This window comes from Triticum urartu, chromosome 3A, assembly GCF_056163025.1.
Source record: "Triticum urartu cultivar PI428250 chromosome 3A, HENAU_Tu73, whole genome shotgun sequence".
Taxonomy (NCBI): domain Eukaryota; kingdom Viridiplantae; phylum Streptophyta; class Magnoliopsida; order Poales; family Poaceae; genus Triticum; species Triticum urartu.
In genome coordinates this window covers 100,402,165-100,474,253 of record NC_141875.1, presented here as the reverse complement: position 1 = coordinate 100,474,253, position 72,089 = coordinate 100,402,165, and the positions used below count along the sequence as shown (strand labels likewise).

Below are 72,089 nucleotides of genomic sequence, written 5' to 3'. Positions count from 1 at the left end.
GAACATGTACCGGTCCCTTCTAATGTGCACCAAGAAAGCAAACCGCAACTCCATCCTAACCGGCGAAAAACAGAGACACAATCAGCACACTAGTTGGGCAAACCTACTCGAATCGAGTGTTCAAATGCACAACTAAACTCAATCTAAACAGGAGGCGAGACTGGCCCCTCGGGAACCCAGTCGTGGATGCGGCGGATCTCCGGCCCGATGCCTGCCTCGCCAAATACTCCGAGGTCGCCGCTGCTCGCCATTTCGCCCTAGGGTTCTTCCTCCTAGTTCAAACAGCTCCAGCAGCCCCCCACCTTTGAGCGCTCCGGCTGGGCGCACGGAAGAAGGCCGCGCCGCGGGTCGAGCAGGTGGCGGGCGCCCCACCCGTGACGTCGCAAGAAGGTGGCGAGCGTCGCAGGTAGCCGTGGAGCGTAGACGCGGGACGGTAGCGGCGGAGCAGGCCATGCAGCCGGTGGCGGGGCAGGTGCTGGCAGCAGCGCAGGACAGCCGCCCGGCGGATGGGCAGAGTGAGGTAGAATCCTACGAATGATTTGGGGATTTAGTTGCACGGGCCTACATGTCAGCTCCGGATCCACGTCCACGCGGTCCCACATGTAAGCTCCGGACCCACAACCACTAACGCCGTCAGACGGAATGAACTCAAATATGGCCGTTTGACCTCGTCATAGTAGCTGTGCATGGACTAGGGGCAAAACTGAGCACAATTCGCATCTGACGGCAAAACTGAGCACATGAACATCACTAAGGGCAAAATGATAATTAACCCATATAAAAACGGACATTTGCGGATACAGATGGATGACCAGCTACCACATGAGTGTCCGTGGACATACGTCAAAGCAAATTTAAGTGTCAGCATTGGAGATGCACTAAACGCATCTCTGCTCATTGTATCGACGTCTTTGTCAGCCACATCGCCGTCAGCTGCATCAGTGTCATCATCGACTGCAACAGGTAAAAAGATGCAATTAAAGCATGTGATCTGTGCGGTAAAATTAGCACAAATGCAAAATTATTTACTCGGATTTTACGTGGCCTAATTTTGTTTGTAATCAATCACCGGTTGGAAGGAATGATATACGTGAAACCAGGAGCTTCTAGAGACATTAAAACGGACGGTCGCAGGTGGAGAGCAACGTCCTGTTGCGGATCGCGTACGTGAAGCGCATTTCCGTCACGTTGCCTAGCTCGACGACGGCGACCCGGCCGGGGTCGACGTGGACGGCTTTTCCGGCCACCGGCGGTGTTTTGTCTGCGTGCAGGAAGGTTCTGGCGGTCCGACCGTGCGCGATCTACCACGTCCCCCGTCTGGCGCGCCGTGACAGTAACCCTCGCGTCTCCTAGCTTGCTTAGCCACGGTCCATGTCGCGCGCTCGCTCCGCCGTTGGACGCGTCGGACGGAGGAACCAACGCCGTGCGTGATGCGCATGCGTGCAGCTAGCGACACACGCACCGGTAGCTGCCCGGGTGATGTGCACATCCGTCCGCTGCTTTCACGGCCACGCCCGTTCTCCCTGCCGTGCCGTTGCACAACGCTGCGTTCACGGCGACTGTTCTGTTTCTTCTGATGGTCAGAGGCCAAGACTGTGATCGATGGACGTACATCGTCAACCCTCGTCAAACCCAAGCTCGGGAGAGGAACCAGAGCCTACCTACGAACTACCCATGGTAAAATCCCAATGTCCTGCCAAGCCTGACCCTATGTCTACGTATGTCGACGGCGATGCCATTTTCCGGTGCAAAATGCTCTCGCGCACCTCGCACGCCGCGGTATATTCCAGGCGACGACGGTGGGTGGCAACTCGCAAGTCGCAACGCAGCATATGCCGAAGGACAAACCATCGCCCGCCAGGAAGGAGTACAAGTAACGCCAGGTGAGCAAGTGTCACGTCTCTCTCGAGGATAACTAACGAGATGCCTCGCAAAGTCGCAAGTTGCACTTGCGCCGCTTTCAGGCGGGCGGGGAGCTGATTTGGAGTGCTGATCCAGGCCGGGGTAGCAATAATTGGTGATGCTGTCGGGTCAATCTGGCCAAGGAGTTTTGATTTAATGGTAATGGCGTGACACGACGGGGACGTTACGATCACTACAAATAAAAGTCTCGGCCATGGTGACGATTGACGAAGCATTCCACTGCGCTGGAACACGACACGAGAAGGCGGACGAACTGGCTCAAGGGTGTGAGCTGAGGAGACAGCCCTGTCAGCCTTGCTCCTCTTTCCTGAACAACTGTCGAAAGATTCACCTAAGTTCAGGTTACTGTTGGTTATCCGGGAAACGCTTCAGTCCAAATCCGACGGTACGCCTCGTCCCAGATCAAGTTATAGGGAACTCGACGGCCCTGACGCAAGGAGTACTATTGACTTTCATAACTCTACTGTTAGTTAGTTACCGCCCAACCACCTTCAAAAAAGAAAGTTTACTGCCCAACTACTTCGTTTAGTGAATACTACATAGTAGTATATACAGTTTATAAACTGCCGTCACGGTCAGACTTGAACACATGATACTCATAAGAAATATAGCAGGCCCCTCAGAAGCAACTGGCACATGAAAGATAATAAGTCTAACCAAATGTAAAGTGACTGAATACGGCGAGTAAGATCCACATGCCAGACAAGATAAATTCACACAAGTCGTGTTAGCAGTCTTAAGGCGTAGCTCCACATGAATGAGAGTTTTGGTTCCTAGCAGAACATAAGGATTAGAAGGCCCTACTTGCTCTAGTTTAGTGAAAACTGGCACATGTTGCATCCCAGGAGTCCGTGTCTCACTGCTCGCCTTCGCCGGGAGGGTTCTTCATGAGTTCCCTTGCCTTCCTGCATGAATTCAACCGAAAGGAATGGAGACGTCAGCTAAAAAGTGTTAAGCGACAAATATGGCGTGCAAGGTCCGGTTCAACCAGGACGTCTCCACCGAGCCTAGACTAGGGTAGTTAGTTGTGATTTCATCTTATCTCTTGTAACTATCTCTATAGTCTATCCCTTGGGCTCCAAGTTAAGGATCCTAACAATGTAATCTTCTCTGTAATTGAACACACTGGCTATCTAGAGGCACCTTGAGTAGCATGTGAGCTGCAGCTTGACGGTAGCAAGCTTTTGCCCAATCAGATCGCAGCATTCTGCTCCTGAGAGCATCTGACAAAGCACCTTCACCATCACCCTTGAGTAGTTTACAAACACTCCTGTTTGCATACAGTGTTGCACTCTCTCCATGAGCTATTGCCTACGGTCAAACATACGAGGTCATGCAGATATTAGTCTCAACTTAATAAAATGTCATCATACAAAAGTTCTAGGCCTTCTTTGGTTTGGAGGATTTTTGTAGGAATTTCATAGGATAGAATTTTTGTAGGAAAAATTCCTTTAGAGCCCTTTGGTTTGTAGGAATGGAATCCTATTCCTATGGAGGAATTCTTCCTATCCTTCACAATTCATAGGAAAATAAGGCCTCTTTTGGTTCATAGGATAAGATTATCATAGGAATAAGAATCTTGTAGGAAATGAGATGACATGTATCTCAAATCCTATGAGTAGGAATAGAAAACAAGATGTCATTTGGTTGGCACCAAAGGAATTTTTCCATTGAGTCTAGGCTCTTTTTTATTTTCCTATGAAGGCCTCCTTTGGTTTAGAGGAATTTCATAGGAATTCTAGAGGATAGGATTTTTATAGGATTTTTTCCTTTAGAGCCCTTTGGTTCATAGGAATGTATTCCTATTCCTACATAGGATTGATTCCTATCCTCCACATTTCATAGGAAAATAAAAAAGAGCCTAGACTCAATGGAAAAATTCCTTTGGTGTCAACCAAATGACATCTTGTTTCCTATTCCTATTCATAGGATTTGAGATACATGTCATCTCATTTCCTACAAGATTCCTATTCCTATGATAATCCTATCCTATGAACCAAAAGAGGCCGAAATGTGAAGGATAGGAACCAATCCTATGTAGGAATAGGAATCCATTCCTATGAACCAAAGGGCTCTAAAGGAAAAAATCCTATAAGAATCCTATCCTCTAAAATTCCTTTAAAATTCCTCTAAATCAAAGGAGGCCTAAACATTAGCCTAGACTCAATGGAAAAAATCCTATGAAGTGAATCAAAGGACATCTTCTTTCCTATTCCTACTCATAGGATTTGAGATACATGTCATCCCATTTTCTATGACTTTTCTATTCCTATGATTTCCCTACCCCGTGAACCAAAGGAGGCCTTATTTTAATTAATGCTCATTCATGGGACTCACGCAGGATACCAGGTAGAGTGGTGACATACAAAAGTTCTATTTTAATGGTTCACACATGCTAACAGGTAGGAAACTATCTACATTACTACTCAGTAAGACAGTAATACTGCAGAATATGGAGCACATTCTATTGCTACACAGATTGGCTTGTTGTACGATCAATCTGGATAAAGCTAGATAATTTGATGCACTGTCATGAACTTCTTATGGGTTCTGGGGATGTAAGACAACAACCAAGTTTGATGATGGAATCTTCATTCATTCTGCCCCAAATAGTAATGCATGAATGCTAGCACATTCTTAATGTATACTGGCTTCAGATCATATACATTTTGGATGACCCTTGGTCAGATCTAATCATAACTTTAGTTTGATCTATAGTCAAATAGATGGTTTCCATGGATCATTGTATCCTAGTCGCACTAATCATTACTCCTTCCAGTACACAAAAAAGAGACGTCCCAAGTCAAACTTAGACCAACAATACCATTTAAAACGTTCAAATTGGGTTGAAAATCATACGCATAGATTTGTGTAGAGAAGTACTGTCAGAAAATAAATTGGTGGTCAAAAATATATTCCCAAGACCATGTCAAGGTCCAAAACGTCATTTTTTTGTGAATTAGAGGGAATATTAATTATTTTTGCCAACCAAACCTTCATGTTTTACATTACAGAAAGAGTTATATATCTTCAACCAGTTCCCAGTATCATAGATATAATGCAAGAGGTGTACCAAATCATAAATCTTTGTTGCTATCTTATACTCCTTCTGCTTGAATGCCGTATCAGCCTTTGACTTGATCAAACCTTTTCTTCTTTGAAGGTGCCGTTGCTCCTAGATAACAAATAAATGAAACATGAATTGAATATTTCTATTTTGGAATAATCATTTACTATGAATTTTTTCCCACTTCTTACCACAAAAGACACCCAAGAACTTCGTGTTCAACATTCTTCATAATTTGGTATCTAGGTGGCATGTAACTTACCATTGAATGCTCTCGCTAAAGTTAACAATTTCAGTTTAACTAGATGGCAAGCGTTCCACAGGAAACATGGGAACATCGGTAAATATCAAGTGTTTCTTCGTTCACGAAACAACCAAGGAGAACACATTACATAGTATGCCACTTAATTAAAATATAGTACTCTTGTGACATTATTACTGGATACTAATGAATAGCACACCCTCTACTTGATGATGGTGTACTTCACAACCGTGGCATGACATCCATGATTATGAGCCATGTTTCGAGAATTATTGTTCCTGCGAGCATCTAACTATACACAACATTACATGATTTGCTCAATACCTGACTCAAAAGATAAGTTCAAGTCAGTTAATAGAAATATGACTAGAGTACAATCTACATGTAAATATCCGCACATCAATTGCCTTATCTTAGGAGTCAATCTTATCAAGTGTAAGGTGTTCATACTTTTCAATGTTGGAATCAAAAGGACTTTTTTCCTCAATGATATGTACTAATTATCCATCACGAAAACCGGATTTTGTTAGGAGTTTCTACACATTACGTTCCACGGTTTCTTCATATTATGTTTTGTTACCAAATATGGGTTTATCATGTCTATTGGTGGGCAGCCCTGTTGTGACTACATAATCATATTACCCTTGTAAAGTAAAGTTGGTACTTTGTTCTCAGATAATCAGCAATAATTTTCGCTAGTGGTGCAATGCATAAAGTAATCACAGCTTACAATAGCACCGAATGCACAAAATATATGAAGGCTTAGCTTTCAAATAATATTCAGTAAGCAAGCATCATAATAAGAACAGAAAATAACATACAATTGGCTTCTTTTCTTCAATTTTCGCATGAGAAATTACTCCTTCAATACTCCAGTTTGGGACATTTGGAATTGGAGAAGTCACAGGAAATAACATTTCAACCTCTTCCTTGCAATCGCGTATCGCAGCAAGCTCTACTGGAAACCTACCCAACTAGAAACAAAAGGAAAAAGAACTTATCATTTTGTTCAAACAAAAGGAAGAAGAAAACCATAGAGATTATAACAAAAGAACTTGATCATTACGTAACATACAATCGATGAAGAAAATTAAATATTGTCAGAAAGAACCAGGATCAATAAAATTATCAAATGTTTTAACTAGGAGAATACCACGAATTGGGATGAAGAATCATATCAATTAAGCTATTTATTTCAGCTTTTATTGCATGAGTACATTGGAGAAATACTGATACCCAGAATAGTACATACTGCTTCTCATTATCTCATCAACTCTTGTCAACAAGGTTTCCAAGAGTATTTCATAGAAGTTGAGACTGAGACACCAAAACAGTTTAGTGGAATCACACTCGTCCCCATGAAATATATAGATAAAAAACGATAAGTAACTGCACACATGAATTCTTTTTAGTCGGTCCGTTAACTGATGGTAGCATTCATATAAGTAGCCTAGAGTAAAAGGCTGAAAACAGAACGCCAACAGGACGAAGAACAACAACAAGTTAGCTAGGAAAATTCAATTTATTCTACTGTTTATTGCATGAGAACATTTGAGAAATGCTGCTGCCCAGAATGGTTTGTAATAAGATATGAGATCTCAGTATCTCATCAACTGTTAAGTTAAGCACCAATATGATCTTCCAAAATGGAAAAATATTGATAAAATGTTGGACACATAAACCTTTTAAGAACAACGAGTATAGGCATGTTCCTTCATAGGAGTGATCAACAGAAAATGATACATCTGTTGACTGTTGATATAACCATTCAAAATTGGGCTGCACCCCAGTGGTGGATGTGCCGTGAGTGACCCAGCCCACCAGAGTTTGATTTCCGTGGTGCAGATTAATATCTCAGGATGAGCCCCCCATAGGTCTTTTTTTTATGATAAAGACTGCCAGAATGAAATGTGAAGATAATGTTAATACACACAATCGCAACTCCCATAAGCATAGTCAATGACACCAAGCAACCTAAACCCATCGCTAAATGGGTGCTTAACATTATCAGAAGAGCTGAATAATAGTACCACTATAAGCTTAACAGAATATAGTGAAATTCTGCATACCAGGTCAGCAAATATCAACAAAATATATAAAACACATACATCATCAGGAATATTAGGATCTGCTCCAGCCTTTAATAGGAGCTTAATGAAGTTGGTATAACCTCCATGCATCGTAGCAAGCAACAATGGAGTCAACATGGAACCATTGCAATTGACATCAGCACCAGCCTGTGAAAAGAATTGTGCAAAATTATGTCCATGGTGATATCTCCATGTACATGTATATAAGCATGCAGAGCTCGTAAACTAAGCAAATCACAACATCGCATGGAAAAATAATCCAGAGAATACTCACCTTAATGAGTAGCTTCATGCACTTCAATGAACGGTAAGCAAGAGCACTCATAAGGGGACTGGTAGTACCATTGATGATGATGTTAGGCTGAAAGGAGGGCATTGTTTTATTAAGATAAGAAGCACATGTGTTATGATAAATTCAGTAGTTACGTTTGAGATGAACAAAGATATGACTATTAAAAAACATGTCATCATATAATCAACTGGTGTGTGTGGTGGTTCAAGGAATCAGATGGTAAGTGGGTCCAATCGTAATTCTGATCTAGCATGCTTGATTAGTTTGAGGTTTGGAATGGGTTGCTCCATTAAATGAATCACACTTCAAAATCTCCATTGAGTGTCCCTAATAAAATGATTATGTACTGCGGCATCTAAGTATGTATCAATCCGAGCAACCAAAGCAGACCCAGGATAAAACATATTTGTCCACGTCATATAACTATGCACAAACTTAAAACTTCCCGTCGAAATTAACTGTGAATCAAGAGAAATAATAGCAGAGGCCATATACATTCGCATGGTTTTTTTAGAAAAGGAGGATGACCCCCGGCCTCTGCATCTGGGAGATGCATACGGCCACTTTATTGATTATTCTCGAGGACCTTACAAAGTGTTACAACAATAAGCCTGAATTCACCATCTAGGCAACATATGCCGCTACTCCTATCCATATGATGAAGGGGTGCTAGCTGGGCCACTACCCAGACCACTCACCTAATCCTAACATCAAAAGCCGGAATCCCCAGCCTAGCCACATAAGTCATTTGGGCACAAGCATTGAACAAATTACTGGCAGCCCAAAAGAGTGGTGTTCCACGGCCACAGTCTATGTCAACAGGCACTCCTTTTGACAGGAGGAACTCTGTAACCTTGCAGCATCCTGTGGTGAACGAGATGATTCCATAAGTCATTTGGGCACAAGCATTGAACAAATGACTGGAGTAGAGTAAATAATTACCAGTACAATGACTAGATTGCAGAAATTAAGTGTGAGGGTGTGTGACAGGGGGAGTACCTATACCCGCAGCATGGTGGAGAACTGTGCGCCCTTTGTCATCTGCTTTCACAAGATCACCACCATGATCAAGAAAATACTTGACAGTAGCAACATCACCAGACTGAGCAGACACCATAAATGGAGTCGCACCTGCAAAAAGCACATTGTTAGCACAATCGTACATCTCATACTGGCAAATATTTACATGGTAGCCACCAAATTGAAAAATGGAGAAAGGGATAGAGAAAGACCTAGAGCTGTATCCCCAAACCCAGGAGCATTTACATCTCCTCCAAGCTCCTCCACTAGGTACCTGCAAACCTCTAAATGGCCTGCGCATGCCGCGAGACGCAACACATTACATCCATTCGTGTTGATAGAAAAAAGCGCCGACAGGTCGCCATTTCTTTTGGTAAGTCTCTTTATAATACCTTTCACAAAAGTAAACATGATCGGATTATAGAAGAGAATAGACAAATTAACAAGTTAGAAAACTAAAAGAAAAGAAGCAAACGTGTTGAATGCACAAGAGCCTCTGGAAGTCAAAGTGACTGATCTATCACATTGCTGGACAGAGTCATGCGGTGAAAATACTTGATAAGACACACTATGCTGCAAATTAGGATGCAATGCACAATTGTACCGCATCATCTTTAGTTCTCACATTATCAAGAGACTGATCAGCCCAGTTTGTTTTAACTACGGTATTTAATCATGCGGGTGTGATGATCGGTCCTAAAATTAACATGCCATGGCTGTCACTAGGAAAAGTATTTTTGATTGAGTATGAGAAAACTTTTGACAAAGGTATCGGAACCAAGGCAGCGCACACTGTAACTACTCAAAATAACTCACAGACGCAACCAAATGCAGTCAGAAACAAGGTCATACAGGCGGCAGGTTAGGTGCTTCTCATGCAAATCTATTTGGTTTTTTACTAGCTAGAAGGCCCTCTGTGCTTACCCAATGCCCATGTTTTAAACGTACCAACAAATCAAGCGAAAATCTGACCAAATCAAGACAACCAGAGCATCACAACAAACAGAACCCGAAGGCAATCGGTAGAGTAGACGGTTACACGCAGCAATGTAGCATGCCTGAACAACCTCCGACCCCGCGAACACAGCAGTCAGCACACGCATGACGTAACCAAGCAAGCATCGCTAGACTAGAATCGAAGCAAGGAGAACCAGGGCGGCCTTCTCACCTACATACACGCGCACGTGATAGCTGTCAGAAACGCGGCCAGGGTCCAGAGAGAGGGGGGGGGGGGGGGGGGGGCGAAGTTGGGAGCAAATTGAGAGGGTCGGGAAGAGGAGGCTGTACGTACCGGTGCCGTCATCCTTGACGGTGGGGCGGAGGTACACAAACGGCGCCGCCATGGCCCAGCCCCGGCGGGGTGGAAGCTTCCCGGAGGCGGCGGCGACGAGACGGAGAACCCTGCGCCGCGGTGGGGAGGGGTTTGGGGGCTTCCAGTTTCGGCCGACCGCTTTGGTTTGCCTCCTTAACTTGGCGATGATGGCGACGACGTGGTTGGCTGAATGAGCCCGGTGTTGGTGCACCGGAGCTAGCGCTGCCTAGTGACGTGTGGCCCCGTGCGCACCACCGCTCGGCTGCTCGGACAAAGACCTGGTCCACACAGACTCTCTGGAGAAGGTTGGCGAGTACTGACCGGTAGCGGGTGAGAAGGGGAGACGGGTGCAGAGGTTTCTTGCGAGGGTGGATGAGGCGAGCCAATGTGGGAGTGACACGTGTAGAACAAGGACGAGCGAAAAACTGTAGTGAGGACTGCACCTTCCACGGAAATGGCGCTGAGAAACCGTGGGCGCTCCGGTGGCTCGAGCAAATCACATCTCTTTAGGCCTCCTTTGTTCGTAGGTTAGAAAATTCGCAAAAATAAAAAAAACATAGAAATAAGATTGTATGCATCTCAAATCCTACAAATACGAATATAAAAAAGATGTCATTTGATTTATATCCTCCATCAACGAGTTGTTCTCTTTGGTATTTTTCATTTCACTTAATGATGCAAAACATTAAGACGTAGGAGTCGTTGCCCATATCGACACGCTTCCCTAATCAAATCAATATATACTTCCGTCCTTGCCTGGGCCTTGTAGTGGCCTCCACTGGCAGGGTGCCCTCGGAGCCGTCGCTGGACGCGCGGGAGGTCGAGGTGGGTCAGTCAAGTAGGCGGATGAGGCCCGACTCGCCATCGGCTAGGTCAGCTGTGGAGCGCTGCATCATCCCCCGCTCGCAGGAGGTGGTCGCCGCAGAGGATGCTCTGCGTTGGAGCCTGGTCGCAATCACCATGGGTGGGCGGCCAAGGATCGCATCAAGTCTGCTCACCGCGGCAGTCGAGATGTTGGTCCCCGCGGTGGTGGGTGCCTTCACCGTGCATCGGTTTTGGTCGACAGACTTTCTGCTTGTCTTCGACTCCAGGGCGGCACGAGATGTGGTCATGAGCGCTGTTGAGGTTCACGGCCGCGACTTTTCCCTGAGGTTCTCCCCTTGGAACAGGCAGCTCCAAGCTACCCGGAGGCCGTTCAACTATCGCGTCGGTGTGGAAATGGAAGGAATCCCTCCGCATGTCTGGAGTCGTGCTACGACATAGATCATCCTCGGCTCGGCGGCATGGGTGGAGAGGCTAGGCACGATGACTGCGAACAAGGCGGATCTTCAGAGCTTCGAGGCGTTCTCTTGGACTGATGATCTGTCGCTTCTGCCCAAGGAGAAGACCATCTTGGCAGAGGAGCCTAAGGAGGCTATGGAGGTTGAGCTTGCGGAGGGCTTGGTATTGCCGGCAGATGCACTGGTGCCGCTGGAGAAGAGCATGCTGGAATACCGTGTCACTGTACATTTGGTGTCCACCGAGAACATGACGGCGAGCTCGGGGCCTTCGTCCGGCAACGACAACGACGACGGGGATGAGTTCGACTACCCACAGGCCGACCATAACGGCCCTGGCGGAGCGCGCCATACACGGCGCCGGTTCACATATTCTCGTGGCCATGTGGATGGAGACGACTGAAGCGAAAGACAGCAGACGCGAGGTGGTCGTGTTGCCGAGCATAGGCGGGTGGCCGTCGACCTGCCCAAGATGGTGGTGCCCTGGACTCCAGTGGCTCATGGTGAGTGTGCCGTTCATAACGGCGGCGAAGACGGCGAGGGTGGCGAGCTACCGGTGCTGCCCAGCACCAGATTGCATGTGGCTGGCGCCCAAAGGGAGGACCCCACCACTACGCTTGGCCAATAGATGACTGACGTACAAAGGAGGATAGAGTTGGCTATGGTATCCACACCACTTTTGACCAGAGGAGGGGTGAGCGGCGTGGTTCTGAGGCTTCCAGAGGGGGGCTCGACCACAGGCTACTCAACACCTGCCCCATACAGGGCAGGATGTGGACCGCGCATGCCAGGTGATAGGGTGACATATGCTAGCAGCGTAGGCGATCATCTTTTGCTCTCCCTAGCTACGACTGAGATGATTCGAAATTTGAATCAATCATGTGGCTCGTCCCAAGGTTGGAGTAGCGCACGATCGTAAATGAGTGTGGCGAGCACGGGAGTTGGACTGCAGGGTGGCTGCTACCTCTTGAGCACTGCGTTGGTTTTCCCCGAAAAAGAAGGGATGATGCAGCAAAGTAGCGTAAGTATTTCCCTCAGTTTTTGAGAACCAAGGTATCAATCCAGTAGGAGGCTACGCTCGAGTCCCTCACACCTGCACAAAACAAATAAATCCTCGCAACCAACGCGATAAGGGGTTGTCAATCCCTACAGGGCCACTTACGAGAATAAGATCTGATAGATATGATAAGATAATATTTTTGATATTTTTATGATAAAGATGCAAAGTAAAATAAAAGCAAAGGAAATAACGAAGTATTGGAAGATTAATATGATGAAGATAGACCCAGGGGCCATAGGTTTCACTAGTGGCTTCTCTCAAGAGCATAGGTATTTTATGGTGGGTGAACGAATTATTGTTGAGCAATTGACAGAATTGAGCATAATTATGAGAATATCTAGGTATGATCATGTATATAGGCATCATGTCCGAGCCAAGTAGACCGACTCCTGCCTGCATCTACTACTAGTACTCCACTCATCGACCGCTATCCAGCATGCATCTAGAGTATTAAGTTCATGAAAACAGAGTAACGCCTTAAGCAAGATGACATGATGTAGAAGGATAAACTCATGCAATATGATGAGAATCTCATCTTGTTATCCTCGATGGCAACAATACAATACGTGCCTTGCTGCCCCTACTGTCATTGGGAAAGGACACCGCAAGATTGAATCGGAAGCTAAGCACTTCTCCCATTGCAAGAAAGATCAATCTAGTAGGCCAAACCAAACTGATAATTCGAAGAGACTTGCAAAGATAACCAATCATACATAAAAGAATCCAGAGAAGATACAAATATTGTTCATAGATAGACTTGATCATAAACCCATAATTCATCGGTCTCAACAAACACACCGCAAAAAGAAGATTACATCGAATAGATCTCCACAAGAGAGGGGGAGAACATTGTATTGAGATCCAAAAGAGAGAAGAAGCCATCTAGCTAATAACTATGGCCCGTAGGTCTGAGGTAAACTACTCACACTTCATCGGAGAGGCTATGGTGATGATGTAGAAGCCCTCCGTGATGGATACCCCCTCCGACGGAGCTCCGGAACAGGCCCCAAGATGGGATCTCGTGGATACAGAAAGTTGCGGCGGTGGAATTAGGGTTTTGGCTCCGTATCTGATCGTTTGGGGGTACGTAGGTATATATAGGAGGAAGGGGTACGTCGGTGGAGCAACAGGGGGCCCACGAGGGTGGAGGGCGCGCCGGGGGGGGGGGGGGGGGTAGGCGCGCCCCTACCTCGTGGCCTCCTCCTTTATTTCTTGACATAGGGTCCAAGTCTCCTGGATCATGTTCGGTGAGAAAATCACGTTCCCGAAGGTTTCATTCCATTTGGACTCCGTTTGATATCCTTTTTCTTCGAAACCCTAAAATAGGGCAAAAAAACAACAATTCTGGGCTGGGCCTCCGGTTAATAGGTTAGTCCCAAAAATAATATAAAAGTGGATAATAAAGCCCAATAATGTCCAAAACAGTAGATAATATAGCATGGAGTAATAAAAAATTATAGATACGTTGGAGACGCATCAAGCATCCCCAAGCTTAATTCCTGCTCGTCCTCGAGTAGGTAAATGATAAAGACAATTTTTTTGATGCGGAGTGCTACTTGGCATAATTTTAATGTAATTCTTCTTAATTATGGTATGAATATTCAGATCCGAAAGATTCAAGATAAAAGTTTAATATTGACATAAAAAATAATAATACTTCAAGCATACTAACAAAGCAATCATCGACGCGTTTGGTTCACCAATTTCGCACCACCTCCCGATTACATCGCTTCCTGAAAACGTTACGGGCGTTTGGTTCGGCTGGGCTGGTTTCCATTGCCGTGTAATCGGATACGTCGCTTCGGAAAACCGAAAACAGGGCACACCGAGTGAAAACAGAAAACGCTCGTCTCCGTAATCAGATCCACTTTCCCTTCCTCCGCTCGTCCCGACCTCGCCTCCACCATGAGCTCTCCCCGTCGCCGCTACGACCTCCCCTCGCCGTTGGGGTAGGAACGCCGGCCTCTCACTCCTCCGCCGCAAGATCCAAAGCCGGACCTCTCCAAGCTCTTCCCCAAACAGCCGGTCCCCTTTCTTTCCTCGACGCGAACCTTCCCTGGATCGGCATCTTCGACAAGAACCACGGTGCGCCACCTCCCCTCTTCCCTCCCTCCTCTTCTTCTCGTGCTCTAGTGCCCGGATCTATCGTTTCCTTTCTCCGAACTGGAAGATCCAAGCGTTTTGGCTGAACTGTACTCTGGTTAGGGCTTCAGACTTAGTAAACCAGTTGAGATTTGGGTACTGTTCATGAATGTGCGCATGACTGGAATATTTTGAGGGATTCTTTGGTGGAATTAGTAATTTTTGCTTCCTCGTCATACTGTGATTTGTTGTCCCCAACAAATGAGGTGGTCAGATCCTTTTCTCTGTTGGATATAGATAAATAAAGTAGTTGTATTGGATCACACTGCATTGTTCTGTGCTTATATAGGCTGCTTGTTGTTCAATCAGAATTTGATGCTTGAGAATTGCATGGATTGCTCACATTGTATTGTACTGTACTACCTCACTGTAAATCTGATGCTTACTGCATTACCTAGATTTTCTTGTGCCCTTTTGTTTTGCGAGGGTGATACTATAAGAGAATAGCTATGGAGGAGATAATATGAATAATATGAGTCATGCATGCCCTTGATAGGGAAGAGGCTGCTTGTTATTTAAAGAATAATTTGATTCTACAGTTTCTTGTGGATCACATATGCTGTACTGCACCGCTGTTGTGGCCTCAGTGAGAGTGTGTGATGTATCCTGTTTTAGTTTGTTAGGTTGCAAAAGAAACATGTTTGGAGCTGTCTTTCCTTTTCATCTCTATAGCTTTGCACTTGCCCTGTGGTGAGGCTGGTTGTTAAAACTCTGGTACTCGTTTGGTTTCTTTATTAATTGATTGGAGCCGGGGGTTTGACCCCTTATTATCGAAAAAAATATATGATGTACTGTACTGTACTCATATAGGTTGCTTGCTATTTAAGCAGAATTTGACCCTTCAGAATTCTTGTGCCCTTTGTTTTGCTGAGAGTAATTTCATGAGCTAAGGAATATATTGTACTATACTCATATATATATATTTATATATACTCATATGACTTCAAGATACACAATATTTATAATTTTGTGCTGCATTTTTATTTTCAGCATTATGGCTCGTCTTCTTTTGGCCACCACGAGATCTCGACGAAGGAATTTAGCATTTAGGAATATTTCGATTAGCATCATGCTTATGTACTATTATATATGGTTATTATTTGCACTAGTCTATAAAAGGAGGTTATGGAAGATAGAAAAGAGGATTAGAAATAGAGAACTTAGAGCCGCACATTTGTACCAACTCATTGGCGAGAGTGATGTAGCTTGCATACAGGAGCTTCGCATGGACAGGAGGACATTCCACAAATTGTGTGAGATGGTTAGAGTTACTGGTGGTCTAGAGGGCACAAGGAACACATCGCTGGAAGAGATAGTGGCTACATTTCTCTACATAATATCACACCATCTAAAAAATAGAACAATCAAGAAGTTCTTTTATCGAAGTGGTGAGACAATAAGCAGAAATTTCAATAAATGTTTGCTGGCTGTTTTGAAGCTGCACAACCTACTACTTAAGAAACCAGAGCCTATACCCGAAGATTGCACAGATAATAATTGGAAGTATTTCAAGGTAAATTATCTCTGCATGAAAATTTTAGTGTCAGTCAGATGATATAATCTGATTAGTAGTATAACACACTAATATCACTCATGATGTTCATGTTGTAGAATTGTTTGGGCGCATTAGATGGTACACACGTCAAGGTTACCGTCCCAGCTAATCTAAGAGGGAGGTATAGGTCAAGGCTGGCTGATATTGATACAAATGTTTTGGGTGTATGTGCACCCGACATGCAGTTTATTTATATATTACCTGGCTAGGAGGGTTCGGCACATGATGGTCGTGTTCTTAGAGATGCTATTTCGAGGTTGGATGGGTTTCGAGTCCCTCAAGGACAATACTACCTTGTTGATGCTGGCTACACAAATGCAAATGGACTTTTAGCTCCTTATCGAGGTCAAAGGTACCACTTAGGTGGTTGGACTGCACAAAACCCACCACGCAGCGCAGAGGAATATTATAATATGCTGCACGCTAGAGCTAGAAATATTATTGAGAGATGCTTTGGAAGACTCAAGGGCCGGCTATCAAAACTCATTGCCGGATTATAATGGCATGCGCTCTATTACACAATCTGATTTTACAAAATATGGCTGAGGATCCACTCGCTGGTGAGGATGGGATGATGCAAGATAACATGGATATCTTGGAGGGAGAGAACGATGAACCTGAATTTATCACTCATATATCAACATCTAATGAGTGGACTAATTTCCGGAATACTCTTTCTCAAGGGATGTATAATAGCTATAGAGCTAGAGGCCACTAAGGTTTGTGTTTCGGTGGATGATTGCAGATGTACATATATGCTTGTTTTAATTATAGAAATCTGAATATCTCATGAACTAATTTAACTTGTGCATTTTGTAGGTATGGACAACATGGATATCTCAAGTGTTGCACGTGGCAGGGGGAAAAACAAAAGAAAGTGGACAACAATGGAGGACGATGAGCTAGTCAATGCTCTCTATGATCTGTCATTGGATCCACGGTGGAAAGGTGATAATGGTTTCAAGAATGGGTATTCCTCAGTGCTGGAAAGTAGGTTGGCTGAAAAGGTACCTGGTTGTGGTCTTAGTGCTGCCCCACACATTGAGTCAAGGGTGAGATACTTTAGGACCAAGTATGGAGCAATTGAAGTTATGCTTAAAAGAAGTGGGTTTTCTTGGGATGAGAATAGGAAAATGATCCAGTGTGAAAAGCAATCATACGAGGAACATTGTAAGGTATATAACTCCAGATGCCTATTACTTTTGCATTACATTTTCTACTTGTGGCCATATGGATTATCCAGCTGACATCTCTTGTATTACTACTTCTACTAGAAGTGAGGTCCTATTGGATACCTCCTTTCCCTTCCAGTCACATTATTTCATAGATATAGATTGGAGAAAGTGCTTTTTCTGGTTCACTGCATGATTTTTCTTTACCTTGTAAGTTGTCGCACCGCATGACCTAGAAAACTGAGAACGTATGGAACTTCTTGAACACTATTTTATCTATTGATTATGGTTGTAGTAGAGTTAACCAAAAATATGATTTCCGTGCTTATTGTATTTTGCAGCTTCACAATGAGGCCAAGGGCTTGTATGGTGTGCCATTCCCTTATTTTGATAAGTTGGCTGCAATTTATAGCAAAGATATAGCTACTGGGGAGGGTGCGGAAGGTTTTGGCGAAGCTATAACAAATTTGTAGAATGAGATTGTCATCGAGGATGAGATCAATGATGAAGAGGAAGATGACAGAACGTCAAGAGAGACACCTAGACGGTCTATTGACAGCCATGTCACCGCTGATTCTACAAACTCTAAGAAGAGAAAGAAAGGTAACGGGTCTCGTAGGTCAGAATCAACGGATCCTTTTCTCACCATGTTTGGAGATGTAAACAGCCAGCTGAAGAGTGTCACTCAGAATGTTGGCCAAATGGCAGCAACAATGGAACGCGAAGCTATTGCCCAAGAGAAAGCAATGGAGGAAGATCCTAGACAGAAGTTTAAAGAGAAAGCTATCAATGAATTATCAAGGCTTGGATTCACTGGGACTGAAATCGTGAATGCTGCCAGCATATTTGCCAAAGCTCTAGAAGAAATGCATATGATGCTTGCACTCCCGCAGAATCTGAGGAGGGAGTATGTTAAGAAAACGCTTGGTAAGTTAAATTCATGCACTATTATCTTGTTCTGATGTTAAGTGATAGTTATGTGCTGTTATCTTGTTCTTTCTCTCTTAAAAAGAATAGTCTGAGCAATACTAAACTGTTATATGTCATACCTTTGTTGAACAAATCCCATGTGATGCGACTGAACTTGCTTGTATATATTCCAATAACTAGGCCATGCACATTGATTTATGTCAGAAATGTCCAACACTGCCATTTCAGTTTTTATTGTTTATTGTTAGGCAGATTTCATGTGTGTTGTCATGAACAGATGAAATCCAACTTGCTATTACAATATCCTTCTTAGACCTGGGGCATTCAAGATTTGTTTTTCATGGCAAATCATATATGCAAAGCTTCTACATTTGCAATTCTTCAGAACTACAACATGTCTTGTTTAGAGAAATGACAAATTTTTGTTGGTCCAATGATGTGCTAGATGATGCAATTAGAAGATAAGGATCTGCTGCTACTGGCAGTGATGAGGAGCTGATGATGTGGATAATGCAATTAGAAGATGAGGGACTGCTGGTACTTGTGGTGATGATGAGCTGATGTGGTACCAGATGGATATCACGTGAAAAATGTTATTGCTACTTTTCAACAATGAGAAAATGATCTGTTTTGTTGGCTATTAATTATGCATGTGTTAATACATTTTTTGCTGATGACCCCATTTATGGAGTTAGCTTGAATTTGTTCAAATATTTATCTATTAAGATCCATCAGAAAAAATCTGTTACCTATGATATATGACATGGATATGTCAGCCATGTACTAATGCTATATTGTGTAATCCCAATACATGGGTCAACCAAACGCTGCACTGTATTCAGAATGCATACCTTTGTTCAACCAAACAGAAGACGTGTTCACTCAATACACCATCTAATACAGTGCAGTCTGAATACAAAGCTGAATACGTTACCATAGGCGAACCAAACGCGTTGCATGTCTTCTCAAAATAACATGGCCAGAGAAAGTTATCCCTACGAAATCCTATAGTCTGGCTATGCTGTATCTTCATCACACAAAGTATTTAAATCATGCACAACCCCGATGACAAGCCAAGCAATTGTTTCATACTTTTGACATTCTCAAACTTTTTCAATCTTCACGCAATACATGAGCGTGAGCCATGGATATAGCACTATTATTATTCCGTTTGATATCCCTTTTCTTCGAAACCCTAAAATAGAGCATGAGCGTGAGCGTGAGCGTGAGTTGTGGAGAAGACAAACAGGGAGAAGATAGTCTCACATCAACTAGGCGTATCAACGGGCTATGGAGATGCCCATAAATAGATATCAATGTGAGTGAGTAGGGATTGCCATGCAACGGATGCACTAGAGCTATAAGTATACGAAAGTTCAACAAAAGAAACTAAGTGAGTGTGCATCCAACTTGCTTGCTCATGAAGACCTAGGGCATTTTGAGGAAGCCCATCATTGGAATATATAAGCCAAGTTCTATAATGAAAAATTCCCACTAGTATATGAAAGTGATAACATAGGAGACTCTCTATCATGAATATCATGGTGCTACTTTGAAGCACAAGTGTGGTAAAAGGATAATAACATTGTCCCTTCTCGCTTTTTCTCTCATTTTTTGGGCCTTTTCTCTTTTTTTATGGCCTCTTTTTTTCTTCTTTTTTTTCGTCCAGAGTCTCATCCCGACTTGTGGGGGAATCATAGTATCCATCATCCTTTCCTCACTGGGACAATGCTCTAATAATGATGATTATCACACTTTTATTTTTTTACAACTCAACAATTACAACTCGATACTTAGAACAAAATATGACTCTATATGAATGCCTCCGGCGGTGTACCAGGATATGCAATGAATCAAGAGTGACATGTATGAAAGAATTATGAATAGTGGCTTTGCCACAAATACGATGTCAACTACATGCATGCTAAGCAATATGACAATGATGGAGTGTGTCATAATAAACGGAACGGTGGAAAGTTGCATGGCGATATATCTCGGAATGGCTATGGAAATGCCATAATAGGTAGATATGGTGGCTGTTTTGAGGAAGGTATATGGTGGGTGTATGATACCGGCGAAAGGTGCGCGGTATTAGAGAGGCTAGCAATGGTGGAAGGAAGAAAAGTGCATATAATCCATGGACTCAACATTAGTCATAAAGAACTCATATACTTATTGCAAAAATGTACAAGTTATCAAAGAAAAGTATTACGTGCATGCTCCTAGGGGCTAGATTGGTAGGAAAAGACCATCGCTCGTCCCCGACTGCCACTCATAAGGAAGACAATCAAAAAATAAATCATGCTCCGAGTTCATCACATAACGGTTCACCATACGTGCATGCTACGGGAATCACAAACCTTAACACAAGTATTTCTCAAATTCACAACTACTTCAACTAGCATAACTTTAATATCACCATCTTCATATCTCAAAACAATTATCAAGCATCAAACTTCTCATAGCATTCAACACACTCATAAGAAAGTTTTTACTATTCTTGAATACCAAGCATATTAGGATTATTTAAGAAAATTACCATGCTATTTAAGACTCTCAAAATAATCAAGTGAAGCATGAGAGATCAATAGTTTCTATAAAACAAATCCACCATCGTGCTCTAAAAGATATAAGTGAAGTACTAGAGTAAACTATATAACTCAAATGATATAAGCGAAGCACATAGAGTATTCTAACAAATTCCAAATCATGTATGGCTCTCTCAAAAGGTGTGTACAGCAAGGATGATTGTGGTAAACTAAAAAGCAAAGACTCAAATCATACAAGACGTTCCAAGCAAAATACATATCATGTGGTGAATAAAAATATAGCTCCAAGTAAAGTTACCGATAGAAGTAGACGAAAAGAGGGGATGCCTTCCGGGGCATCCCCAAGCTTTGGCTTTTAGGTGTCCTTAGATTATCTTGGGGGTGCCATGGGCATACCCAAGCTTAGGCTCTTGCCACTCCTTGTTCCATAATCCATCAAATCTTTACCCAAAACTTGAAAACTTCACAACACAAAACTTAAAGTAGAAAATCTCGTGAGCTCCGTTAGCGAAAGAAAACAAAAGACCACTTCAAGGTACTGTAATGAACTCATTATTTATTTATATTGGTGTTAAACCTACTGTATTCCAACTTCTCTATGGTTTATAAACTATTTTACTAGCCATATATTCATCAAAATAAGCAAACAACACACGAAAAACAGAATCTGTCAAAAACAGAACAGTCTGTAGTAATCTGTAGCTAGCGCAAGATCTGGAACCCCAAAAATTCTAAAATAAATTGCTGGACGTGAGGAATTTATCTATTAATCATCTGAAAAAATAATTAACTAAATATCACTTTCCAAATAAAAATGGCAGCAGTTCTAGTGAGTGCTAAAGTTTATGTTTTTTACAACAAGATATCAAGACTTTCCCCAAGTCTTCCCAACGGTTCTACTTGGCACAAACACTAATTAAACACAAAAAACACAACCTAAACAGAGGCTAGATAAATTATTTATTACTAAACAGGATCAAAAAGCAAGGAATAAAAATAAAATTGGGTTGCCTCCCAACAAGCGCTATCGTTTAACGCCCCTAGCTAGGCATAAAAAAGTAAGGATAGATCTAGGTATTGCCATCTTTGGTTGGTAATTCTTCAATGAGGCATCTACCATCTTTAGGAATTTCTTTATTTTTATTGATTATCAAACTTTTAGGCACAAGATTGAAAAATTCATTTGTAACAAATGGTTCCTTAATGATAGCAAAAAGACTGGGATGAATACTTATAGATTTGAGATCCGCAGTTTCCTTACTAGAGGATTCACCCTTATTTTTAGGAACATACATAAGCTTGGCAATTTTAGTGGGAGGATTTGGAGTATTCTTTATGGAAGAAAAAGCGGTTCCCAAGTTGGTAATAATATCCTCAAGTTTATCGATCCTAGTGGAATCGTGATTTATTTTCTCATTAACTATGGATTCCTTCTCTTTAATATTTTTCAAAGTGACTCCTACTTTAGATCCATATTGAGAGATTCGGTTGTGGATCTCTTTATCCAAATTTTCAATTAACTCTACGGTAGCAACCTTATTTTCAATAATTTCGAGCCTTTGCATTACATGCTCCAAAGTTAATACAGTTCCATTAACCAAAAGAGGGGGTGAGCCAAACAAATCTATCATAGCATTACAAGAATCAAAAGTATGTCTACCCAAGAAGTTCCCTCCGGTAATAGTATCAAGGATATATCTGTGCCAAGGAGTAACGCCTACATAAAAATTGTGAAGAAGAACGGAAGTAGATTGCTTCCTGGTAGATCTATTTTGCGCATTACAAATTCTATACCAAGCATCTTTTAGATTTTCTCCCTCCCTTTGCTTTTAGAATTTCATTCTCGGGAGACAACGAAGAAGATAAGGGACTAGCCATAACGACAAGCAAACGGAAAAGAGGTGAACGGCAAAAGAGAGGGAGGATAGAGAGAGAGGGCGAATAAAACAGCAAGGGTGACGTGGGGGAGATGAAAACGAGAGGCAAATGGCAAATAATGTAATGCGGGAGATATGGATTATGATGGGTACTTGGTATATTTACTTTTGCGTAGACTCCCCGGCAACGGTGCCAGAAATCCTTCTTGCTACCTCTTGAGCACTGCGTTGGTTTTCCCCGAAGAGGAAGGGATGATGCAACAAAGTAGCGTAAGTATTTCCCTCAGTTTTTGAGAACCAAGGTATCAATCCAGTAGGAGGCTACGCGCGAGTCCCTCGCACCTGCACAAAACAAATAAATCCTCGGAACCAACGCGATAAGGGGTTGTCAATCCCTACACGCCCACTTACAAGAGTGAGATCTGATAGATATGATAAGATAATATTTTTGGTATTTTTATGATAAAGATGCAAAGTAAAATAAAAGCAAAGTAAAAAGAAAAGGAAATAACTAAATATTGGAAGATTAATATGATGAAGATAGACCCGGGGGCCATAGGTTTCACTAGTGGCTTCTCCCAAGAGCATAGGTATTTTACGGTGGGTGAACGAATTACTGTTGAGCAATTGACAGAATTGAGCATAGTTATGAGAATATCTAGGTAAGATCATGTATATAGGCATCACGTCCGAGACAAGTAGACCGACTCCTGCCTGCATCTACTACTATTACTCCACTCATCGACCGCTATCCAGCATGCATCTAGAGTATTAAGTTCATGAAAACAGAGTAACGCCTTAAGCAAGATGACATGATGTAGAGGGATAAACTCATGCAATATGATGAAAACCCCATCTTGTTATCCTTGATGGCAACAATACAATACGTGCCTTGCTGCCCCTACTGTCACTGGGAAAGGACACCGCAAGATTGAACCCAAAGCTAAGCACTTCTCCCATTGCAAGAAAGATCAATCTAGTAGGCCAAACCAAACTGATAATTCGAAGAGACTTGCAAAGATAACCAATCATACATAAAAGAATTCAGAGAAGATTCAAATATTGTTCATAGATAGACTTGATCATAAACCCACAATTCATCGGTCTCAACAAACACACCGCAAAAAGAAGATTACATCGAATAGATCTCCACAAGAGAGGGGGAGAACATTGTATTGAGATCCAAAAAGAGAGAACAAGCCATCTAGTTAATAACTATGGACCCGTAGGTCTGGGTAAACTACTCACACTTCATCGGAGGGGCTATGGTGATGATGTAGAAGCCCTCCGTGATGGATACCCCCTCCGACGGAGCTCTGGAATAGGCCCCAAGATGGGATCTCGTGGATACAGAAAGTTGCGGCGGTGGAATTAGGGTTTTGGCTCAGTATCTGATCGTTTGGGGGTACGTAGGTATATATAGGAGGAAGGTATACATCGGTGGAGCAACAAGGGGGCCCACGAGGGTGGAGGGCGTGCATGGGGAGGGGGGGGTATGCGCGCCCCCTACCTCGTGGCCTCCTCCTTTGTTTCTTGACGTAGGGTCCAAGTCTCCTGGATCATGTTCTGAGAGAAAATCACGTTCCCGAAGGTTTCATTCCATTTGGACTCCGTTTGATATTCCTTTTCTTTGAAACCCTAAAATAGGCAAAAAAACAGCAATTCTGGGCTGGGCCTCCGGTTAATAGGTTAGTCCCAAAAATAATATAAAAGTGGATAATAAAGCCCAATAATGTCCAAAACAGTAGATAATATAGTATGGAGCAATAAAAAAATAGATACGTTGGAGACGTATCAGTGGCCTGGACACATTTCTGGTGAGCTTGTCTTGCTCACGGGCCACATCTGCACGCAGCAGGTAGACTGCCTCAGTGGGTACCTCCCTGGATGCCACCATTGCCCCAGTTTCGGTCGAGGTGTTAAAAGAAGATATCGCCACTTCTCCCAAGACCAATCGTGGCAAGAAACAAGCACAGGCGCAAAACACCCCCAACTACTATACGACGCAGTACTAGGCTCGGCGGCCGCTTGGTGAATGGCTCGTCAGTCAAGACGCAGCAGTGCACGCTTATGGTTCAACTAGGCATCGTCACGGAAGGTGAGGTGATCGGAGATAAAGCGATGCGAGCTTACCTAGACCTTTTCTCAAGACCTCTCCAGCAAAGCCACATTGCAGCCATTGTGTGGCTGTTTGGGTGGCAAGCTCAGGTGCTGCCTCTGGGGCGTGGGTTGGATGCTGCAACACTTTAGTGTTGCGGCCGCAGTTGCTTGGTTGTAGGTCTTTGCTAATGGCTGACCCAAATCAAGCAGTGGTGGTATGGAATGTTCGTGGCATCAATAGCCCGACAAAGCATAATGCAATAAAATCTGTGATTTCGAGCTCAAGCGCTAGTGTTGTATGCTTGCAGGAAAACCAAAGTGCGGGACATGACCTTGATGCTAGTGCAGCAGTGTCTTGGGGTGGAGTTCGACGTGTTTTACTACGTCCATGTGATTGGTACGAGTGGGGGCGTGCTGCTGGCATGCAAATCCTCTAGTGTCATGATGTCTAACCCGCATATCTCCACATATGCTGTCACGACATGGCTTCAAGTAAGTGATTCCACCAGATGGTGGTTCACTGGGGTTTATGGGCCCCAAAGAGACAGTGAGAAGGTGGCCTTTCTGCATCAAATAAGAGAGATTTGGGATTTACATGCAGGTCCTTGGGTGCTAGTCGGGGACTTCAATCTAATTGCTGACCCGGCAGATAAGAGCAACAACAGAATAAATCGTCGAATGATGGGCCGGTTCCGGCGGTGCATCTCCGAGTTGGACCTAAAGGAGCTCTACCTTAATGGTCGTCATTACAATTGGTCCAATAAGCGGAAGGAGGCCACCCTCGAGAAGCTGGACATGGTCTTGGTCTTAGTGTATTGGGAGCCGTTCCGTCCGCAATCTTTTCTAACAGCCTTGAGTACGAGCATGTTTGATCACTGTCCTCTGCATCTTATTCCCGAGCCTGACCTGCAGCGCGACAAACGGTTCCACTTCCAAAAATTCTGGACGAAGATTGATGGCTTTCAAGAGGTGGTGCGGCAAGCTTGGGATAGCCAACCAAGCATGGTGAATCCATTCAAAAGTCTGCCAATGAAACTTAAGGCCACTGCAAAGAAGTTGATGAGTTGGAGTGACAAGTATGTGGGAAGCATCAAGAAACAGTTGCGCATTGCTAACGAGGTCATATTGCGGCTTGACGTCACAATGGAGGCGCGATCCCTGACCCCAGCCGAGATGGACTTAAGGCGGATGATGAAACACAAACTTCTGGGGCTGGGATTGCTCGAGCGCTCAATTGCGAGGCAGCACTCCGGTTTGAATTGGCTGAAGGATGGTGACACGTGCATGGAGTTCTTTCATGCACATGCAAGCTACAGGACACGAAAAAATTACATTTCAAAGCTAAAGGTGGATGATGTGATGACATCAGATCATGAGGTTATGGCAGAGGCTGTGGACTCCTTCGCAAACTTGCTTGGGGTAGCACCAGACCGGGCATACTCTCTAGACCTTAGTGAGATGGGCATGCCAACATATGACAAGACACATCTGGAGGGAGAGTTCACAGAGGCAGAAATCAGGGACGCAGTTCACGCGCAAGATCTTGACAAAGCGCCGGGTCCGGATGGGTTCTCGACGCGTTTTTACGTTGTCTGTTGGCCAATCATCAAAGATGACGTCTTGTAGGCTTTCCAGTCCTTTGGAAACATGGATTTTCGTGGGATGACTTCTATCAATCTGGCATTCATCACTCTGTTGCCAAAATCAACTGCCGCACTTGAAGTGCGGGACTATAGACCTATCAGTTTGATACATAGCTTCCCCAAGCTTACTGCCAAGGTGCTCGCGGCACGGGTCACTAGCGATATGCCGCGATTGGTTGGCGCTCACCAGAGTGCGTTCATAAGAGGAAGATGCCTACATGACAACTACATGATGGTGCAGTGTACATAAAAAAGGTTGCATGCCTCCTTGACACCTTCTGTCATGCTCAAGCTAGACATTACCAAAGCATTTGATACCGTGGATTGCGCGTTCCTCATGGAAGTAATGCAACAGTTTGGATTTGGCCCAAAATGGATCGCATGGGTGGTTGGCCTCCTTGCCTCCTCCTCAACTAGAGTTCTACTCAATGGAATCCCTGGGGAAATTATTTACAACCGGCAAGGTCTGCGGCAGGGAGATCCTATATCTCCCCTACTGTTTGTTATGGTCATGGAAGGTCTGCACCACTTGCTTCAGCGCGCGGCAATTGATGGCATGATGGCACCTCTTACACATGCGGGATTACGACACATTACCTCAATTTATGCGGATGATGTTGTCACCTTTACCAGATCAGATCTTCAGAGCCTTAGGACATGTGCTGCGCTACTGGAAGATTTCGGCATGGCGTCGGGGCATCGCACGAAATGGCCAAGTGCTCCGCGCACCCTATTCGTTGTTCGGATGAACAAGTGCAGCAGATTGCGGATGAGCTGGGATGCCAAGTCGCTGGGTGGCCATGCGCTACCTGGGACTACTAGTGGGTTTGCGCAAAAAATCGGCATCAGAATTGCAGTATCTAGTGGACAGAATGGCTGATCGACTTCCTGCATGGCAAGCAAGACTCCTATTTAGGGCTGGACGGTTGGAGCTGCTGAAGACCACGCTGGCCTCCATGCCCATTCATGCGATGGTGGCGCTTGATCTACCGGTCAAAACAATTGAAGCGGCGAACAAGATATGCCGTGGGCTTTTGTGGAAGGGGCGCCGCGAGGTGCACGGTGGCCATTGTATGGTCGCATGGGACCAAGTCTGCACACCGAAGGAGTATGGTGGTCTCAACATACCGAACTTGCGCCTCCTCAACATGGCGCTTAGAGCGCGATGGCCTTGGCTGATGAGAACTAAGCATGATCGGCCATGGAGTGAGTTCAACTTGCAAGTATCTCCAGACTCCCTAAACATATACAAAGCGGAGACCAAGTGTAATCTAGGAAATGGTGAGGTGGCACTGTTCTGGACGGATTTGTGGCTAGAGGACGGACGAATCCAAGATCTCATGCCAAAACTATTCGCGGTTGTTAAGAGAAGGGCACGGAAACAAACGGTGAGGCAAGCCGTAGTTGACGGATGGTGGCAGGATGTGTCGCCAAACATGGGTCCTCAGGAGCTGAGCGAATTTTTGCAGCTCGTGGACAGAACTCAGCACATTCAGCTGCTGGACGATGTTGAAGATAAACTGGTTTGGGCTTGGGAGAATAATGGCTGCTACTCGGCAAGAGCGACTTACCGAGCGTTCTTTGCTGGGAGAGTAGAGGCTAATGTAGCATCACAAATTTGGCGGTCAAGGGCGCCGGCGACCTGCAAGTTCTTCACATGGTTGGCAGCAAGGGAGAGGTGCTAGACGGCCGACAGGCTTGCGCGCCGACACCTACCACACCCGACAGCCTGCCCCTTCTGCGATCAAGCCCCTGAGACGATCAACCACATCCTTCTTGTATGTGTGTTTGCTAGACAAGTGTGGTTCTCCATCCTTAACCACTGGGATAAGCTAGCTTGACTACCTACTACAGACGCCAACTTGGTGAAATGGTGGACCTCTATAAATCCACAACCAAAACTTAGGAAGGAGACATGGACTGTAATCGCGCTAGTTGCATGGCTGCTATGGAAGCATAGAAATGATGTGGTGTTCAACGGAAGGATCCCTTCCACAAGTGAGCTTCTTAGGAGGATCGGCTGGGCTATTGCGTGAAGAGAGGCCGTTTTCGGATAGTCTAGATGGGTGGGCTAGTAGTGAGTAATCCACATGTCGAGGGTTGGCTATGATAGCCGTGGATAAGTTGTAAAACTATATGCCTTTCTAGGCTCTTTTAATCTTTAATCCTGATACGTCAACCTTTGACGTATCCTTGAAAAAAAAACGTGGGACATGAGTGTCTCGTCTCCATCTAGACCAATGACTAACAAACGGACTGCACTCATCTAATAAGGACCAGACGTGGGCCACATTATATTGTTCCAAAACGGAGAGCACATTGTGTAATACAAAGGAGAATACAACCTGACACATGAATCTATAGGAAGATGGACTGCGCATATCTCAGTAGCATATGGACCCAGAGCCAGAACTAATATCCACATCTTGAAACACAAAATATTGGAAGCGAAGCTCGTCTAAAGATATTGCACCATACAAAATCAACGTATAGTTCAAAAAAAGGCACACTAAAGTTAGGATGTACACGCGTGCAATAATAGGTTTACAAATGTATCAAAACACGTGTGGTGATACTAACAATGAATATAGAGGAATTAACATCATTAACTATAAAATATATAAACAATTTATAGTAAAGTATAAGAAAAATTGAAGTCACGCCTATAAGTTAGGTCCCATAGTGCATAACCACTGATCAATCTGGAATTTTGATTTGTCGCCTAATATCTACAACCTACTTACTTTAATACATGGGTTGGCTAAATTCTCACTTTACTGAGTATCCTATATACTTAAGAAGTTTATCCTCACTATATCAATTATCTTAACATGCAACCTATCCACATCAGCCAGTCAGCCACATCATCATTTCACCATTGACTTACAGGTGGGACCAACTAGCAGTTCAACAACAGAAAGAAGATCCATTACAGCAACCAATTACCTAATTCTCCTGGCATGCGGCCACACATCACACATCAGCACAAATGAAGTGCCAGACGTTTCCGTAGCACCAGGTTATTCATTTTCGTTTCCATAAGTAACCGCAAAACAGCACCACACTCTATCTCTTCTAAAGAAAGAAACTTTTACGTTTCAAAAAAAAACTTTTCACCCACACACATAGGAGTACAACCATGGAAGACTAGTCGTCTACGCCACCACATTTGTCGTCGCGCCTCCTCTCCCTAACTTGCAAAGACATCGTGATTTGATATGGTGCTGCTGGCTTCTCCTGTCGTGTGATCCCGATCTGATTGGGTCGCATCGGTCTGCATCACATAGCATCTGATTGGAGGCCGCTACGAGTTCATGGTGGGAGGAAGGAGTTCGAGCTCCGCGAGGTTGGTACAGGGAAGCATCTTAGTATGCAGGAGTTTGTGCTATTCATCGGCCAGGTCATCTCTCCCTCATCAGAAAAAGAAATCAATATTTTCCGCACGGTGTGGCGGCTAGACGACACTCTCGCGTGAGGGCTCCTCTGCCTTGGACCACTGGTCTGCTCACCTTCGAGTACTTTCCTGGTCCGGCACAACTGCCGATCGGCATCGGCTTTGACGTCTCATCCGGCTCGACCGAGACCGGCTTGCCTCCAACTGCTCTCCGCGAATGCCTCGCTTCCGCTGGCTCTCCGCGGGATTATCCCACGCTTCGGTCCCCTTGCCGGCGGGCTCCTCCAGCATGACCGTCGGTCCCCTCGCCTTTGATGGCTCTCCCACTCCGGTGTGACCGCCGGTCCCCTCGCCTTCAAACTCCAAGAAAAGGTGGCTAGGGTTTCTGCCTCCCGTGGGCGGCGCCGCCGATCTCCCACGTCTCCTGTGGTCTCCAAGGGTGCGCGGTGGATCCCGGCCCTTGCCGGCGGGAGGACTCTGCTTTCAGGTGCTTCTTCAAGTTTTGTTAGGGTTTGTGTCCTGCTCAAGAAGACGAGACAACGACGGCTTCTTGAAAATGGAATAAGGTTCTCCCCGCCTAGCCCTCGTCCCAATGGTGTGTCTAGCATCGTTGGAGGGCATGTGGAGATGTGTCACCGGCGGATATCTCCAGATTTGGTCGGTGGTTGTCTTTGGTGGATCCGCTCGGATCCGGTCTTTGTTCGTCTTTGTTCATGTGTCTTCAGGTTGGATTCTTCCGATTTAAAATTCTCTTCATCGGCGGCGGTTGCTGTTCTGGGGCGTTGGTCCTATGGGACCACGACGATTTCCCGACTGTCTACTACAACAAGTTGTGCCCGGCTCCGGCTAGGGAGGGGCGATGACGGTGGCGCTCCTTCGGCTCGCTTCAGTGCTTGTAGTCGTCACTCGGTGGTCTATAAATATGGATGTAATTTTTATTATTTCTGGTGTTTGTTATACTGCTATGATTGAAGATGAATAGATCGACAGTTTCCCGCAAAAAAAATCAAAATCAAAAACAAAATAATGAAATTTTCTATGGAAGATTGAAACCCTTTAAGAAGAAAGAAAGTAAAAAAACAAAAACAAAAACAAAATAATGAAATTTTCTAGGGAAGAATGAAACCCTTTAAGAAGAAAGAAAATGAAAAAACTAAAACAAATAAAAAATAATGAAGTTTTCTATGGAAGAATGAAACCCTTTAAGAAAACAAAATATAAAAACTAAAACTAAAACAAAATAGTGGAGTTTTCTACGTAAGAATAAAACCCTTTAAGAAGAAAGAAAATATAAAAACAAAGAGCAAAACAAGCTAATGAAGTTTTGGGAAAATGAAACCTTTTAAGAATAAATAAAATTAAAAAAAACTTCCACACAAGTATGCTCTGAAATTTCACTTTTCTAATATGCCAAAAATAAGCATATACAATGCAATTTTTGCTTATATTATAATTTACACACATGGTGTATCATACTTGCTTGTTTACTACTTACAAACACAAAAATAAAAATATTTTTCTAAGAAGAAATGAAGTATAGTGGCATTGGTACCACCCTTTAAGAAGAAAGGAATTCAAAACAATAATAATGATACAATTTGCACACAATTTACATATAAGTTGCACTTTTTTAGTTCTGTAAGAATAAACATACTATAGTGAATTTTATAAAAAAAATTAAACAAGGAACGGATAAGTGGCATTGATATCATCCTTAAAACGGGAAATGAATTAAAAGCTAAACATAATAAAAAAAGTTTTCTAAGAGAAAATAAATTAGCAACATTGGTATTACTCTTAAGAAGAAATAAAATAAAGAAAAACCTTGCACACAACTTTGCACTGAAATTGCACTTTTTATAATATGCAGCGAATACACATATAATAATGCAACTTTAGCAGTCTAGTATAATTTACACAGATACTGTATTGTACTTCCATGCATATATACAAATAATAATAGAATGTATTAAATTAGCAAAACAATTAGCATTGGTATTACCCTTAAATAATAAAGAAAAAACAAAAATTTCCACACAATTAGCAAAAAATGCACTTTTTATAATATGTACAATTAATATATAAAAGTGAAGTTTGAGTACTCGGATGTAATTTGTACATGTAGTACTTGCATGTATACATTTTCACGCACTGAATATCCGAAAATACACGTAAAGAAATAAAGCTCAACTGAAATTTAAAAATAAAAGCATACACATGCAAAAAACAAAAGTAAACACATGAAAAAAGAGCATACACACCCAAAATCCAGCCCAAGAAGGAAATCGACTGTCCCAAAATAGGTGCCAATTGAATCCAAACAACCCAGTACCACCAGCGAAATGTGACAGAAAAAAATAAAAGCTACACAAATCTTATAGCACAATCCAAGGGTCAGAAAATCGATTGACCACAAAACAAAAATTCAGATGACTGAAATCTAGGTAAAATGGGTTTGCAGCCTCCTTGACTCTGAAGTTATCATTGCAGTTTTCTTTTTGTTGCAACCTTCACGCCAATGGCTGCACCATCGATGTTAACATGGTGTCTTTTGTTTGGTCATGTGATTGCTTGAATTATTTTCTGTATGCTCAGTCCTTATTTACGATTTTTATTTTGAAGACCAAGTTCAACCAGGAGACAATGGATTTTAATCACTGAAGTGAAGTTACCAACATGGCATACAAGGTGGCACAAGATCTGTGAAAATGGTATGCTTGACATAGTAAAGAAGGTACAACACATTCCACATTATTTTTCATCACGGTAGATAGTTCTATTGTTCACATGTTTGTTTAGGCCTCCAGGGCAGTGGATAACACCATCAAGAAGTCTGAAGACATTTTTGGATGAGGGAGTGGGTATCGTTGATCATTATTATCCCTTATTCATTTTGAGAGATTAATCGAGTCTGCTAATGCTGTTGATATTGTAGATATGTTTCAAATTCTTTCGGCATGATGTTAGCAATTTAGAATCCTAGGTTAGTTTGGTGGCATTGGTTTCCGCCTTCATCATGTGTTAATCTAGGCCATGAATGCCAGTTTGTAGCAGTCTCCGCATAAAATCTCAAATCGGAATTATGACGAGCAGCTTCTATTTAGGTACAATAGGTGATGGACATGATAACATGCAGCTATCCCACGTCAAACATGCACTTATGCATGTAAAAAGGGCGACAACAACATGCTACCATCAATGGAAAAAGACACATAAGAACATGCAACCATTACACAACTTATATTTCATAAATATTTTACATTATACGTACACAATGTTGGGGATATCGCTTATCGAGAACTTATCGGTCGACCCATGATAAGGGGTAAATCGACAAGTTTATCGCCATATCGGTTGATTTATCGGCCGATTTATCTTATCGGCCAGACGACGGTAAGCGATAAATCGGTCAATTTATCAGAATATCGGAAGATATCTTGAACAGTGTACATACATCAATCAAATATTCATTTTTTCTACTTCATCGAAATATTTATCAAACTATTCCCACAACAACGTGCGGAGTATTATCTAGTTTTCATAATCGATTGTGACTTAAACAATTCTCAGCACATGGCCACCTTAGAATTAATTGAACACGGGTACGAGGATGATCTTCGGCCGGTGGATTATGACCTGCGGCATTACTGGCACCAAGAATACTGGAGCCGCCTGGCACACCGGATTACTCAGCTCTGCCGGCCGGAACGCCGCGGCGTGGGGTTGTGTATTTTGGGTAGCTCTGGCTGCTGATGTCGACGTAGTGGTGATCAAAGAAGCCGTGTCATTTGCCGAGCCTGCCGTCAACAAAGGCGACGACGCTATCCGGCGTGCGAGAGCAGGGGCGAGCGGCGGCTTGGAGGGCGCCGTGCCAGCCGTCGACGTCTCGCACAACGGATTCGGCGAAGTCATGATCCGCGGCAAGAGAGAGGGAGCGGGAGCGGCCAGGCCCTGGGAGGGCCGCCCGTCGACGTCGGCTGGCTTCGCCGGCAATAGAGCCGGCGACGTCGCGCTACGCCGCATGGGAGCTGGTTTTCCGAGGGCCTGGGAGGTCGGCGACGGGGCGGCGGTGGCGTCGCGGAACAGGTAGACCCGGAACCGGCGCGTGTTCTTGTCGTTGAACAGCCGGACCTGCAGATCCCGGTAGAGCAGCATGTCCAGCATGTCCCGCAGGTCCTCGTCCGTGTCCACGTCGCAGAGCGAGTCCAGCCCCTCGCCGGAGTAGCAGTACTTGACAGAGAAGTCGGAGAAGCCCGCGCGCGCCGCCAGCAGGTCGCGGAAGCCCCTCGTCGAGACGGACGAGACGACGTTGAGGAGCAGGTGCTCACCGTCGACGTACCTCGGCGGCCGACCCTGGGCGCGCTCGATCCTCCCGCCGTAGCTAACCATGAGCTTCACGCGGCGCTGCTGGTCGATTGCCATGCTCTGTGCCGTTCTTCTAGCGAACGGGATTCCAATGATCCGGTGGTGGAGCTAGACTGGAGGGGGGCGTCAAACTTATATCGGTTCACCTTTTGCCCCTTCGAGCGAGAGACGGACCCGGACTCATGACCGAACGAGGGTGGCAATAGGATAGTTTTCCTCAACTAGGACAGAACAGAACGAGGAAGGCCCGCCCGATGCGCAAGCGGTGGCGACTTCCGGCGATGACTTCAGGTCCGATGATTGGCGTGATGCCGTCCTCTCCCTCTCCCTTCTTCCGGCGATCTCCTCCCCCTGTCCCTTGTTTTCTTCTTCCCTTTCTCTCATACTGCTTCTGCTTGTTGGATCGTGCTCCCACATCGCACTTGGCGGCGCGACACCGACCCCGTTCTTCCTCTCTTCTCCGCCCTCCTCCCCTGTTTCCTTTTGCTTCTTCCACTCTCCGTTCCAGTCTCTGCTCTGATCTACCTCCCTGGCACATCTCAGCTCATTGTAAACGCACGTTCTCTCCCTTTGTAAACGCATCTCAGCTCATTGTATCGTTGTCCTTTTTTCATTTGCGGGAAGGATAAATTTCATTGATCAAGAGGGTTCATTACGTATTTACATTCAGCATTGCTCAGTGCCATAACAACATCCGGACCAGCTCTAAGACACACAGCCGTGCGCTGATGTATCGCTGCCCTTGTCAACCCACATCGTCGTCAGCTGCATCATTATTATCATCGACTGCAACAGGTAAAAAGATGAAATTAAGGCATGTGATTCGTGCAGTAAAATAACACAGATGCAAAATTGTTTACTTGAATTTTACAGGGTCTAATTTAGTTTAAAATCAATCACGGAAGGAATGATCGATATGGACAAAAGCGCCAAGGTTGCGAGCTGAGGAGGCAACCCTGTGAGCATCGCTCCTAGCTTTGTACTACAATGACTTCTGATGAATAGAACGAAAGAAGATTAGACGGTCCACCTCATCCCAGATCAAGTTAAAGGGAACTCGACAGCCCGAATGCAAGGAGTAGTGCTTACTTTCATAACTCTACTAGTATAGTTAAGTTTACCGCCAACCATCCTGTTTACTGAATACCTATATAAGCCTGGTTGTGGTAGGGTTCGAGTATTCTGCAATGTCCCAGTTCTGCCGTCATGGACAGAATTGAATACATAATAATATTCATATGAAATGCTCATATTCAACCGAAATGTGCAAGAACTAGATATCAAAATCACCCCAAAAAATATGTACTTCTAGAGAAACCTGGCACACGAATATAATAAATCTAGCCAAAAGTAAAGGAACTGAATACGGCCAGTAAGATCCACGGGCCAGACAAGACTGATTCATACAAGCCGTGTTAGCAGTCTGAAGACGTAGTTCCACATGAATGAGAGCTCTTTTGGTTCCTAGCAGAACATAAGGATTAGAAGGTCCTGCCTGCTTGCTCTAGTTTAGTGAAAACTAGCACACGTTGCATCCCCGGAGTCAGTGTCTCATTGCTCGCCTTCACCCGGAGGGTTCTTCATCAGTTCCCTAGCCTTCCTGCATGAATTCATGAAACGTCAGCTAAAAGGTCCTCAACATTCATCCAATAACTACATGATTATCCGTTCTGAAAAAAAAAGAACTACGATTCCTCTTCCTGGGGATAACATCGTAGGTCCCTAAAAGTTACTGATGGCACTTCACAAAAGAGCTTCTCATCATCACTATTTAATAGATGAGAAGCAGAAGCAGAGTTTACCGATGTAAAAAAAACGTGGAAAGAATTGCACCAGTGGCACATAACTGCTTCTAACAACAGTAGAAATATGTTCCCAACCTAAAACCATACTATCATTCGGAAGACACTCAAAAGAGATAAGCATGTAAGAAAGTGGGCTTATCGTAGTTCACCCTCAATTTTGGCATTCCCAGGATCCAAATTTTGTGCGTCCAAGAGAGCATCACAGGCTTGTTTATACTCCTGGGTGCAAAGCAAATCAAAGAGCGTGACCAAACTGCAATATCAATATGAATTATGAAATACTCCCTCCATTAATAAATAGAAGATGTTCTAACTTTTTTCTGAATCAGATGTATATATACAAGTTTTAGTGTGTTTGTTTACTCATTTCAGTCGGTATGTAATACTCCCTCAGTCCGAAATTACTCATCGCGAAAATGGATGTATCTAGATGTATTTTACTTCTAGATACATCCATTTTTATTCATTTCCGCAACAAGTAGTTCGGGACGGAAGGAGTATATATTGAAATATCCAAAACATTTTATATTTGTGAACGGAGGGACTAGGTCATCTGTGAACACAGTGGCAAGCTAGACGTACCTTGAGTAGCATGTGAGCTGCACCTTGACGGTAGCAAGCTTTTGCCCAATCAGGTCGCAGCATTCTGCACATGAGAGCATCTGACAAAGCACCTTCACCATCATCCGTGAGCAGTTTGCAAAGACTTCTGTTTGCATACAGTGTTACACTCTCTGCATGCTCTATTGCCTACACTCAAAATAAGATGTCATGCAAATATTATTCTCAACTTAAAACGATAACATGCAAAACTTTTATTTTAATGGTCGTTATGGACTTCACACATGCAAACAGCTACTCCCTCCATTCCTAAATATAAGTCTTTTTAGAGATTCCACTATGGACTACATATGGAGCAAAATCAGTGAATATACACTCTAAAATATGTCTATATGCACCCGTATGTAGTTTGTGAAGGAATTGATGAAGCGTCTCAATCTCCAATATGGAGACCCGCATGTGTATATGTTGATTGTGGTGTCTCGTACAACCGTGCCACGCACGTTAGGGAATACATCGAGGGAAAAGAGAGAGAGAGATCCTCACGCTAGGGAGTTACAGGAGGTTGAGGAGATAAGATACAACTCAAAGGAATAAACCTCTTGGCTCCTAACAACCGAGCCGTGACTAGATAACTATGATTAACACTCTCCCTTAATCAAAACTTACTTAAGTTAAGATTATGTTTAAACTCCTCAAATAGTCTTGAGGGTAATGCCTTTGTGAAACCGTCTGCAACTTGATCTCTAGAGGGCACAAACCGAATTTCCAATTCCCTGTTAGCAACTCTCTCTCTAACAAAATGATAATCTATTTCGATATGCTTGGTTCTTGCATGAAACACGGGATTAGCTGATAAATAGGTAGCACCAAGATTATCACACCACAGACATGGAGTTTTGGTATTCTGTATCCCGAGTTCTCTTAGCACCATTTTTACCCAAAGAATCTCTGTTGTTGCATTTGCTAATGCTTTGTACTCTGCTTCTGTACTGGATCTAGAAACTGTGGCTTGTTTCCTTACACACCATGAAACTAGATTAGGACCAAAGAACACTGCAAAGCCACCAGTTGATCGTCTATCATCCAAACATCCTGCCCAGTTAGAATCTGAGAATGCACTAACAAGAGTAGATGATGATCTGCTGAATGTCAGTCCAACATTTAAGGTGTTTTTCACATATCTCAATATACGTTTAGCAGCAGTCCAGTGTGCTGTAGTAGGTGCATGCAGAAACTGACAGACTTTATTAACAGTAAAAGCAATATCAGGCATGGTGAGTGTCGGTGTCAAAACCGGCGGATCTCGGGTAGGGGGTCCCGAACTGTGCGTCTAAGGCAGATGGTAACAGGAGGCAGGGAACACGATGTTTTTCCCAGGTTCGGGCCCTCTTGATGGAGGTAAAACCCTACGTCCTGCTTGATTAATATTGATGATATGGGTAGTACAAGAGTAGATCTACCACGAGATCAGAGAGGCTAAACCCTAGAAGCTAGCCTATGGTATGATTGTATGTTGTCCTACGGACTAAAACCCTCCGGTTTATATAGACACCGGAGGGGGCTAGGGTTACACAAGGTCGGTTACAAAGGAGGAGATGTACATATCCGTATTGCCTGGCTTGCCCTCCACGCCAAGTAGAGTCCCATCCGGACCATAGACGAAGTCTTCAATCTTGTATCTTCATAGTCCAACAGTCCGGCCAAAGGATATAGTCCGCTTGTCCAGATACCCCCTAATCCAGGACTCCCTCAGTAGCCCCTGAACCAAGCTTCAATGACGATGAGTCTGGCGCGCAGTGTTGTCTTTGGCATTGCAAGGCGGGTTCTTCTCCAATTTTCAAGTGTTCGTAAGCAGTGTCCGGCTCCATAAATGTTGAACCTCTTGGCTTCTGTGCCCAGTAAGGGCTATCTCCCACGCGTCGAATGAATACGAGGCGCCAGGGCGTTTTTACATTCGCCCCCCTAGCCAGATAAATAAATTGTCTATTAAAGGGATGGGGATTCTTAGATCCGATCCATACCATCCTCCCCCAGCGAGAATCCATCAGAGCGCGTTTCGGAAAGATCCATTCCAGCATGGCCGACCTCCGCAGCTCCTCCTCCTGCCCCCGTAGCCCTAAGCCCGGTGATTGGGAGAGGTGTTCAGTCCCGCACAGTCGATTAGTTGAACTGCAAACTAAGGGATTTCTCCCTCCGGCGTATATGGTGCCCGTTCGAGCCGGGCTTGCCACCTACAATGGTGGGGAGCAAGCGGAGAGCTTTCCCTGTCCCTCCATGGGGGAACGGGTTTGCCTTGTTCCTTATTTACTAAGGGGACTCGGATTTCCAATTCATCCGTTTCTCTGTGGGCTCCTGGAGTTCTACGGCCTCCAATTACACAATCTCACCCCTGCCTCCATTTTACATATCGCCGGCTATGTTGCTCTATGCGAGTTGTTCCTGGGCTGCGAGGCTCACTTCGAGCTGTGGAAAAGGCTATTTTGCCTCGTCCCTCGCACACAGAGGAGATCACTTTATCAAGTGGGCAGAGCCGAGATATGGCGCATCGCCGATACCGGATACCTGTCCGGTACCCCAAAGAAGTCGTCCAAAGACTGGCCTTCAGAATGGTTTCATATGGAGGACGTTCCCCTTCCGGACCCTATTCGGCGGGGTCTTCCTGAGTTCAACAATGCTCCTCTGAAGAAGCGCCAAAGTTGGTGCCCACGGAGCCCCCAGGCGGAAGACAACGGAGAAGTCCTCTATCTGATGAACTGGATCAAAGCACTGGCTCAGTCAGGATTGACAATAATCGAAGTTATGTCGATTTGCATAATGCGGGGAGTGCAGCCACTTCAATATCGTGGGCACCCCTTGTGGTGTTATAACGGGGCGGATGACGCCACCGGCTGCGGGAGTAAGGGTCCGGACAACGCTGCCGCTCTAGCGAAAATTCTGTCCGAACTGTTCAAGGGTGAGGAAGAGGAGTTCACCCGCATCAAGCCACGGGATGGATTCTCCATGTACAATCCTCCAAGCTGGGTAAGTTATATCTCCCTGCTTCCATTTTTCTCGCATTCTTTGTCGTAAGTATTCACCTTGCCACTTTGCGGCGGGAACTGTGAAAAGCCATAAAGGAGGTCAGCAGCCCCTCACCACAACTAGAGGACCCTGACCGGGCCCTCGACTCTGGACTTGAAGAAGATTCGATTATATTCGTGGAGCTGATAGACCGGCAGTTCTATCAGTTAAGCTGCGATGATGCCATGGTGGCCATTACAGCCGACTATCCCGGACTGCTCCCTGTATCGCAAGTAAGAAAAACCAAAAATCCCAACTCCAAAACTAGGATCCCCTTTTAGGAACTTCACCCACCATATACACATGGCATCTTTTACAGGGAAGGCATTCGGGACGCCCTGCCGAACCCGCATCAACTCGCCAACAAGAGGCACCGAGGACGGGTAGGCCAAAAAGGAAGGCGGTCAGGACGGAGATGCCGGCGCAAAGGTATAAGAAAAACACCGCTCCGTGGTTGTCGTGTTTCTCGAAATGTAATGAAGCCCGTGTTTCTTTAACAGAAAAAACGCTCGCCGGAATATGTCCGGCGATGTTGCCAATCACGCTTCCATCAGTCGGGCGCCAGGACCGGACATGGAGGCAGAAGCCGATATGGGGCAGGCGCCGGATAATCCCCCTACAGAGGATGCAGATAGATTATCCGCTACAAACTCAGAAGTGGAAAGCGCCATGAATCATAGGCGCCGCCGGGCCGTACTCCGTGACGCTTGTTTCTCACCAGAGACGTTTGACGCCTTCAATTCTGGAGAGGCGTACCTCCGTGCTGCTCAAGATGGTCTAGCCAGAGCCACGGATCAGTATGTAAAGGATGTACAGGTGAGTAAATCTGACGATTTATATGTATCAGTAGCCCCTGAGACTTGAAACAGTTAGGAGAACTGATTTAAGGATCATCCTTATTGTGCAGGTTCTTACAGAGAAGAATACTAGGCTGTCACAGGAGTTAGAGTAATGTAAGACCCAACTACGGGCTGCTGTGGCCGCCTTGCAGGAACCGAAAAAGTCGCATGCTGGTAACATTTACTTTAAAGAATGGTGGTACCATATAACGTGCGGCATGGCTGCAGATCTAACAACAGATGTTGCAGATGAATCCGGAGAGAATCCGGAGGACCAGCATGTTATGCGACAGCTAGAGGCTGGCAAACGCGTGCTGACTGAAGTTAGGCGGGAGAAAACAATCTCCAAGACGCCAATATTAAGATGAACGTGGAACTAAAAGACGTTCGGGGCCAGCTTGCAGACTCCGAGAAGGAGAATAAGCAGCTTCGACGCGGCATTTTCAGTAAGTGCTTGAATGAATCCTTTTGAAGGAGTTCAGCGAAGAAGCCGACTAACAGCGTTATGTCTGTAGGTTGCTGACGGGTCGTCCTGCGGAGGAAATGCCCGGGTCTGCGGGTGATCTTCTGTCTGAGCTGTCACATCTGCACGAACAAGTTCGGCAGGTGATGCAGGGTTTTGCCCAGGCCTTGTGGCCGCCCGTCTCCCTGCTAGAGGGCGTTGCCGAGCTTGCGGAGAAGCTCAAGGGAGCACGGCAGCGCTTCCGATTGTGGAAGATATCAGCCTGCCGACAGGGTGCCAGAGAAGCCTGGGCCGTGGTGAAGACGCGGTATACCAAGGCAGACCCAAATCACATGGCCGAGGTCGGACCTGTGGGGCCCGACGGGAAAGAGATCCCTGTTAGCTTAGTTTATGGGCAAGTAGAATTAGCCACAAAGTATTCTCAACAGGATTGTAAGCTAGACCGCCTATTGGATGGTATAGAAGAGGAATTTAGTCAGTTTGCATGACTATGTAATTAAAGTGACATGTATAATGCCTTCTAGCCGGATTGTAGATCATTTGTCGTTGCGGACCTTTTCGCTTCAACCTCCGGGCCCAATAGTCCGGAGTGTATCCAAACACCCGCTCAGTTATATAAGAACCGAGGTATGCGTGGAGACCAGGCATAGGGGTCATTAGTGCTTTATCATACAAGTGCCCAACTAGTTATGTTATATTACATGGGTAGTAAGAAACATCTTCTAGGGAGAATAGTTCCGTTAAGGGTTCCTTTCCCTAGGTAAGCATGCCCTAAAGTGCATGTCCGGACTGCGATAGGAAACACAGGAAAAACATCTGGGGGCAGGTATGGATAATAAATAAAAATCATCTTTTGTTCACTGACCGAATATTCCCTTAAGAACGCTAGCTTTCGGCTTCACCCAGTCTGAGGTACACATCCGGCTGACTCGGCAGTAACAATCGCAGAGGTGCTCCACTTATGCCCTAGCCGAATTAACGAGAACGTAGGGCATAAATACAAGAGCCAGGCAACCCAGCTTGGCCAAAACTTAAGTCATATCGATGCATATAATGGTGAAAAAAGGTACATGCGGAAGTATAACACATGTGTGGGGCATGAGGCCCAGATAAATAATTTAATCTTCTGTGAAAGAAGCCCCCAGGTATGAAGAGTGCGGCTAGCGCATCTGTAATGTGCAAGCGAGGCACAAGGTGACCCTTGAAGGCCTAGAGAAATAATAAAAGAAAGAAAGAAAGAGAAACAAGACAGATAATGTATATGCAGAAAATGGACAAAGGGAGGGGACTAACATAGAGTCCGGTGCTAGGCGTAGAATCTTCGGAGGCTGACCGCGTTCCATGGGTTCGACTCGAGTCGACTAGTCGATGCATCCCGCAGTCGGTACGCTCCACCGGTCAGAACTTGGTCAATAATGAAGGGACCTTCCCATTTGGGCTCGAGCTTGTTCTTTTTCTTATCCGGTAGGCGTAGAACTAGGTCGCCAACGTTATAAGTTTTGGCCCGTACTTCTCTACTTTGGTATCTGCGAGCCTGTTGCTGATAAAATGCAGAACGGGCCTTAGCTACGTCATGCTACTCCTCCAGGGTGTCCAAACTGTCCTGCCGATCGAGCTCGGCTTCTCTTTCTTCGTACATGCGCACTCGAGGTGAGTCATGAATTATGTCACAGGGCAAGACTGCCTCTGCGCCGTACACCATAAAGAAGGGTGTATATCCGGTACTACGATTCGCTGTGGTCCGCAGCCCCCGAGTATGGAGTTGAGCTCCTCTACCCAGTGCGTGTTAGACTCCGTTAAGGAGCACACTAATCTGGGTTTAATGCCGCTCATTATAAGACTGTTTGCTCTCTCGACTTGATCGTTGGTTTGTGGATGATAGACTGAAGCATAATCGAGCTTGATGCCCATTTTGCTGCACCAGAGTTTTACCTCATCGGCCGTGAAGTTCGTGCCATTATCAGTGATGATGCTGTGGGGGACGCCATAACGGTGTACAACCCCGGATATGAAGTCTATCACAGGTCCGGATTCAGCTGTTTTAACAGTTTTGGCCTCTATCCATTTGGTGAATTTATCCACCATGACCAATAAGTATTTTTTCTTGTGGGTTCCCCCTTTAAGGGGTCCAACCATGTCAAGCCCCCAGACCGCAAAGGGCCATGTAATGGGGATTGTTTCGAGGGCGGTGGGTGGCATGTGGCTTTGATTTGCAAAGAGCTGGCAACCGGCGCAGCGTTGGACCAAGTCCTGTGCATTTGCCCGGGCCGTTGGCCAATAGAATCCTGTACGAAAGGCCTTGCTTACAAGAGCCCGGGCTGCGGCGTGATGACCGCCGAGTCCGGCGTGAATTTCTGCCAAAAGATTCCGCCCTTCCTCGTCGGAGATGCACCTTTGAAGGACTCCGGTAGTGCTTTTTTTGTACAATTCTCCCTCATGGACCTTGTAGGCCTTGGATCACCACACTATGCAGCGTGCCTCATATTGGTCCTCCGGAAGTTCCTGTCTAGTTAGGTAGGCCAAGAATGGTTCTGTCCATGGGGCAATAATGGCCATTATTTCGTGGGCTGAAAGTGTTATTTCGGCGGCAGAGCCTCCGATTGTGTCAGAGAGTTCGGTATCAGGTATTTTGGCCGGGTCCAGACTATTGTTACCGGTGTCCCCTTCCCATACTACGGATGGCTTGAACAGCCTTTCCAAAAATATGTTGAGGGGGACCGCATCACGTTTTGCGCCGATGCGGGCGAGGATATCCGCCGCCTAATTGTTTTCCTGAGCCACATGGTGAAATTCGAGCCCCTCGAACCGAGCTGACATTTTTAGGATGGCGTTTCGATAGGCCGCCATTTTCGGATTCTTGGCGTCAAAGTCTCCATTTATTTGGGATATTGCGAGGTTTGAATCCCCACGCACCTCCAGGCGTTGAATGCCCCTGGAGACTGCCATCCGAAGACCATGCAACAGAGCTTCGTATTCGGCTGCATTGTTGGAGTCTGTATACAATATTTGCAATACGTACTGAATGGTATCTCCGGTTGGGGACGTCAGGACGACGCCAGCCCCTAGACTAGCCAGCATTTTAGAACCGTCGAAGTGCATGATCCAATTGGAGTATGCGTCGTACTCTTTAGGGAGTTCGGCCTCCGTCCATTCGGCGACGAAGTCAGCCAATACTTGCGACTTAATGGCCCGTCGAGGTTTGTATGTTATGTCAAACGGGAGGAGCTCAATGGCCCATTTAGCAATCCGACCCGTAGCATCGCGGTTGTTTATAATATCATTAAGTGGCACTTCCGAGGCTACTGTAATCGAACACTCTTGAAAGTAGTGTCGCAGCTTCCGGGATGCCATGAATACCGCATAGGCTATCTTTTGATAATGTGGGTACCATGATTTGCATGGAGTGAGGACAGTGGATACATAGTATACCGGCTTTTGAAGAGGGAATATATGTCCGGCAACTTCTCGTTCGACAACGAGTACTGCGCTTACAACTTGATGAGTTGCCGCAATGTACAACAACATTGGTTCGCCGATGTTTGGCGCGACCAAGATTGGGTTGGTTGCCAAAATGGCCTTTATTTCTTCCAATCCGGCTGTGGCCACGTCCGTCCACTCGAAGTGTTCGATGCGCCGAAGGAGGCGATAAAGGGGTAAAGCCTTTTCTCCTAAGCGGCAGATAAAGCGGCTTAGAGCCGCCATGCATCTAGTTAACTTCTGGATTTGTTTGAGGTCTGTTGGGGTAGCCAACTGTGACAAAGCTCGGATTTTGGCCGGATTAGCTTCAATACCTCTACTGGAGACAATGAAACCTAGGAGCTTTCCGGCTGGTACACCGAAAACGCATTTTTCCGGATTGAGCTTGATGTCGTACGTTCGGAGGTTGTCTAATGTGAGCCTCAAGTCGTCTATCAAAGAGTCGACATGTTTGGTTTTGATGACCACATCGTCTACGTATGCCTCTACTGTTTTCCCGATTTGTTTCTCCAGACATGTCTGAATCATGCGCTGATATGTTGCGCCGACGTTTTTGAGCCCAAAAGGCATTGTGTTAAAGCAGAAGGGACCGTATGGTGTGCTGAATGCCGTTGCGGCTTGGTCGGACTCTGCCATGTTGATTTGGTGGTAACCGGAGTATGCGTCGAGGAAACACAATGACGCGTGTCCTGCGGTAGCATCAATGATTTGATCGATGTGTGGGAGGGGGAAGGGATCCTTTGGGCAGGCTTTATTGAGGTCTTTGAAATCGACACAAAGGCGCCAGGATTTGTCCTTCTTTGGTACCATTACCAGGTGTGCTAGCCAGTCCGGGTGTTTTATTTCTCTGATGAATCCAGCCTCCAATAACTTGGCTAGTTCCTCTCCCATGGCCTGTCTCTTAGGTTCGGAGAAACGCCAAAGAGCTTGCTTGACCGGCTTGAATCCCTTTAGGATATTGAGGCTATGCTCGGCCAGCCTGCGTGGGATTCCTGGCATGTCTGAGGGATGCCAGGCGAATATGTCCCAGTTCTCGCGTAGGAACTCTCGTAGTGCGGCGTCCACAGCGGGGTTTAACTGTGCCCCGATGGAGGATGTTTTTGTAGGGTCCGTTGGGTGGACTTGGAATTTGACTATTTCATCCGCTGGTTTAAAAGAGCTGGACTTGGATCTCTTGTCGAGTATCACGTCGTCCCTGTCCACTGTGGAGCGTAGCGTGGTTAAATCCTCGGCCGAGAGGGCTTCAGATAATGCTTCGAGGGCCAATGCAGCTGTTTTGTTTTCGGCGTGGAGTGCTATGTTCGGATCGCTGGCGAGAGTGATGATTCTGTTGGGCCCGGGCATTTTGAGCTTCATGTACCCGTAATGGGGTACGGCTTGGAAGATTGTGAATGCCTCCCATCCTAAAAGAGCGTGATAACCACTGCTGAACGGGGCCACTTGGAATGTAATTTCTTCGGACCTGTAATTATCCGACGTGCCGAATACCACATCTAGTGTGATTTTCCCAACACAGCGTTTTTTCCGACTGGGGATGATTCCTCTAAAGGTTGTGCTACTTTGCTCAATGCGGTTCCAGTCTATTTCCATCTTTTGAAGAGTTTCCTCATAGATGAGGTTTAATCCGCTGCCGCCGTCCATGAGTACTTTGGTGAGTCGAAAGCCGTCCACGGTTGGACTGAGGACTAGTGCGGCTGGTGCTCGGGCTGTTCAGAATTTAGGTTCGTCACTGGCATTGAAGGTAATAGCCGTGTCACTCCATGGATTTATTGCTGCTACGTGGCAGATTTCGGCCATGCTGCGGAGTGTTCGCTTGCGCTTATTATTTGACGCGAAGGTCTCAAAGACTGTTAACACCGTATTATTATCCACGGGATGGTGCTCTGTGGTATTTGGGAGAAGAAGATCCTCACCACTTTTGGCCACCTGTTGGAGTATCCAACATGCTCTAAGGCTGTGCGTTGGTATTGTATCCGTTGTACTATGAATTTTGCAGAGTCCGTTGAGCCATCCCTCCAGTACCGTTCCATACCCTATAGAGGGTTTTTGCTTTTTGGTAGTTGAGTCAGGTGTATTGTGATAATGCACCCTTGTATTTCGGACTGGGTTTGAATTCAGGGCCGGATTATCCCAAAAGTTTGTTTTGGTTTTCCAGGCACTTTCCATCGCACAGTACTTCCGTACTATGGATGCCAAGTCAGCGAGGCGTGTTATCTCACGGCGATTTATGGCATTAAGGATTCCCTTGTCCGTGCAATTATTGCAGAAAAATAGGATTGCGTCTTCCTCGCGACAGTCCTTAACCTTGTTCATCGCAAGGAGGAATCTGGTCCAATAGTGATGTACTGTTTCCTGGGGCTCTTGCCTGATGTGGGAAAGATCGGTTATGTTTGGGTGGGTGGAATTGAATCCGAACCCTTACCCGATCTGGGATCCAGGGGCTGAGGAGTTTCCAATTTTGGAAGTTCCAGTTCCGGGGTGTTACCCGATAATCTTGGCCCGCTGCTTGACTCTAAGTTCAGGGATTGGATGTTGTCCTCCCGCGAACGGGCGTCCGGCTCGGAGAGCTCGGGAATCCAGACATAGTTGGTCATCAAGATAGAGGAAAGGTTGCCGCATTGTTCCTCCACCACTGCAATATGATGGGTGACCGGTGGAGAGTTAATCTTCCTTTGATCGGGTTTAAGCCCAACCCGATCATAGTCCGTAGCGACTCCCAAGGCGGCGATGCGATCCAAGAGCTCGTTTAAGGAGGCGAGCTCCATTGGATCCATTTGTTCGGCGAGTGCCGATTTGACGTGGAGGCTGTTTTCGATGACCCGAGAAGTCATCGTCGGCGCGGCGGCCGAACAGGCGGTCATGATGAAACCACCTAGCCGGAGAGTTTGGCCGACAGCCAAAGCTCCCCCAACAGTAGTACCGTCTTTAAAGACGAGACGAGACATCCTTCCTTCTGGCGACGGCACAGAGGAACTCTCAATGAAAGCACCAATGTCGGTGTCAAAACCGGCGGATCTCGGGTAGGGGGTCCCGAACTGTGCGTCTAAGGCGGATGGTAACAGGAGGCAGGGAACACGATGTTTTTCCCAGGTTCGGGCCCTCTTGATGGAGGTAAAACCCTACGTCCTGCTTGATTAATATTGATGATATGGGTAGTACAAGAGTAGATCTACCACGAGATCAGAGAGGCTAAACCCTAGAAGCTAGCCTATGGTATGATTGTATGTTGTCCTGTGGACTAAAACCCTCCGGTTTATATAGACACCGGAGGGGGCTAGGGTTACACAAGGTCGGTTACAAAGGAGGAGGTGTACATATCCGTATTGCCTAGCTTGCCCTCCATGCCAAGTAGAGTCCCATCCGGACACGAGACGAAGTCTTCAATCTTGTATCTTCATAGTCCAATAGTCCGGCCAAAGGATATAGTCCGGTTGTCCGGATACCCCCTAATCCAGGACTCCCTCAATGAGAGTCAAATATTGAAGTGCACCTACCACACTCCTATAGTTTGTGCCATCTTCTTGACTTAAAGGATCACCTTCTGCAAGAGACAACTTTTCTGTACTTGACAATGGAGTTGATGATGGCTTACAATTTTGCATCCCAACTTTAGTCAAAAGATCAGTTGCATATTTTTCCTGAGACAAATGAAGACCACCCTGTGTGTTTCTCTTAACTTCTATACCAACGAAGAAGTTCAAATCTCCTAAGTCCTTAAGAGAAAACTCTGATTGTAAGTCTTTCAGTAAAGCTGTGACTGCATCATTGGAGGAACCGGTAACAATAATATCATCAACATAAATAAGCACAAATATAGATGTGTGTGACTTATTATAGATGAACAATGATGTATCTAACTTAGAAGGAACAAAGCCAAGTTGTTGCAGTTTGGAACTTAAACGAGAATACCATGCCCTGGGAGCCTGCTTCAATCCATAGAGAGACTTGTCAAGCCTGCATACATGAAATGGTGCATTTTTGTCCTCAAACCCAGGAGGTTGTTTCATATACACTTCCTCTTCCAGAACACCGTGAAGAAACGCATTCTGCACATCTAGCTGTCGCAGACTCCATCCTCGTGACACAGCAACAGAGAGAACAATACGAATTGTAGCAGCTTTAACAACAGGACTAAACGTGTCCTCATAGTCTATTCCATACCTCTGCTTGAAACCCTTTGCAACAAGTCTTGCTTTATAGCGATCTATGGTACCATCAGACTTTCTTTTTATTCTAAACACCCATTTGCAGTCAATCAGATTGTTACCTTGTTGAGATGGAACCAAGCGCCAAGTCATGTTCCTATGAAGTGCCTGAAATTCCTCTTCCATAGCCTTTTTCCACTTTGGGTCTGAAAGTGCCTCATGAAACGTGCGAGGTTCACCTCATGAGCAAGACAAGCCATATTTAACTTTATAATTAGTAGGTTGAATTACCCCTGCACGAAGGCGGGTACGCAGTGGAGTTAACGCTGGCGCACGTGACGGAGTAGGTGAAGCAGAAGATCCCGACTCCTGTTCCTGGACAGGGGATCCCAAGGCTGTGTTCTCTTCTGCAGACCCCATAGGATTTTCTGTGTCTAAACCGGGCGGTGGTGAAGGCAGATACGACGCAGTGGATCCTGACAGCGCAGCAGAACTGTTGTGGGATCCCGTGCCGATTGCTGCTCCACCCGATGAGCGCAGGGGATCTAGTGGGCCCCGCCTCCTGACGTAGCAGCGGGGTTCGGCCGAAAAGCGCGTGACAGCGGGAACCTCACAAGGAGTCGTGTCGAGCGCCGGTTCATGCGAGGGATGCACGCGCGAGGGCGACCCAGCAGGGGGGCGCATCGTGATCGTGGGTTGGTGCAGTTGGGCACCTGATGGGAATCCGCCTGCGCTGTCCTCCTGACGCGGCGACAATCCCGAGGATGAGTTGTCCCCGCTCCGTAGGCACATGAGATATGGGCCATTGGGAGCATTCTGTATATCATTTGCACTCAATTTTTTTTCTCCTGCTTCCACATCGGACCCTGCAACATGTGAAGACTCCAAAATACGGTCAGGAGAGTTAGTCAGATGGTCATTAAAATTATCATCCCCATGAACACCGGACAACTGAGGTGGAAGAAGTAGAATTTATTTGCGAAGGAGGGCACCGGCATTTGGATGAAGATGTGCAAACGGGAAAACAGTTTCATCGAACACAACATCACGAGAAACATATACTCTTCCTGTAGGAATATCAAGACACTTAACACCCTTATATCGAGGACTATAACCAAGAAACACGCATTGCTTGGAGCGAAACATGAGCTTGCGTTTATTGTAGGGACGGAGGTTGGGCCAACATGCGCAACCAAACACATGAAGTGAGGAATAATCTGGTCTAGTATGAACAAGACGTTGCATAGGTGTTTCATTATCGATGACACGGCTAGGCAACATGTTAATGAGATGAAACGCCGTAAGGAAAGCCTCATCCCAAAATTTTAGGGGCATGGAGGCACCGGCAAGAAGGGCCAAGACAACTTCAACAATATACCTATGTTTGCGCTCGGCAGACCCGTTCTGTTGATGTGCATGAGGGCAAGACACATGGTGAGAAATGCCTAATTTTTGGGAAAATGAGTTTAGTTTCTCATACTCACCACCCCAATCAGATTGGACGGCGAGAATCTTACTATCAAATTGCCGTTCAACAAGTGCTTGAAAGTTTTGGAAGACTTGAAACACATCGGATCGTTTCTTAAGAAAATAGATCCAAGTGAATTTACTGTAATCATCGATGAAACTAACATAGTAATCATGTCTACCAACAGAAGTGGGGGCAGGAACCCATACATCAGAAAAAATAAGTTGCAAAGGTTTGGAGAAACACTAGTTGATACAGGATAGGGCAATTGATGAGCTTTTGCCCTTTGACATGAATCACATATAGTTTCAGAACTACGCTCACCAACACAAGGGAGCTTATTATTTCTAAGCATTTGTTGAACAATAACAAAGGATGGATGTCCTAATCGAGCATGCCACCGTTCCGACGGAAGTTTGATGACACCATAGACTTGTTTATTGAAGCTTCTAAATTGAGGAATCAATGGATATAGTCTGTGCACACATCTACCTCGATAGAGAACTCTCCTCGTGGCCTGATCCTTGATCAAAAAGAAGTAAGCGTGAAATTCTAGAAATACTTTGTTATCAATAGCAATGTGATGCACAGAAAGAAGATTCTTTGATGTGTCGGGACAATGCAAAATATTTCTAAGATGAATATCATGATGCGGGGTTTTGACAATTGAATGACCAACATGACATATCTCCATACCTTCTCCATTGGCGTTGTGAACTTGATCTTGACCCCGGTACTGTTCGGCCATGGTGACCTTCTCGATCTCATGTGTGATGTGATTGGTAGCCCCGGAGTCAACGTACCAATTTGTGTCTAGCCCATAGGAGGTGTCCGCGGCTGCTGCAACTTTTTTCCTTTGGGAATTGTTCTCAGCATAGCGATAATCACAGTCCTTGGCGATATGGTTAGTCTTTTTTGCAGATTTGACACTTATTTTCATATTCATCATACCCCTGAAAGACGCGTCCTCGATTGTTGTTGTAGAGAGGACGCCGATTTTTGTTGTAGTTGTTGCTGCCGCCACCATTGTTGTAGTTGTTGCCACCGCCGCCACCAAAGTGGCCGCCGCAGCTGCCACCATAGTAGCCGCCACCACCGTGGCCATGGCCACCATTGTAGTGGCCGCCGCCATAGCTTCTGCTGTTTCCGCCTCCATGCTGTCTGCCTCCTCCTCTGGACGAGCCACGTGAAGCAGATCGGGAAGCACCACAGCGCCCTCGAGAGGCTGCCATGGTAGTGGATTTGAAGGACTCAGCGTCGGTACCATGGAACATCTCTGAAAGTGCAACTATCCCTAGGTGGTTTTGGTAATTCATAACAACATATAGCTCATTGAGCTAATGCAAGATGACTATTTCAGGAAAGCTCAATGATTGGCATGGCATGCATGTGAAAGTGGAACCCTCAAAATGCTAAGGACAAAGGATTGGCTCAAGCTCAAAAGCTCAAGACTCTTCATTTTATATTTTAGTGATCCAAGATCACATTGAGTCTTTAGGAAAAGCCAATACTATCAAGGAGGGATGAGGTGTTGCTTAATGATCCTCTTGCTTCATGTGCTTAATGATATGCTCCAAAATCCTCAGCTACTTTCCCACTTCCACATATGACCTAAACCCAAAGCCAAACTCGGTCCTACCGATTCTTTCTATCCGGCGCCACCGAGTTTCACTTGTCATAAGCCACTGCCAAACCCTAGCAATTCGGTTCTACCGATAGGGATCTCGGTCTCACCGAGATGGGATTGCAGACTCTCTGTTTCCCTTTCGTAACTTTTCGGTCTCACCGAAAGAGCGAATTGGTCCCACCGAGATTGCAGTGTAAACTCTTTGTTTCCTTTTTGTAACTTTTCGGTCTCACCGAAAGAGCAAATCGGTCCCACCGAGTTTGCCTGACCAACTCTCTGGTTAGCTTATTACCAAACTTGGTCTCACCGAGTTTATGTAATCGGTCTCACCGAGATTATGTTATGCCCAAACCCTAACCATATCGGTCCTACCGAGTTGCATGTTAGTCCCACCGAAAATCTCTAACGGTCACTAGGTTTACCTTTTCGGTCCGACCGAGTTTGTTGATTCGGTCCCACCGAGATTGGAAAACTGTGTGTAACGGTTGGATTTTGTGTGGAGGCTATATATACCCCTCCACCTCCTCTTCATTCGTGGAGAGAGCCATCAGAACACATACACAATTCCAACTCATATGTTCTGAGAGAGAACCACCTACTCATATGTTGAGACCAAGATATTCCATTCCTACCATATGAATCTTGATCTCTAGCCTTCCCCAAGTTGCTTTCCACTCAAACCTTCTTTCCACCAGATCCAAATCCTATGAGAGAGAGTTGTGTGTTGGGGAGACTATCATTTGAAGCACAAGAGCAAGGAGTTCATTACCTACACACCATTTGTTACTTCTTGGAGAGTGGTGTCTCCTACATTGGCTAGGTGTTACTTGGGAGCCTCCGACAAGATTGTGGAGTTGAACCAAGGAGTTTGTAAGGGCAAGGAGATCGCCTACTTCGTGAAGATCTACCGCTAGTGAGGCAAGTCCTTCGTGGGTGATGGCCATGGTGGGATAGGCAAGGTTGCTTCTTCGTGGACCCTTCGTGGGTGGTTGCTTCTTCGTGGACCCTTCATGGGTGGAGCCCTCCGTGGACTCGTGCAACCATTACCCTTCGTGGGTGGAGCCCTCCGTGGACTCGCGCAACCGTTACCCTTCGTGGGTTGAAGTCTCCATCAACGTGGATGTAGGATAGCACCACCTATCCGAACCACGGGAAAAACATCCGTGTCTCCAATTGCGTTTGAATTCTCCAAAGCCTTCCCTTTACATTCTTGCAAGTTGCATGCTTTACTTTCCGCTGCCAATATACTCTTTGCATGCTTGCTTGAATTGTGTGATGATTGCTTGACTTGTCCTACAATAGCTAAAATCTGCCAAGAACTAAAATTGGGAAAAGGTTAAGTTTTTATTTGGTCAAGTAGTCTAATCACCCCCCCTCTAGACATACTTTCGATCCTACAATCTCCATGCGCTGATCGAAGTTGGAGACCATACTGAAGAGGTCATCGGTGGTGAGCGGATCGGTGCGGACATCTAAGGCAGAAACTATGAGTTGATACTCCATGTCTAGTCCTCCAATAATGAAGGAGATGAGTTCATCCTCATCGATGGGTTTTCCTGCAGCGACAAGTTCATCGGCCAAGGATCGCATATAGCCAAAGTATGAGCCAGCCGATTGAGTGCCTTTCTGGGCATTGGTGAGATTAGTTCTGATGTTGTTGACTCGTGATCTGGATTGGGAGGAAAACATGCGAACTATGGCTGCCCACAGCGCATGAGATTCCTCATGGGAGGCTACTTGGATAAGGACTTCACGAGAGAGATTGTTAAGGAGGAACGCAAGAACTTGCTGATCCTCCCGATGCCAGGCTGCATATGCGGGATTGATGATGGTTTGGTCTTTGCCATCGTCTTTTTTGTGGTGATGGTTTGGGATGGCTTGGGGTGGTTTGATCAAGGTACCCGTACATGCCCGCAGCTTTGATCTGCGATAGCACTAGGGATTTCCATAGCACGAAGTTCGTGCGGGTGAGTTTTTCTGAAACCTGCGAGGCGAGGGCAGGGGAGGAAGATGAGGAGGACGCCATGGTAAGGGAAGGTGGATAGCTAGATGAGGTGGAGAGCAAGGGCTCTGATACCATGAAGGAATTGATGAAGCGTCTCGATCTCCAATATGGAGACCCGCATGTGTATATATTGATTGTGGTGTCTCGTACAACTGTGCCACACACGTCAGGGAATACATCGAGGGAAAAGAGAGAGAGAGAGATCCTCACGCTAGGGAGTTACAGGAGGTTGAGGAGATAAGATACAACTCAAAGGAATAAACCTCTTGGCTCCTAACAACCGAGCCATGACTAGATAACTATGATTAATAGTTTGTAGTGGAATCTCTAAAAGAGTTATATTTAGGAATGCAGGAAGTAGAAAACTGTCTAAAATTACTACTCACTCGGTAAGACATTAATACCGCAGAAGATGGAACACATTCTCTTACTAGTTACTAGACATATTGGCTTGTTGTACGATCAATCTGGATAGAGCTGAATCATTTGATACACTGTTGTGAACTTACTGATTATCGGGATGTAAGACAACAGTGAAGTTTGATGATGGAATCTTCTTTCATTCTGCCCCAAATTGTAAGATGCATGAATTTTAGCACATTCTCAATATGCTGGCTTCAGATCATAACCATTTCGGATTGCCCTTGGTTAGATCATCATAATTTTAGTTGATCTATAATCAAATAAATGGTTCTCTCATGAAATCATTATGTCCCAGTCCCACTGATCATTACTCCTTCCAGTACACAAAAAAGGGATGTCCTGAGTCAAACTTTGATGAACACCATTAACAAAACTTTGACCAACAACACTGTTTAGAATATTCAAATTGGGTTGAAAATCATGTGCAAAGATTTGTGTAGAGAAGTACTGTCAGAATATTATAATTTTTAGGGCAGTTGCACATACCATCGCAACAGAATTAGTAGTCAAAATTTTATTTTCAAGACCATGTCAATGCATCCCCTAAAAAAGACCATGTCAATGTACAAAACGCCATTTTTTCAGGAATTAGAGGGAATATTAATTATCTTTACCAATCAAAGTTTCATATTTACTATTAGGAAAGGAGTTAGATATCTTCAACCGGTTCCCTGTATTATAAATATAATGCAAGAGGTGTACCAAATCATAAACTTTGTTGCCATCTTATAGTCCTTCTGCTTGAATGCCTTATCAGCATGTGACTTGAACAAACTTTTTCTTCTTTCAAGGTGCTGTTGCTCCTAGATAACAAATAAATGAAACATGAATTGAATATTTTGAATTTTGGAATAATCATCATTTAGTATGATTTGTTTACCATAAAAAACATGCAGCAACTTTGTGTTCAACATTCTTCTTAGTTTGTATATCGGTGGCCTTTAATTTACCATCGAGTGCTGACACTAAAGTTAGAACAATGTCAGTCTACCTTGATACCAAGCATTCTAGTAGGAAACATGGGAACATCAGTGGAGATCAATGTGTTTCTTCTTTCACGAAACAATCAAGTTGAAATCATTATGTCCTTGTTAGTTAGGTACGTCATGGGATAACAACACAACAACAAAAGCCTTTAGTCCCAAACAAGTTGGGGGAGGCTAGAGCTGAAACTCATGGTTCTGGCACGTGGATGGCTAACTTCCATGCACCCCTGTCCATAGCTAGTTCATTGCTGATATTCTAGTCCTTTAGATCTCTTTTTACAGACTCCTTCCATGTCAAGTTTGGACTACCCCGACCTCTCTTCACATTAAATATATACATCAAATACAGAACTTGCCCAAGAAACAACTAGCCATAAGATAAACGAGTGCAACATAGAACTAGTATGTCAGTTGCTAAAATATGTTGAGGGTCTCTCCCTCTTTTCAAAAAAACTTCTAAAATATACTACTCTTTGACCAAGATACTAATGAATACAACACACCCTGAACATGATGCTGGTGTACTTCACAACTGTGGCATGAAATTCATGATTATGAGCCTAGTTCAAGCATTCTTGTACAAGCAAGCATTTAACTATTCTACAGCATTACAAGATTTTCTTAATACTCGGCACAGAGATAAGTTTACGACAGTTAACATAAATATAACCAGAGTACAATCTACATGTAAATATCAGTACAGCAGTTGCCTTATCGTAGGAGTCGATCTTATCAGGTATAACCGTGTAAGTTGTTTGTACTTTTCAACCTTGGAATCAAAGGACTCTTTTACTCAATAATTTGTAATCCCTCTATAAACTAATGTAAGACCTTTTAGATCACTACTTTAGGATTTTCTAACCAGAGGGAGTACTAATTACCCATCACGAAAACCAGATTTTGTTAGGATTTTCTACTCATTACCATCCAGGGTTTTTTTCATATTATGTTCTGTTACCAAATTGATAGTGAACAATAAATATGGTTCATGATGTCTATTGGTCAGCAGCCCTCTTATATTAAAGTTGGTAGTTTGTTCCATAGTTCAAAAAGGCGCGCCTACGCAAGCGCTTAAGCACGCCTAGGCTCTAGGCGGTAGCAAAACGCCTAGCGCTTAATGTGCGCATAATTATGCTTAAGCGTGCACTTTTGTCAAAATCAAGGCACTAGTAAAACGCACAATTAATGCAGAGCGCATTTTTTAACTTTGGTTTGTTCTCAGATAGTCAGCACCAACAACTTGTTTTTTAATGATTTTCTCTTGAGGTGCAATGCATAATCATAGTACACATTGAATACTGTAGCACAAAAATATGATGGATTAGCTTTCAAATAATATTCAGTATGCAGGCAGCATAAGAACAGAAAATAACATACAATTGACTTCTTTTCTTCAATCTTTGCATGAGAAATTACTCCTTCAATACTCCAGTTTGGGACATTTGGAATTGGAGAAGTCACAGGAAACAACATTTCAACCTCTTCCATGTAATCACATATCGCAGCAAGCTCTACTGGCAACCTACCCAACTGGACAACAAAAGGAAAAATAACTTACATTTTGTCAAACAATTAACTGCTCCATTCAAGAAAAAAAAACCATAGAGGCCTCTTTTGGTTCATAGGATAGGATTATCATAGGAATAGGAATCTTGTAGGAAATGAGATGACATGTATCTCAAATCCTATGAGTAGGAATAGGAAACAAGATGTCATTTGGTTGACACCAAAGAAATTTTTCCATTGAGTCTAGGCTTTTTTTTATTTTCCTATGAAATGTGGAGGATAGAAACCAATCCTATGTAGGAATAGGAATCCATTCCTATGAACCAAAGGGCTCTAAAGGAAAAAATCCTATAAGAATCCTATCCTCTAGAATTCCTATGAAATTCCTCTAAACCAAAGGAAGCCAGAGATTATAATAGAAGAACCTGATCATTACGTAACTTATAATCAATGAAGAAAATTATAATATTGTCAGAAAGAACCAGAGTCACCGTAATTATCAAATGTTTTAACAATACGAATTAGGATGAAGAACCATATCAATTAAGCTAAAAATGTCAATTTACAGTTGTTATTGCATGAGTACATTGGAGAAATACTGATACCCAGAATGGTACATACTGCTATTTCATTATCCCATCAACTCCGTCAACTGTTTAGAATAATAGCAAAAGAACATGAACATTACGTGATGTACAGCCGACATAGAAAATAAGAACATCGTGGGAAAGAACCAGGATCTGCGTAATATTTTTATCAGATGCTTCAACAAGGATTTACTCAGCAAGCATTCGCAAGTTTGCCTAGCAATTCAAACTGCTAGCCCACAAGGTTTCCAAGAGAGGCATTTCAGAAAAAGTTGAGGCTGAGACACCACAACAGTTTTTATGTACGAATCAGTGCCCATAATATCAGTCCTACTTATAAAGGTTGGAGTTAGTGGTGAGTTCACATGTGGGGCCATACAAATAAACAATGCACTTCTACCCACATGTGAGACTAGCAACCTTTCAAAAGATATAATAAACAAATATTACTTCTACTGGTGAAAGACGTACCCAAATAAACAAATACACTGCTGCCGTAATATAAGAACAACACTCTCATAAAAATAAGATTATAAATGCATATCACTCCAATTCAAATCATGTTTTTGATTTTAATTTTTATGCCCAACAAATTATTCCTGTTCTATAGCATAGCAGAAGACATCACACATTGCAATTTCAACATGGTCATAGATATTGTCCTCCTACCAAATCCACGATCATATGCATTCAAATAACTCACTCATGCCCATTCTCCTAAATTTAAATTGTTACCTCACTATAACTCTTGCAAAGGACCACAATGGTCGCTTAAAAATCATCAATGACTACAACATGACATTTCATTCTATTTGCGTTATCTTTTTAATCATAAACCATGCAGAAGCAGTGACACACCATCATCTTTTGATGATCTCCTATGCCAGTAGTATCTCATCGTCTATTTATGGTTCTGTAGCAACGCACGGGCATTGTGCATGCTAGTATAGACAAAAATACTAGCTGAAGACATGAATTCTTTTTAGTTGGTCTGTTGAGTGATGATGGCATGGATATAAGTGGCTTAAAAGAGTGAAAACAGAATGCCAACGGGATGAAGAACATCAATAAGCTAAGAAAATTCAATTTATTCTAGTGTAACCCAGAATAGTACATAATGAGATATCAATATCTCATCGACTTTTAAATTAAGCACCGATATGACCTTCCAAAAAGGGGGAAATGTTGATAATTGGGTACTTATTGGATACATTAACCTTTTTAGAATAACAAGAATAGGCATGTTAGGAATGATCAACAGAAAATGTTACGCCTGTTGATATAACCATTCAGAATTGGGCTGCATCCCAGTGGTGGGTGTGCGGTGACTGACCCGCCCACCAGAGTTCGATCCCCGTGAGGCAAATTAATATCTCAGGAGGAGCCCTCATAGGTCTTTTATTAATTATAAAGACTCCCAGAAGGCCAGAATGAAGAACTTCAATACACACAAGTGTGATTCCCATAAGCATAGTCAATGACACTAAGTAACCTAAACCGATCGCTAAACAGGTCCCTACATTATGATAAGAGCTGAATACAGTACCACTGGAAGCTTTAACAGAATATAGTGAAATTCTGCATACCAGGTCAGCAAATATCTAGAAAAAATATATAACATACATCATCGGGAATATTAGGATCTACTCCAGCCTTCAATAAGAGCTTAATGTAGTTGGTATAACCTCCTAGCATCGTAGCGAGCACTAAAGGAGTCGCAATGGAACCCTTGCAATCAACATCTGCACCAGCCTGTGAAATGGATTATGCAATAGAATGTTCATGGCCATATCTCCATGTACATCAACATATAAGCATGCAGAGATGATAGAGTAAGCAAAATCACAACATAGCATGGAAAAGTAGTCCAGAGAATACTCACCTTAATGAGTAGCTTCATGCACTTCAATGAACGGTAAACAAGAGCACTCATAAGGGAACTGTTAGCACCGCTGATAATGATGTTAGGCTGAAAGCATGGTATTGTCTTATTAATATAATAAACAAAGGTGGCATGATAAATTCAATAGTTACTTTTGAGATGAACAAATATATGATAATTTAAAAGCATGTCATCTTATAATCAACTGGCGTGTCTGGTGGTTCAGGGGATCAGATAGTCAGTGGATCATTCAATTGTAATCCTGACCTATCATGCTTGATTAGTTTGAGGGTTCGAATGGATTTTCCCATTAAATCAATCACACTTAAATCTCCATTGAGTGACCCTAAAAATGATTTTGTACCACAATATCCAAGTATGCATCAACCAAAGCAACCAAACCATACCAGGTTAAGACATTTTGTCCACGTCATATAACTAGTTCACGAACAAAAAATTATCTGTCCAAATTAGCTGCAATAAAGAGAAATAAGAAATAGTGGAGGCCATAAACATTTGCGTGGTGGTCCAACAAAATCTTCACTGTCTTATCCTGCTCATTTAAAGCAGCCATGTAGAGTGGTGTTCCATGGCCACGGTCTATGTCAACAGGCAGTCCTTTTGACAGGAGGAACTCTGTCACATTGCAGCATCCTGTGGTGAATGGAATGATTCTGTAAGTCGTGTGGGCACAAGCATTGAACAAACGAGTGCAGTAGAGTAAATAATTACAAGTACAATGACCAGGTTGCAGAAACTAAGTGTGAGGGTGTGTCACAGGGGGAGTACCTATACACATAGCATGGTGGAGAACTGTCTGTCCTTTGTTATCTCCTTTCACGAGATCACCACCATGATCAAGAAAATACTTGACAGTAGAAACATGACCAGACTGAGCAGACAACATAAATGGAGTCGCACCTGTACCAAAAAGCACACGTCAGCGCAACCGTAGATATCATACTGGCAAACATTGACATGGTAGCCACCAATTTTTTAAATGGAGAAAGGGATAGAGAAAGACCTTCAGCTACATCTCCACCCCCAGGAGCATTTACATCTCCTCCAAGATCCTCCACTAAGCACCTGCAAACCTCCAAATGGCCTTCGCATGCCGCGAGATGCAACACATTACATCCGTTCGTGTTGATAGAAAAAATGGCCGACAGGTCGCCATTTCTTTTGGTAAGTTTCTGATGTATACTGGGGACCCAATCTTTCGATAAGAGGAAGATAACTACGATTTTAGGTGAGATTTGACCCTCACAATCCGGCTACCAACTGTACAGGGAGAACCGTACACAACTGATAATCACGGCAATCGCTGAACCAACTCCACGGCGTTATCGACCGAGCCAACAGCGCGATCGACCTATCCACGAAGGATTTTTCCTGCAAGCAAATCGAAGAACATGCAAGAAAATAATAGCCAAGCAATCTCAAAATTACGAATATACTAGATGGGATTAATCTCACAAGATGGGGTTCCGATAGGATGTCTTGACGGTCACACTCGAAGACAAATAAAAATAGCAATATAGCTAAACTTCTCTAAACAAAACCCGACTCTAAACCCTAGCTGTAATTAACTATTTATTAGACACAGAGACGTGCCCGAGACGCACAGGGGCGGCAGAGTCCAGACGGACGCTCTTGACGTGATGGGCCAGGTCGGCTCCTTGATGGCGTTGTCATATGCAGCAGAAGGCCCACTCTTTTTATTGTTATAATTTTGCATTGGACGTGGTAGCAACAATAGTAGCTGACCCCACCAAATACGCATGCATGCACATGTGTATTTTGCATTGGACGTGGCAGCGTGGTTGGACTTGTGGCTTGTGATAGCTTGCATGGTGATGGGCACATGTATGTACACATGTGGATTTGGCATGAATGATTCAAGCTTGGTGTTCTTAGACCGGTCACGTTTGTCCTCGACTATCTTCATCTTTGTACACACTGGCGATGTCTTTTTGGTAGCTTCTTCTGTACAAGCGATGTCCACATCAGTTTCTTTACAATACCTTTCACAGAAGTAGACACGATCGGATTATATAAGTGAATAGACAAATTAACAAGTTATAAAACCAAAAGAAAAGAAGCAAATATGTTGAATGCACGAAAGCCTCTGGAAAGGAACGCAACCAAATCCGATGTTGAATACTGAGTTGCTCTCCAGTGTGTGCGTCTCGGACTCATGACGGTCTCTCCTCTCCCTTCTCTCTCTTCGTCCCCTTGCTCCCCGTCTCCCTCCTCCCCTGCCCTCGCCGCTCCCCATGGCTCCCCCACCCTTCCCTCCCCCCGTCTCCCCTCCCGATGCCTGCGGGGCGGGTCGGCTCTCCTTGCTCCGGGCACGCGTCGGCTCTGGCGCTGGCCCCCTCTGCGTCGGCGTTCTTCCCCGCTCGCGTTTCTAGGCGTTGGGTGACATGGAGGAGTCGGCCTCTGATTCGGAGGAGTGCGCTCCGTCGGTGGTGGTGTCGGTGGTGCCGCCCGTGCCTGCGTCGGGCCGCTCCCGGAAATTTGCTCCGGGTGGCCGGGGCAGGCCGGTGTCGGTGCCCTCTGGTTCGTCAGGGTGGATGCGCGTTGGTCGACGCCGACGCATGGTGGGTCGGGGCCTGGCTCTTTCCCCGGATCGTGGTCTCCTCGGTCCTCCTCCCCCTCCTTCCTCCGGGGTGTTGGATCCGGACGATGTGGTGTCACCGGTCGCTGGTCCTGATCGTCCTCCTCCTCCTCTCCGGCCGGGGCCGGGGCCGGTGGCGGCGGTCGTGCCGGCGTGCGCGGGGGCGGATGGTGGCCAAACCCTAGATCAGGTTTGCCCTGTGGTCGAGGTGGGCCTTGGTGGGCACTTGGGCCTGGTGGCTCCTGGATCGATTCGGGTTGGGCCGCCCGGGCCCCCGGCTCTGTCGTCTCTCGATTCTTTCCCTCTCCTCCCGTCTGTGGGCCCGGGGCAATTGGTGGTGGCCACTGCTTCACGCCCGTCCCCTCCCTTGGCCCGCTGTCCCGTTCCGGCCCAATCGGCCCACTCTGCCCTGGCCTGTTGTGGCTATATATGGGTGCGCCACGGTGCCTTCCCCCCTTCCTAGGGTTTCCGGCTTCCGCCGCTGATATTCGCAGGGCGCATCGTACTATCCGCCATTTCTCCAGATCCACTTCTTCCCCACCTCCTCTCCTCCTCTCCTTCGCTGAAGCGATCGCCATGGACAAGTCTAGGGGCTCCTCCTCCGAGGCCCTTTCGGGTAGCAAGCGGGCCCGTGAAGTTTCGTCGGGCAGTGGTGTCGATCTGGCCTATGAGGCAGAGCTGCGGTCGAAGCTTGAATTTGAGGGGATTGCGCGCGAGCTGTCGCGCGAGCAGGAGGATTGGGAGGCGGGGCCGGAGCATTCCGTGGCCAGATCTGGGATGACGCTCCCTGGATCTGGTGGTGTGTCAGGGTAGGGGTCGGGGCCGGATCCGTGGGAGGCCACTGCTGCTTCGGTTGGTGGTGGCTCCTCCTCGTCAGCGTCGTGCCCCGCTCCAGCAAGGGGTCCGGTCCCTCCGCCTCGGTCACCTCCTCGCTATTTGCGGCTGGCGCTGCTTCTCGCTCGGGGCCGCGCTTCGGGCCCGGCTCTTCCTCCTCGCTGGTCGGGGATCGTCGTCCTCCTCCTTCTGCTCCGGGTGCCTCTTCTGTGGTCCGTGGTGATGGCATCCTGTCGCCGCCTCCCCCTCCCCGCCAGCATCCTGTTGCCTCGGGCCCTTCTCCGACCCTGACTTGCTTTGCCTTCCACCGCCTGAAGCACTTCCAATCTAGATGCACTAACCCACCCTTCTACCTCATCTGTCGCTCTGATGGTCATCTTACTATGGACTGCCGTAATCGTACCAAGAGCCCCTCCTTCATACAGTTTGGGTTGGGTTTGACTGGATGCTCGTTCTTCGCTTTAGATGCTGATGTTCCTGTGGTGATGGTTGCGCCGTCACTCTCTAATGCGGACATCATCACGGTGTGTAGTCAGAAGATCTCTCCGCAGACCCTCCTGGATGGTTTGAAAATCTGGGACGATAGCGGTTGGGACTGGCAGGTGCGCCGGCTTTCAGAGTATGAATTCGCAGTGGTCTTCCCCTCCTAGGATTTTCTAAGGGTGATCTACTCGTGCACCAGTTTTACTCTTCCCCTAAACCAGCTTGTGGTGTCTGTCAAAGCGGCTACTTGTGGTGCGAAGGTGGTGGGCCCTCTTAGCAAGACTTGGGTGCTAGTTTATGACGTGCAAGTTGGGCTATGCTCTACGGAGTTTATGATGGCTTTTGGTAATCTCCTTGGCAAGCCTGTGGAAGTTGATTCAGAATCTCTGGGCAAGGTTGGCCCAGTTCGTCTCAATGTGTGGTGCATCGATCCTGTCTGTGTTCATGGTTCCGTGGATGTTTTCCCATCTCCTGAGGGTGTGCGACTTCGTGTTCGGGTTGAGGGTGCTGAACCCCATGCTCCACCTCCGCCTCCTCCGTCCAAGCCTTCTGACCAAGATGACATGCATGGGAATGGTTCGGCCGGGGGCAAAACCCAAGTGGAGGCACGGATCCGCGTTTTACTCAGTCTGAATGGGATAAGCTGGAGCCTGATGAATGTGAGTTGCTCAAGGACAATGCCCCAGCTCCTAATCCTCAGAAGGAGGGCCTGGCTCCCCGTGTTGCTGATGTTGGTAAGGGGACCCCCTTCTCTGGTGTGTGCTCCAATGTGCCTACTCGCCCGCAGTCTCCTTCCTTCTCTGGGATCGAGGATCTTCCCGCTTCCCCCTGCGTTCCATCGAGCTCTCAACTAAGAAGAAGAAGAAGTCGTCGGTCCGGAAATTTTCTGCTAAGAGTCGGCCTTCTTCTACCTCCAAGCTTTCGGCGGCGGGGCTGGCTCGTCGTCTGGACAAGGATCTGGGCTCTGCCTCGGGGTCTGGCCCCGGTCCAGCATCGCCGGTCCGGTGCTCCCCGGTGCTGCGTTCTTCGGCGTCCACGGCACGGAAGGGCCGGCGTGTGCGCGACTCTGGCGTTTTGGTGGCGGTGCGGGCGGAGCGGCGCACCGCGGCCAGGGATCTTCCTCCTACAGGTTCGTCTGTCCAACCATCTCCCCCTGCCTCTCCTGTTTGCCTTGTTTTACCTACATTATCAGATGATCATTTGCTGCATATCATGTCTGATATTGGGTGACTGCTAATCCGGGGATGGGCTCTCCTTCTCACCTTCTTTCTGTCATTAGAGCCAATGAGGCAGCCCAGGCTGCTATTGCTAGGGCCTTGGAGGCCGCGAGTGTTGCTGGCCCTACTGGGGTTCACGGCCAGTCCAGGGTGGTTGATGCGACAAATGGTTGTGGCCAGTCGTCTGATCCCCTGCCCTTGTTAAGACCGCTCGCTCCAAGCGCTTTAAGCCTTGTGTGGCCCCGTGCAGATCGAGTCTTCGTATTAAAAACCTTTCCTTCAAATGAGAGCTCTCTTCTGGAATATTCGTGGTTTCGGTGCTAGGGGACGCCGAGACCAGATTCATGACTTGGTCTGTGGTGAACATATTGACATTTTAGGGTTGGTCGAAACGTTTAAGGAATCCTTTTCCCCTTCTGAACTTTCTGCGCTGGCTGGGATGGATAGGTTTGACTGGCACTTTCTCCCTACTTCGGGTCATTCTGGGGGCATCTTGATTGGGTCCAAGCGGGACGTGTTTGACTTCATTGCTTTTGATCATGGCATTTTTTGGGCTAGCTGTGTGGTTCATCATCATCAGTTGAACACTTTGTGGGAAATTATGGTGGTTTACGGCCCCGCGGATCACTCGCTTGCACCTCTTTTTTTGGATGAACTTTCGATTAAGATTGAAGCCAGCAATATTCGTCTTTTAATTGGGGGTGATTTCAATTTGTTACGCTCTCCGGCCGACAAGAACAATCCTAATTTCTCTTGGCCTCTCGCCAATGCTTTTAATGATTTCATTAGTAATTGCGCGCTTCATGAGCTCCCTAGGGTGGGGGCACGGTTCACTTGGTCTAACCATCAATCCTCTCCTGTTCGGTCAGTGCTAGATAGGGTGTTTGTATCTGATCGGTGGGACTTGCTGTTTCCCCACACGCTGCTTAAGGCCAGGCCTGCGGTTGGCTCTGATCATGTTCCCCTGGTCCTGGATGCGGGTATCCTTTCCCTCGTTTCTCCCTCCCGTTTCCAGTTTGATGCTTCTTGGCTTGTTGTGGAGGGTTTCTGTGAGATGATGGTTTCAAAGATATCTAATCTTCTTTCTTCTCCTCATCGCTCCTTTGGCCCCATGGATGATTGGCACAAACTATCTTATGAGCTTCGTAAATTCTTAAGGGGGTGGTCTCAGAATAGGGCGGCTGAGCTTCGTAGAGACAAAGACTCCCTTGAATCTCAACTCCGGGATCTGGACCACTCTGCTGACACGTCTGGTCTCCTCCGCCTCTCAGTGGGCTACTCGTTACTCCCTGGAAGACGCTTTGATGTTGTTACACCAACAGTCGGAAATTTACTGGCACCAACAAGGTGCCCTTAATTGGACCTTGAAGGGGGATTCTATGACGGCGTATTTCTTTGCAATCGCTAATGGCATACGCCGCAGATGCTTCATTGATACTCTGTCGATTGACGGCGTCAGAATCTCGCACCAATCCCTCATTATGAATCATATTGTGGGCTTCTACTCCAATCTCCTCGGCTCTAAGCCGGACCCCGGGTTTGACCTCTGTTCTGGTTTCTAGGATGAGGGCTCTAGGATTTCTCCAGACGAAAATTTGGGCCTGATTGTCCCTTTATCTGACGAGGAGATTTGGCAGGTGATTAGCTCGGCTAACCCGAACGCTGCCTCTGGGCCTGATGGTTTTGCTATCCCCTTCTTTAAAAAATTCTGGCCGCAGTTGCGGGTTCTCATTTGTAAAATTATCCAAGGGTTCTGGTTGGGTACGGTGGATATTTCTCGCCTTAACTATGTTGTCATTACCCTTATACCTAAAGTCAAGGGCGCGGACTTGATCTCGCAATTTAGGCCGATTGCCCTTATTAATAACTTCGCCAAGTTTCCGGCCAAAGGGCTAGCCACTCGCCTCTCCCCCTTTGCCCACCGTACCATCAGCCCTTTTCAATCGGCTTTCATTAAGGGTCGTTTCATTCTGGACGGGGTACTTTGCCTGCATGAAATCGTTCGTGACCTTAAGATTCGTAATTCGAAAGCGATGATTCTTAAACTAGACTTTGAGAAGGCCTATGATTCGGTGAGTTGGCCTTTTTTACGCAGAGTTTTATTGGCTAAAGGGTTTGAGGGGTCCCTTGTCCATAGAATTATGCAGTTGGTCTCGGGAGGCCACACTACCATCAATGTTAACGGTCAGGTTAGCAAGTTCTTTGCCAATGGTAGGGGCCTGCGGCAAGGCGACCCTGCCTTGCCCATTTTGTTCAACTTCGTTGCGGATGCCTTATCTCGCTTGCTCTCTAGAGCAGCTACTTGTGGGCACATTACTCCGGTTAGCTCTAATCTCATTCCCCATGGTCTGACCCACCTCCAATACGCGGACGACACTATTATTATGGTTGAGCTGAATGATGCCTGCCTTGCTCACCTCAAGTTTATTTTATTATGCTTCGAGGCGATGTCGGGGCTTAAGGTTAACTTTGCCAAAAGTGAAGTGGTTGTTACTGGTGTGGATGAGTCGGAAGCTGTGCGAGTGGCACACCTTCTCAACTGTAAGTTGGGCTCCTTCTCGTTCAAATACTTGGGCCTGCCAATTTCCCCGGACGTGCTTCATGCCAAAGATTTTGCCCCGGTGGTCACAAAGGTGGGCAACAGGGTCCTTCCCTGGCGGGGTAGATATAACACGAATGCGGGTAAAGTGGTTCTAATTAATGTTTTTCTTTCCTCCCTCCCCATGTTCCTGATGGGCTTCTATCTCTTGTCGGCTGGGATTCATGCTGGTTTTGATAAACACCATGGGGCGTTTTACTGGAATGCGGCGGACAATCGCCGCAAATACCGCTTTGTTAAATGGAAGTTGATGTGTAGGCCCAAAAACCTTGGGGGCTTAGGGATTCTTAATACTTCCATCATGAACCAATGCCTGATGATTAAATGGTGGTGGAAGATTATGAGTGCTGAGGATCAGCCCCTTTGGCTGTCGATTCTTAAGGCTAAATATTTCCCGTCCTCTAGCCCGATGTTTGCTTTGTCGTGTGGTGTTTCTCCATTTTGGAAGTCTTTGGTCAAAGTTAGACCTGTTTTCAATCTTTCGTTAAGTTTGTTGTTGGGGACGGCTCCTCGATTAGGTTTTGGCTAGACTGGTGGTGTGGAGACTCACCTCTCTTGGTGACCTTCCCTACCCTTTTCTCTTATTGCTCTGATCCAAATATTTCTATTGCGAAGTTAGCTTCCCAGGGGTGGCACCTGGCCTTCCGCCGCTCCCTGTCGCCTGTAGAGTTCGAAGATTGGCAACGTCTTACTGCCCTCTTCCCTACGCTCTCGACGCTCAAGGATTCGATGCTCTGGTCGTTGTCTGCCTCTGGACGCTTTTCTATTAAATCACTTTACTCTAAGCTTGTTGGTGGCACGCCTACTAATCGTTTCTCCCAGATTTGGAAGGCTCGTATTCCCCCTAAGATTAAAATCTTCTTGTGGCAAGCTTTCCGAGGCCGGTTGCCCTTGGCTAATCAAATTCGTAAGAGAAATGGACCGGGCTCCCAGTTCTGTGCCCTTTGCGGTGATGTGGAAGACACAGAACATATTTTTTCCATTGCCACCTGGCTAAGCTCATTTGGAGTTGCGTGCGGGACTGGCTCCGTGTTTCTTGGGCCCCTGCCTCCTTTGCCGAGTTGCGTAACTTGGCATACAACCTTTCCGGCGTCTCCAGGTGCATCTTTTGGGTGGGCTTGGGAGCTTTATGTTGGTCCCTGTGGACGACTAGGAACAAATTTACTATCGAGAACTGTTGGAAATATGCCCTAGAGGCAATAATAAAAGCTTTATTATTATATTTCCTTGTTCATGATAATTGTCTTTATTCATGCTATAATTGTGTTATCCGGAAATCGTAATACATGTGTGAATAACAGACACCAACATGTCCCTAGTAAGCCTCTAGTTGACTAGCTCGTTGATCAACGGATAGTCATGGTTTCCTGACTATGGACATTGGATGTCATTGATAACGAGATCACATCATTAGGAGAATGATGTGATGGACAAGACCCAATCCTAAACATAGCACAAGATCGTATAGTTCGTTTGCTAGAGTTTTACAATGTCAAAGTATCTTTTCCTTAGACCATGAGATCGTGTAACTCCCGGATACCGTAGGAGTGCTTTGGGTATACCAAACGTCACAACGTAACTGGGTGACTATAAAGGTAGACTACGGGTATCTCCGAAAGTGTCTGTTGGGTTGACATGGATCAAGACTGGGATTTGTCACTCCGTATGACGGAGAGGTATCACTGGGCCCACTCGGTAATGCATCATCATAATGAGCTCAAAGTGACCAAGTGTCTGGTCACGGGATCATGCATTACGGTACGAGTAAAGTGACTTGCCGGTAACGAGATTGAACGAGGTATTGGGATACCGACGATCGAATCTCGGGCAAGTAACATATCGATTGACAAAGGGAATTGCATACGGGGTTGATTGAATCCTTGACAACGTGGTTCATCCGATGAGATCATCGTGGAGCATGCGGGGGCCAACATGGGTATCCAGATCCCGCTGTTGGTTATTGACCGGAGAGTCGTCTCGGTCATGTCTGCTTGTCTCCCGAACCCGTAGGGTCTACACACTTAAGGTTCGGTGACGCTAGGGTTGTGAAGATAAGTATATGCAGTAACCCGCATGTTGTTCGGAGTCCCGGATGAGATCCGGGACGTCACGAGGAGTTCCGGAATGGTCCGGAGGTAAAGAATTATATATAGGAAGTGCTGTTTCGGCCATCGGGACAAGTTTCGGGGTCACCGGTATTGTACCGGGACCACCGGAAGGGTCCCGGGGGTCCACCGGGTGGGGCCACCTATCCCGGGGGGCCCCATGGGCTGAAGTGGGAGGGAACCCAGCCCATAGTGGGCTGGGGCGCCACCCCCCCAAGGGCCCATGCGGCTAGGGTTTGGGGAAACCCTAAAGGGGGGCGCCCCTTGCTTGGGGGGCAAGCCCCCCACCCTAGGCCGCCGCCCCCCTAGTAGATGCCATCTACTAGGGCCGGCGCCCCTCCTGGCACCCCTATATATAGTGGGGGAGAGGAGGGACTTCATACCCCAGCCCCTGGCGCCTCCCTCTCTCCCCGTTACGTCTCCCTCTTGTAGTATTGGCGAAGCCCTGCTACTGTGACGCCCTGCATCCACCACCACGCCATCGTGCTGCTGGATCTTCATCAACCTCTCCTTCCCCTTGCTGGATCAAGAAGGAGGAGACGTCTCCCGTCCCGTACGTGTGTTGAACGCGGAGGTGCCGTCTGTTCGGCGCTTGGTCATCGGTGATTTGGGTCACGTCGTGTACGACTACATCATCACCGTTCTTTGAACGCTTCCGCTCGCGATCTACAAGGTACGTAGATGCATCTAATCACTCGTTGCTAGATGAACTCCTAGATGGATCTTGGTGAAACCGTAGGAAAATTTTTGTTTTCTGCTACGTTCCCCAACAATGGCATCATGAGCTAGGTCTATGCGTAGTTCTTCTTGCGCGAGTAGAACACAATTTGTTGTGGGCGTAGATTTGTCAACTTTCTTGCCGCTACTAGTCTTTTCTTGCTTCAACGGTATTGTGGGATGAAGCGGCCCGGACCAACCTTACACGTACGCTTACGTGAGACCGGTTCCACCGACTAACATGCACTAGTTGCATAAGGTGGCTGGCGGGTGTCTGTCTCTCCCACTTCAGTTGGAGCGGATTCGATGAACAGGGTCCTTATGAAGGGTAAATAGAAGTTGACAAATCACGTTGTGGCTTTCATGTAGGTAAGAAGACATTCTTGCTAGAACGCTAATTCAGCCACGTAAAACTTGCAACAACAATTAGAGGACGTCTAACTTGTTTCTGCAGCAAGTGGTTTGTGATATGATATGGCCAAAGTTGTGATGAATGATGAATGATCTATATGTGATGTATGAGATGTTCATGCTATTGTAATAGGAATCACGACTTGCATGTCGATGAGTATGACAACCGGCAGGAGCCATAGGAGTTGTCTTTATTCTTTTATATGACCTGCGTGTCATTGAGGAACGCCATGTAAATTACTTTACTTTATTGCTAAACGCGTTAGCCATAGTAGTAGAAGTAATAGTTGGCGAGCAACTTCATGGAGACACGATGATGGAGATCATGATGATGGAGATCATGGTGTCAAGCCGGTGACAAGATGATCATGGAGCCCCAAGATGGAGATCAAAGGAGCTATGTGATATTGGCCATATCATGTCACGTTTATTATTTGATTGCATGTGATGTTTATCATGTTTTGCATCTTGTTTACTTAGAACGACGGTAGTAAATAAGATGATCCCTCATAATAATTTCAAGAAGTGTTCCCCCTAACTGTGCACCGTTGCGACAGTTCGCTGTTTCAAAACATCACGTGATGATCGGGTGTTTTATTCAGACGTTCACATACAACGGGTGTAAGACAGATTTACACATGCAAACACTTAGGTTGACTTGACGAGCCTAGCATGTACAGACATGGCCTCGAAACACAGAAGACCGAAAGGTCAAGCATGAGTCGTATAGAAGATACGATCAACATGAAGATGTTCACCGATGTTGACTAGTCCGTCTCACGTGATGATCGGACACGGCCTAGTTGACTCGGATCATGTAATACTTAGATGACTAGAGGGATGTCTAATCTAAGTGGGAGTTCATTAATAATTTGATTAGATGAACTTAATTATCATGAACTTAGTCTAAAATATTTTACACTATGTCTTGTAGATCAAATGGCCAACGTAGTCCTCAACTTCAACGCGTTCCTAGAGAAAACCAAGCTGAAGGACGATGGCAGCAACTATACGGACTGGGTCCGGAACCTGAGGATCATCCTCATAGCTGCCAAGAAAGATTATGTCCTACAAGCACCGCTAGGTGATCCACTCGTCCCACAGAACCAAGACGTTATGAACGCTTGGCAGACACGTGTTGACGACTACTCCCTCGTTCAGTGCGGCATGCTTTACAGCTTAGAGCCGGGGCTCCAAAAGCGTTTTGAGAGACATGGAGCATATGAGATGTTCGAAGAGCTGAAAATGGTTTTTCAAGCTCATGCTTGGATCGAGAGATATGAAGTCTCCGATAAGTTCTTCAGCTGTAAGATGGAGGAAAATAGTTCTGTCAGTGAGCACATACTCACTATGTCTGGTTTACATAACCGCTTGTCTCAGTTGGGAGTTAATCTCCCGGATGATGCGGTCATTGACAGAATCCTCCAGTCGCTTCCACTAAGCTACAAGAGCTTTGTGATGAACTTCAACATGCAGGGGATGCAAAAGACCATTCCTGAGTTGTTCTCTATGCTGAAATCAGCGGAGGTAGAAGTCAAGAAGGAACATCAAGTGTTGATGGTCAATAAAACCACTAAGTTCAAGAAAGGCAAGGGTAAAAAGAACTTCAAGAAGGACGGCAAGGAGGTTGCCGCGCCCGGCAAGCAAACTGCCGGGAAGAAGCCAAAGAATGGACCCAAGCCCGAGACTGAGTGCTTTTATTGCAAGGGAAGCGGTCACTGGAAGCGGAACTGCCCTAAGTACTTAGCAGACAAGAGGGCCGGCAAAACAAAAGGTATATGTGATATACATGTAATTGATGTGTACCTTACTAGTGCCCGTAGTAGCTCCTGGGTATTTGATACCGGTGTAGTTGCTCACATTTGTAACTCAAAGCAGGGGCTGCGGAATAAGCGGAAACTGGCAAAGGACGAGGTGACGATGCGCGTCGGGAATGGTACCAAGGTCAATGTGATCGCCGTCGGCACGCTGCCTCTATATCTACCTTCGGGATTAGTTTTAAACCTTAATAATTGTTATTTAGTGCCAGCTTTGAGCATGAACATTGTATCGGGATCTCGTTTAATTCGAGATGGCTACTCATTTAAATCTGAGAATAATGGTTGTTCCATTTATATGAGAGATATGTTTTATGGTCATGCTCCTATGGTGAATGGTTTATTCTTTATGAATCTCGAACGTAATGCTACACATGTTCATAATGTGAGTACCAAAAGATGTAAGGTTGATAATGATA

General features: G+C 45.6%; 2 protein-coding genes and 2 pseudogenes across 4 annotated transcripts; 1 reads left to right on the top strand and 3 right to left on the bottom strand.

Annotated features, from left to right (window-relative positions):
- Nucleotides 1-2,576: 2,576 nt before the first annotated feature.
- Nucleotides 2,577-10,216, bottom strand: LOC125531041 (uncharacterized). Of its 3 annotated transcripts, XM_087546524.1 has the most exons (7): nt 8,634-8,764; nt 7,617-7,703; nt 7,361-7,489; nt 6,074-6,226; nt 4,997-5,098; nt 3,067-3,234; nt 2,577-2,828 (listed from the first exon to the last, which is right to left on the bottom strand). In XM_087546524.1, exons 2-7 carry the CDS (start codon nt 7,665-7,667, stop codon nt 2,733-2,735), a joined length of 699 nt encoding a protein of 232 aa, XP_087402650.1. In that variant the 5' UTR covers nt 7,668-7,703; nt 8,634-8,764; the 3' UTR covers nt 2,577-2,732. The 3 variants fall into 3 exon arrangements, 2 of the variants coding, with proteins under 2 accessions (XP_087402650.1, XP_087402651.1); XR_015618282.1 differs by lacking the exons at nt 2,577-2,828; nt 3,067-3,234; nt 4,997-5,098 and adding exons at nt 8,867-9,046; nt 9,946-10,215 and having other exon boundaries at nt 6,083-7,489; nt 8,634-8,765; XM_087546525.1 differs by lacking the exons at nt 2,577-2,828; nt 3,067-3,234; nt 4,997-5,098; ... (1 more) ...; nt 7,361-7,489; nt 7,617-7,703 and adding exons at nt 8,130-8,498; nt 8,867-9,046; nt 9,946-10,216 and having other exon boundaries at nt 8,634-8,765.
- Nucleotides 10,217-33,300: 23,084 nt separating this feature from the next.
- On the bottom strand, nt 33,301-35,251 carry LOC125548065 (uncharacterized; annotated as a pseudogene).
- A 719-nt stretch (nt 35,252-35,970) lies between these two features.
- LOC125548064 (uncharacterized) lies at nt 35,971-62,065 on the bottom strand. The gene is made up of 13 exons (XM_087514879.1): nt 61,994-62,065; nt 60,169-60,259; nt 59,892-60,083; nt 59,657-59,788; nt 59,382-59,521; nt 58,868-58,954; nt 58,609-58,737; nt 56,270-56,422; nt 54,621-54,709; nt 51,456-51,462; nt 43,006-43,011; nt 36,418-36,585; nt 35,971-36,054 (listed from the first exon to the last, which is right to left on the bottom strand). The coding sequence occupies exons 1-13, from the start codon at nt 62,063-62,065 to the stop codon at nt 35,971-35,973; spliced, it is 1,350 nt and encodes a 449-aa protein (XP_087371005.1).
- LOC147978764 (uncharacterized) lies at nt 62,064-64,034 on the top strand (annotated as a pseudogene).
- Nucleotides 64,035-72,089: the final 8,055 nt, after the last annotated feature.

Excerpts from the sequence above, each read along its gene's own strand:
- LOC125548064 (XM_087514879.1), bottom strand. The coding sequence starts at position 62,065 with ATGGCGATCGCTTCAGCGAAGGAGAGGAGGAGAGGAGGTGGGGAAGAA. Across the intron at positions 59,789-59,891 it reads GGGTGGAGATGTAGCTGAAG|GTGCGACTCCATTTATGTTG; the intron begins GTCTTTCTCTAT and ends TTTTTGGTACAG. Across the intron at positions 58,955-59,381 it reads TGTTGGACCACCACGCAAAT|CCTAACATCATTATCAGCGG; the intron begins GTTTATGGCCTC and ends CCATGCTTTCAG.
- LOC125531041 (XM_087546524.1), bottom strand. The coding sequence starts at position 7,667 with ATGAGTGCTCTTGCTTACCGTTCATTGAAGTGCATGAAGCTACTCATT. Across the intron at positions 6,227-7,360 it reads ATCCTAATATTCCTGATGAT|TTGGGTAGGTTTCCAGTAGA; the intron begins GTATGTGTTTTA and ends TTTTGTTTCTAG. Across the intron at positions 3,235-4,996 it reads CAACAAAGATTTATGATTTG|GCAATAGCTCATGGAGAGAG; the intron begins GTACACCTCTTG and ends GTTTGACCGTAG.